The sequence below is a fragment of the Protopterus annectens genome, chromosome 1.part2, assembly GCF_019279795.1.
Source record: "Protopterus annectens isolate FY-2018-M chromosome 1.part2, PAN1.0, whole genome shotgun sequence".
NCBI lineage: Eukaryota > Metazoa > Chordata > Ceratodontiformes > Protopteridae > Protopterus > Protopterus annectens.
The window spans coordinates 1,133,629,217-1,133,701,305 of record NC_056727.1 but is presented as its reverse complement, the minus strand read 5'-3'; positions in this window follow the sequence as shown (position 1 = coordinate 1,133,701,305).

Here is a 72,089-nt window from a genome sequence, read left to right as displayed (position 1 = left end):
TATACCAATGGATTATACAAAGCTCCCCCACCCTGTGTCACTGGGTTGTAAGGTGCACAGATATACTAGATAGACGGGCCTATACACAAAGGTATCATGCAAGCAGAAAGCACCCAACATATAATATGCTATAGCAAGGCCTTTCATATCATCATAGCAGTTGTAAATGGACAGGGTGGAGAGGAAGTGAGGAACATGCATGAAATTTAATTTACAAATGTGTGCCCATACACATAGGACCACAATTTTGCTTTTTAAGTGGAACTGAGTGAGTGGCTATAGCTTCTTTGGAAATAGTGGAATATACGGTATGAGCATGGTATGCCAAATAGAACAAGACTTTCCTGTTCTTCTTACAATGAAACTTTAGGGAGCATCTTCCAGGCAATTTAGGTTGAGGGATGGCATTAGCTGTTGTGAACAGTGAGTGTTTCCACTACCACCATCCATATACTGACTTTAAACAGCATAAACCATATTACTTTCCATCAAGTATGAGAAGGGGGGCAAGCCTCCCTGCAACCCCCATGTGGGGAGTTGCACCCCCACACCCCCTGCTACTTAAGTATATCATCTCTGAGATTGCACTTCACTACACTAAGTGCAATCTCGGAATTGCTATATTTAAGTAGCAGGGGCTGTGGGGGTTGCAGGGGGGCTTGTCCCCTTGATCATATTTGGTGACAACTGCTATGCTTTGTTTTGCATGTGTTTCTGTGTGTCCTTGTACTGGCATATTATCATTATTTGTATTCTGCGTGTTTTCAGTATTTTGAGTTTCGGGATTTTGAGTTTTCTGGATTTTGAAGTTTCAGGATTTTGGTCTTTAGTGTTATGAATTTCAGGATTGTGATATTTCAGTCTTCTGAAGTGGAACCATATATATATATATATATATATATATATATATATATATATATATATATATATATATATATATATACATATATACATATATATATATATATATATATATATATATATATATATATATATATATATATATATATGTGTGTGTGTGTGTGTGTTTGTATGTTTTTATATCTATATATGTACATATATACAAGCAGCTAGATAGAGATTAGATATATAGATGCATTGTCTAGGAGATGATCTCATTTATTTATTAGCTTCATAAATTCACCTGCAAAAAGTGTTGTGATTTGCACAAATGGCCAGGTGACAAGACGACACTGAGGGACTTAAACTTATAACAGCAGGATAAACCCTATTTATAAATTACAACATTCTGGCTCAGCAATATACTCCCAGAAACAGAGATGGAACAGAGATGGCAGGATTTCTATGTTTACCCTTTAAATGATTATCTTGTGATAATCTTGTGAGTCAGTCAGAAAGTAGAACAGGTCAATTAAGGAGTCACACATAATGTACAGCAGGTCAGTTAAGGTTAATCAACTGTGAACTGAGGGGCTGGAGCTAGGAACTAAACCTTCTATTTAAGGGGTAAAATAAACATTTCAGAGCTTTCCTGGAAAGGCTCACCCAGACTCTGCTACAGTTTGCTGTGAGGGAAAGGTTAGTTTGTTTTTTATTTGTTGTATTTTGTATTACTTAAGTGCCTTTTTCTATTATGTATTCTGTGATCTGTTTTCTTTACACTGAGTTTTACTTGTAGTCTGCTTTTAACTGCATATTAAAACTTGAAAAGAGACCACAGGTCTATCTCTTGTGAGTCAGACATCAGTTTTTACTACCCTCCCACCGGGTTACTGTTGTGTTCTTAAACACCACTGTCTTTCTAGTTGCCTGCCCCTTATGTTAATTTGACCATATATCTCATTTCCTCTCTGCTTTTACTGGCTGGTGTTAGGAAGCACATAATTATCATTTAGTGAAATCACTCATATTCAAGTATTTAAATTTATTGGCCATCCTACTGTATTCCATAGTACCAGAATACAAAAGTGACCACCCCTTTCAATCTATCTTGCTGTTTTAAAAATAGTGACTCTCCACTAAAACTTAACTTTTTAGACAGGTAAAACTTACGTTACCTACTTTCACATCGAACTCCTCTAGTGCACACTGCAGTGTTTAGGATAAACCATTTTTTTCATCTTACTTTTAAGCATCTATTGCAAGACCACCAGTTACTATATAGCCCAAATTCTGTCTCTCAGTAGTCATCCTGGGATTAGTGCTTCTGTTTTCTCCTAGTGAGAGAAGGAGAGCAGTTACATTATTTCCTGGAGCTGCTGATCACCAGAAAGCTTAATAACTGATTTATAGGTGACAGCTTAGAATTTGTGCTTATAGTCTGATCCTGTGGGAGTAGGAGCAGAGTGCACTGATTCCTGACTCTTTTCTGGTTGGAGAGTGAGTTTCTCTGCTTAATGTACCTGGTTGGTCTGGTTGCTATTCGAGACATCTACCAGAAAAAGGCTACAAGCCTGCAGACCTTGCATCATCTGAGACAAGACTGTGGATCACCGCACAGGCTGTGGTCTGCTTCTCATTTTCAGATTGGTGCTAATATTTTGCTTCTGGTGAGAGAAGAAGCAAAGGAGCATTGTATCCCAACAGAGTGAAGCTGTGGTGAGACCAGCATTAGTAGTAGCCAGGCAGTAGCCATTCATACAGCTCCCCTCTTTTCATCATTCTTGACAAGCTAATTCTTTATTTTTCAGTAAGCACTACTTGACTTCTTTCTAACTTCAGAATATCTGCCTAAATACTTCATCCCTAAATTTTCAAGTTCTATATATTAGTTTCCCCTCAAGTGCTTGGCAGTGCTCTGTATAGAGTGCTCTGTACAGACTCAGACACCTTGAGTGACGTTTTTCCTGTATAAGGGCTATATAAGGAAACAGATCCAACACTTAGTAATAATGACCATCCCTCCTGGTATGTCTAAAGGTCAGTTCCCTGTGCTTTCTCCTATTAACCTGGTGAAGTTGGGCATTTTGAGGCAGTGTAGCAACTGCCTCATGTACACACACAACCCTCTCCTCTTACTTCCCAACACTCAGACTTGTGAGAGATGCACTTATATATCCAAATTGGAAGCCATGCGCTCTCAAGCCAAGACCAGAATAGTTGGTCAAGAAGAAAAGATCAACACCTGCACTACATCACATGCAACACATAGGCCTCCAGAACACCTACCATCACAGCTCTCACAAAAAAGTACAAACCACACACCCACCTTCACAGAGGTTCTCAATAGAAATCTATACAAACAGCAGAGACCTCCAAGGCAGAAATGCACTCAACCACCACATCACAGCACAAACCACAAGACACATAGCTCACCTACACAGTGTGCCCCTCAACTTAAGCCCATAAGACAAAAGAGCTTGCCCAATACACTAATCATAGGTGACTCGATAGTGAGACACACTGGATATCCCACTCACTAGGTTAAATAAGGAGTAGGTAACAGTCAGCTGTCTATCAGGTGCCAGAATCCGACACATCACACATGCACTCAGGTCAATCCACAACAAGTACAAGTATGACTCTGTCACAGTTCATGTGGGTGTGAATGACTGAGATGCACCTCGCTAGACTACATGAAAAGAGACAGGAAGGAGCTCTCGGATTATGTGGCCCAGGCAGGTATTATCCTAGACCTGAGCAGCATCCTACTGTCGCCCAGAATGATAGTGCAATACAAGCAGAAAATGATTAACTTCAACAATTGGCTAAGTTTCTGGTGTCATTGTAAGGCGATCCAGTATCTATCTGCTTGGGATGACATGACTGACAGACCTCAATCTTTGCCAGAGATGGCCTGCATCTGTCACCCATGGGTTTCTGGATACTGGCTAAGGCTCTTGCCAACCCATAGTGCCTTTTTTAGGTGGTGTTACAAAGACCAAATTACCACCATAACAGCTATAAATAAATGCAATCTGAGGATCTTGCTGCTCAATGCTAGAAGTCTAAATCTCAAGATGCACTTGCTCGAAGCACTCCTCAAAATGGAGAACATCGACATTTGTGATGTAATGGAGACCTGGTTTAAAGCAGCAGAAAGCATGCCTGCACTATCAGGCTATAACTCATTCCACACCTTTCAGCCCCAGAACATGGACCGAAGCCTCAAAGGCAGTTGTGTCTCCATATTCATAAAGGATATGCTCCAGACTAGTAGCCCAGCATAACACATCTGAGATTCTTTAGGTACAACTAACATTGAGTAACCTGGTGATTCAGGTCATAGCCTGCTATACATCCCCAACTATGTCCCAAGACTTTCACTCCATGTTCCTAAGCACCTTGGAAACTATTAGGGTCCAACCCAACACTCTCAAACTAGGTGCCTTCAACTACCCCTCCATCAATGGGAAAACTACTCATGCACCAATACACTGGCCCGACATTTCCTGGAATTCATCAATTCCAATGCCTTGGACCAGCTCATTCTTACCCCAACTAGAGGAAGCAATATCCTTGACCTGGTTATTACTAACATGGGCAGCTGTTGCCCTACACTAATAGTCAATTCCTCCCTGGTTAGATCCAACTACAAACTAATCACCATGGAAATCCACATCTCACCCACACCCCCCACAAAGTTAACCACCATGTAAAACTTCTCCAAAGCTGACTTTGGGCTCCTAAAAACAGAGGTGGCTAAGTTCACGGCACCCATGTCAATGTAAAATAGATGCATAACTGCCGAGTGATACACCAATGCAATGTACGAACATATACATAAATGCATGGAACTAGCCATACCCAACAGAACCGAGACATTCTCCTCCAAAAAAAAGGAAGCCAATCTGGTGGTCCCTTGCCAATAATAAACTCTACAATAGAAGTAAGAAACCGTTGCAGAAAAAGGTGAAGTCACAAGACTGGAAAAACTCCCTTATTAGCCTCAACAAAAAGTTGAGATCCCTCATCAAAACCTCTAAATCCACCTATGAAGGTAGAATTGTTGCAGACACTAAAAACAACCACAAAGCCTTCTATAGTTATATTAAGAATCCCCATAGCAATACCCAGGTTTGCTCTGAGTCACTGCACAATGGTACCTCCGATACTGAGCCAACAGATATTGCCAACATACTCGCTGACAGATTCAGTGCCAACTTTACCCCTCTCTCCCCCCTAATGGATCAATCACAATACCGGAGGAATGCCAGGCACCCATGATTACTGCAGCACAGGTTAAAGCTGCATTGTCCAAGGCCAAGAATACAGCTTCCATGGGACCCAACAATATCCCTGGATGTGTTCTATATGAACTACAAAGTGAACTGGCACCACATCTGTGTGCCCTGTTCAATCACAGCATCATCTCAGGCTTTGTCCCTACCGAATGGCGCACTCTTACAGTCATCCCTCTCCATAAAGGGGGAGTGACTACAGAACCTGGGAATTATCACCCCCATTAGCCTGGTGAGTGTAATATGGACCTAATTAACAAAGATATAGAGAATCTCCAAACTCTATATCCCACTCAATTTGGTTTTGTGAAAGGTAGATCATGCCTGCTCAACCTGGTTGACTTCTTTGAGTCAGTCACCAGAGCTGTAGATGAGGGTAAGGCAGTTCATACAGCCTATCTTCATCTGGCCAAAGCCTTTGATACCATTCCCTACTCAGGAATTATTGATAAACTCACCAAACTAGGCATTGACCCCCTATATCACTAGGTGGGTTGCAAATTGGCTCACAGATAGAACCCACAGTATGAAAGTAGCAGACTCCAAGTCAGACTGCCAATCAGTCATGAGTGGAGTCCCACAGGGAACAATCCTGGGTCTTCTCCTGTTTGGCATCTACTTCTCTGAAGTCCAGGCCAACACAGAGGCTGTGGCTGACCAAGTTTGCAGACAACTGCAAGGTGGAGCCATTATTAACTCCCCAAGTGATGTAGACATCCAAGAGAAAGGCCTCACTGAGACCAGTGACTGGTGTCGAAACCATGGCCTTAAGCTTAATGCCAAAAATGCGTCATCATCCCCTTTGGGAAAAACTCAGTTCCCACTAATTACTACATTGATGGTAGCCCACTGAACACTGAAGGGGTTATAAGAGATCTGAGGACACAGGTTGACAGCAACCTCTCCTTCAACCACCACATTGCCACTGTGGTCAGAAATTCCCTTTATGTGGCACATCTCATTACCAAGGGTTTTGCATCCATGAAGAAATAGGTCATCATCTCTCTCTACTCTTCCTTCATTAGGCCAGTCATTGATTATAATGCCCCATTTGGCATGTACCTCACTAGATACATGCGACAGCTGAAAAGGCCACAAAAGTACCTCACGAAAAGGATCCTAGGCCTTAAACACATGTCCTACATGGACAGACTCAAAAAACTCCAGCTATTCTCTGTCTCATATCGTCTACTAAGAGGCAATCTCTGCTTGACTTACAAAGCTATGTCTGACCCAGCTCTGTTAGAAATGTTACATCTAAAGAAATCCCAATCCCTCCACACCACACGCTCCAGAGACCTCAACCTCATTACCACAATTAACAGCACATGCTGGAGGGCAGGTTTATAACCCAGAGACTGCCCATGCTCTGGAATAGACTTCCCATATATGTCAAGCAGAGCAGCTCACTGGCCTTCTTCAAGAGAAATCTTGACGAATGGATGGGAAATAGAAAGTTCACCCCATGGATCACTTCAGTGGCTCTACTTGATAGAGGCACTGGGAACTAACATCGGGTGGCACGATGCCAGGGCACTTCTATGGGCTAGGCTTGTAAAGGCTTCAGGGCCATTAGCTTAGTACACACCTATGAACCTATGAACCTATGATTAGACCATACAGCACAATCAATATCTCACAGCCAGTGTAGAGGTTAAAGTCAAGCTTTAGTTCCTGTGGTATGGGGTTTGATTTCATCTGCCCTTGTATGCTTACTGTGTGGTGTTGAGAAAGTTACTTATCTAAACAGTGCTTCTGGATTGCAACTGAAAAGGGTCTATTTGTTCATTGGGGCCTACCTGATAAACAAATGGCTATTGTTATCTAAAGGCCTTTTCAGCAAAATGTGGAACTGTGAGCATTAAAAATAGTATTGCCAGGTTTCAAAAATTTTAGTAGAAGACCAGGAAAATAAATATGGTCCCCTGTTTTACACAGTAATAATCCTGAGAGGATAGGCCATGTGATTTGACACATCCACACAGACACACACACACACACACACACACACACACGCACACACACGCACACACACGCACACACACACACACACACACACACACACACACACACACACACACACACACACACACACACACACACACACACACACGCACATACACACGCACATACACACACACACACACGCACGCACGCACACACATGCACGCACGTGCATGCACGCCCACATGCACACACACATACACACACACACACACACACACACACACACACACACACACACACACACACACGCAAACTCAAATAATTAGAAACAAAATATCAAAATGAAATCTGACTGTAACAAACCACTCTACTGTAAGAATTGCTAGTTAATAATGCGTTTAAATTCACAACTACAATTGCAAGTGCAAGCAGTGGCTTCTAAAATGAATACTGGTGTTGTATTTGTCAACCACAGATGACTGCAGGTTGTGCCCCCTGAATGGTTACCTCTGGGGCAAATAAGCACCTTGCCTCTCCTTAGTTACAGCTTTGATAATCCTGCATATACTATAGCCCATTTAATATATGAATAGATAGCTATGCCTAGCTGAAAAAAAAACTGCTTTCCAGGAAACTTCATTATTTATAAACAGGAAAAAAGCACCAGAAAGCCGTAACCACCTTAAAACATTTAATGTGTTCCACAGCAAGCAAAGTACAACACAGCACACAATGATAATGCTGAAACAGCTACCAGTTTGTTGTCGTCTTCATCTTCATCAGAAAAATGCTGACAATCCAAACCACTCCCCAATTATACCTTTGCACACTGCCAAAACTTAAAATCATGTGACACTGAATTCAATTTTAACCCTTTCCTAAACATACCTTAAAAACAACACCAACCCCCACTCTGGAATTATAGATAAACTCAGTAAACTAGATGTAAATCCCTATGTCACAAGATGGGTTGCCAATTGGCTTACTGAAAGAACCCACACCGTAAAAGTAGCAGACTCCAAATCAGACTTCAGACCAGTGACAAGTGGAGTACCACAGGGTTCAGTCCTGTGTCCTCTCCTGTTTGGTATCTACTTCTCTGAAGTACAGGCTAACACAGAAGATCTTTGGCTAACTAAATTTGCAGATGACTGCAAACTAGGAGTCATAATTGAAACTCCTAACGATGGGGACATCCTACAAAAGGACCTCACTGAGACAGATGCCTGGTGTCAAAGACATGCTCTCAAGCTCAATGCCAAAAAGTGCATTGTCATCCCTTTTGGTAAAAACTTTGTACCCATGAACTACCACATAGGTGGTAGTCTACTTAACACCAAAAGTGTGATAAGAGACCTTGGGACACAGGTTGACAGTATTCTCTCCTTTGATAATCACATCGCCCCAGTGGTCAGGAATTCCTTCGACGTGGCACACCTCATCACAAAAGGTTTCCATCCAGAAAAAAAAGGTAATTGTTCCCCTCTACTCATCTCTCATTAGACCCATTATAGAGTAAAACACCCCTTTTGTTATGTATCTTACAAGACATCTACAACAACTGGAAAGGCCACAAAAATACCTCACAAAGAGGATTACTGGCCTCAAACAGATGCCTTACGCAGACCATCTCAAAAAACTCCAGCTTTACTCCGTTGCATATCGCCTACTCAGAGGCGGTCTCTGCTTAACATACAAAGCTATGTCAAACCCAGAGCTGTTGGACATGCTCCACTTAAAGAAATCCCAATCCCTCTGAGCTACACGCTCTAGGGACCTAAACCTTGTCACCACAATAAACAGAACATGCTGGAGAGATAGATTTCTGTCCCAGAGACTTCCCATACTCTGGAACAGACTACCTGTCTATGTCAAACAGAGCACCTCATTAGCACTCTTCAAGAAAAATCTTGATGATTGGATGGGTAATAGGAAATTCACCCCGGGGATAACTTCTGTGGTTCTGCTTGACAGGGGCACAGGAAAATAATTTTCTTGGGTGGCGAAAGCCAGGGTACCTTTTTGGCTAGGCTTGTATAGGCCCTAGGGCCAATAGCCTAGTACCTACCTATGAACCTATGAACCTATAATAAATACAAACATAATAAATATAACTTTTCCCTGTTTAAAACACTTTTAAATATCTAAAGACTTATTGTGGATTTTAGTGGTGATGCGCAGGTCTTTAGAGACATTGTCCAGAGGGAATGGAACAGATTTTCCAAGCTCTCTGACTTGAATTTAAAATTTGATGTTCCACTAAAATTCATCTTCAGAAAAGGTAGGTGTATTAATGACCTTATGGAAAACAAACTTGAGGGAAAACTTAATTAGAAAAGTGGGTACCTTCAAGTGTGGAACATGCCAACAATGCCCTTTTATAGCTGATATTTCTGAAATTACTGTCAGTAACAGGAATAGACACATTACCTCTAAATCCTATTTTAATTGTGAAAGTAAGGGACATGTTTACATTGCAACCTGTAAGAAATGTAAAGTGTTTTACATAGGTAAGATGGAAAGGTGTTTAAAGAAAAGAATATATGAACACCGTTAGATGGGTAACAACAGAAATGCATTATATAAACACACTTTGAGCTATGAAGGTGCTTCTTACACCTTTTTTGTATTAGATGAAGTGGTAATGGATGGTAGGGGTGGTTCTTGAGAGACCATGTTGGAATATAGAGAGGTTTACTGGCAACTGATATTAGAAGCCAATAGGTGGCCAGGTTTGAATGAAATTGTCCCCCTAGCCCCAGTTTTAAAATTAAGAGCAGCGAAGTTATGAATTTCACACACGTGGTTTGAAATATCGTTCAACAAGATTGATTTTACTTGATTTTTTACATTAATTTATTCATTTTTAACATGCATTCATTTTTTTATATCCATCTGTTTAATTACTACAGGTTTTGAAAGTGTGTTTTTAGATATTTAAAAGTGTTTTAAACAGGGAAAAGTTGTATTTATTATGCCTGTTTTTACGGTATGTTTAGGAAAGGGTTAAAATTGAATTCAATGTCACATGATTGTAAGTTTTGGCAATGTGCAAAGGTATAAATGGGGAGGGGTTTGGATTGTCAGCATTTTTCTGATGAAGTTGGAGATGAAAATGAACCAGTAGTAGTTTTAGCGTTATCATTTTGTGATGTGTTGTGCTTTGCTTGCTGTGGGACACATTAAATGTTTTAAGGTGGTTACGGCTTGCTGGTGCTTTTTTCCTGTTTATTGGTTTTGTTTTGGGCATCTCATCCTCCTGGACTTGGTTTTGTGTTAAACTTCCATTATTTAGCTACTTAAAGGCTCATTGTTAATCCAGAGATAATAAAAACATTATAGAAAATAAGATGTCCTATGGTCAACTCCTAAACACAGAGCCAATATCTTTGTTTCATACTACATGCTTAAACACAATCTTTGTGGGGTTTTGGTGCAAGCGTGCATGTCTGTGTGTGTGTGTGTGTGTGTGTGTGTGTGTGTGTGTGTGTGTGTGTGTGTGTGTGTTTGTGTGTACTTTGGCCTTAAAATATCATTGTGCTAGAGGTTTTCTTGCTGAAAAGAAAAAGTTCATAAAAGAATATCAATAGCTATTCAGGTGTTCCTTCTTATACAGAGAGAGAGGCAACACTACAGACTACTAAAAGACTTAACAGAGAGCTAATATTTTCCCTTCATAGCTCATGGGACAAAACAGTGCCTAAGTAGAGGCTTTCCATTTCATGTGTGTGTGCGTGTGTGTGTGTGTGTGTGTGTGTGTGTGTGTGTGTGTGTGTGTGTGTGTGTGTGTGTGAGTGTGCTGTATGTAGGTTCACAGGTTCATAGGTTGGTACTAGGCTATTGGCCCAAGGGCCTATACAAGCCTAGCTATAACAATTCCCTGGCTATTTCTTCCCACAATATTTACTTCCCTGGACCCCTGTCTAGCAGGGTGAATGACATGATCCCCGGGGTGAATTTCCTACCTCCCATCCAATCATCAAGGTTCCTTTTGAAGAGGTCCAAAGAGGTGCTCTGCTTGACATGTATGGGCAGTCTATTCCAGAGTCTGGGGAGTCTCTGGGTCAAGAACCTATCCCTCCAGCATTTGTTCATTGTGATGACAAGGTTTAGATCCCTGGAGCATGTGGCTCTGAGGGATTGGGATTTCTTTAAATGTAGCATGCCCAACAACTCTGGGTTTGACATGGCCTTGCATGTTAAGCAGAGATCACCTCTGAATAGATGATATGACAATATGCAACAGAGTATAGCTGGAGTTTTTTTAGACGGTCAGCTTAGGACATTTGCTTTAGGCCTGTGATTCTTTTAGAGAGGTATTTCTGCGACCTTTCTAGTTGTTGCAGATGTCTTGAGAGGTACATACCAAACGGGGTGTTGTATTCTATAATGGGTCTAATGATGGATGAGTACAGTGGGACAATGATCTCCATATTCTGGAAGAAAAGCCCTTAGTGATGAGGTGTGCCACATAGGATTTCCTGACTGTTGTGGCAATGTGGTTATCAAAGGTGAGACCACTGTCCACCTGTGTCCTTAATTTGACCTTAAAATGCTCAGTAACCAAGTGTTCATATGTCCATTGTTTGGCCAGAGGCAATGACAACAGCATGAACTTTTTAAGAATAATTCTATCTGATTTAATCAACATGTGAATATGAAAAACCAAGGGGCAAGGAAGGTGGCTGCCCAAAGCAGCGGTACTTCCAACAGTGGCAAGTTACTCAGGAAACATCTCTGAGGGGAAAAGTGCTCTGGCATCCCTAAACTGTATATATATATATATATATATATATATATATATATATATATATATATATATATAAGTTTACTATCAAAATGTCGGCAATGTTTTTTGCAAGTAATTACTCGAAGAACATTGTCAAAATTTATGATAGTGCTGATTAAAATAATGAACCAAAAAATGTCCACAATTTAGTTTTTCAAAATTACCTCAACATCTGGCAGCATTCAACACATGTTTTGCAGCGGGCAAACCCCTGACCCCCCCACACCCCATGACACTTATATATACAAACTCTGAGAGCACACTACAGTGAAGGAAAGGGTAAATTTCCCGATCCCAGCTATAGTGCTATCTCTGTTCAAAATAATGAATCCAGATGAGTGAATGCACTGTAGCATTCACTCTTGTGGATTTGTCATTTTTCAACTTAAAATTCCACGACTCAGAAAATTCCCTTTCGACTTTTAAAGTCACATAACTGAGATGCAACAGTTTGATAGTAAACCTATATATATATATATATATATATATATATATATATATATATATATATGTGTGTGTGTGTGTGTGTGTGTGTGTGTATGTGTGTGTGTGCATTTATATATATATATATATGTGTGTGTGTGTGTGTGTGTGTGTGTGTGTGTGTGTGTGTGTGTGTGTGTGTGTGTGTTTATTGGTGTCACTAATACAGCTGATTTTAGTTAAAGTTGAAATCACCTTCACTGACATAATTTGGTCAGTAAACCAGTATTTGACAGGTGCATGAGGCAGCACAATCTCTGGGGTTGGTGACTATGAACTTTCTCTGATACTGCGCAATCTAGGAGTTAGTATATATAATTAGCAGGGTGGGGGTGTGGCACATGTGACAGACAGAGGATTGCATGTGGTAAGAGTACTTCTCAGTGCATGTGTAGTGGTGTGTTGATGTTTATATTGTTGGCTTTTTGTGGTTGACATTAATGATGTTATCATTTAGGTATGTTGATAACATTTTTAAACATATATATTTATATATAACATATTAAAACTCATCTTCTCCCTCTTCTCAGACTCTAATGTTAATTAGACTAACCCAAAAAACTTCTAGGTTTCCCCAGCTGCAAGGAATGTGTTAAGTCTTAAGTTAAATTCCATGAAAAAGAGACACTTCATATTCCATGATTATTAAGTTTATTTCACTGATTTATCAAGTGTTCACCCACAAATATGGCTTACCTTATTAAAGAAATTAACTGAGAATAATGTCAGCCTGATGGCAAACATTAATATCGTAGCTATCTCACAGCAATTTAAAAGTATAATTCAAACTAATACACTTTCTGCAGCTGTATACATTAAGTGTTGATGTTTATCTTATTTGGGAAATATTCAGTTTTGTAATATCTTTTATGAAGTAGCTGTATTGAAAAGGTATGGTCTCCTTTAAAACATACTAATGCCCCTGAATAACATTAAGAAGGAAAAGGATAAAGTGAAAACAAACTTTATTTATTTATTTATTTATTACATTTGTTGACCGGGTATGTCCGACTTGGCCAGAGGCCTGTTTTCACTGGAGTCCCGGGGAGAAAACCTTCACATTGATACATAACAACAACAAAAAAAAGAAATAAGCACAAACCATATTAACAGCAAAAAAATAGTACAATCAAATTATTTTATAGCATCAATAAATAGTACTTGGCAAGGTCCTGTTACCTAGCGTAGACCCAGGGGGAAACGTAACAGTAGTAAAGCACAAACAAGTAGAAGTAACCGTAATACAATTTGGAGAACTGCACAATTACTGTAGTGCAAACTATCAAATTAATGCTTGGATTTTTTAACTGCATCTTAACTTTATTCTTCTGGTTGAGCTTAATAGATTTTTCTTTATTGAAATTATTAGTTAAACTAGATTTTGTAAAAAAAAACAACAGATTAATGAACAGATATGACCTTAAACTGGTAGGCTTGTAAGCTTTTGGGGAATATGATGAGATGCACTCAACGGAAAACATGTTCCCCACATATTAATTAGACTTATAAGTGTAACACACAAGGATTGTAGAGGGTGCCAAAGGAAAATTCTCATGAAACAATTAAGTTCACAAATTATTTATTTAAGTACATCAGATTATTATATAGCAAGGTAAAATAGTGCAGTCAGAGCATTAATGACAGACTGAGAGATTGAGCAAGCACAGATTCTTTCAGACAACTCATGTCCATCAGGAATACTTAAAAAAGTACCAAGCACATATCTGTGTGTTTTTTTACGGAACTGAATCCAAGTTTATATGGCTGGATGCCACACTAAATCAGTGGATAGGGATTCTGCCTCGTGGTTTCAAGTTTCAAGTTCTACATGTCAGTCCTGACCTGTTTCATTGCAGTACTGAGTCATTTATTTTTTCTGTCACCTATTTTTTTTCCTGTCCTCAAAGCATTGCTATTAGTTCCCAGTGGCCTAATGGATATGACATTGGTCTTCTACACTAGAGATTGTGGGTTTGAGTCCCATTTGGGAAGATATACCCTTGATACAAATAAAACTTTTTTTGCTGGGCATGTGGCATACACCTGTAATCTTAGCAGCCTGGGAGGCAGAGGTTGTTGGATCGAATCAAACTGTACATGAGCGACCACACTTCCTAAAACAAGGGAGAAGAAGTAATCCCCCAAGGAAACACGGATGTTGAACAGAGTTACTTTGTGATATATATATATATATATATATATATATATATATATATATATATATATATATATATATATATATATATATATATGGGTCTACTTTCTTTTATCGAATTACACTTCACTGAATGACAAAACAATCAGACCACTATGCCGAAAGTCCATTACTCTGAACATTCAGTACCCCGAACTACAAAACACTGAAACAACATCTATTTTAAAAAAGAAATAAAACAAAAACACACAACAATAAACATTCTTTAATGTTTTTGCAGGGGGAAGCCACCCTGTGCCCCCCACACTCCCTGCAAATTATACATACCAACTCAGAGATTACACTACAGTGAGAAAAGGGGTATATTTTCTGATCATCATTGTTCTGTGATCTATATGCTGTTATAGCTCTTCCTTTGAATGTCTGTGTACATTTATACTTACAACCCTGTATTTTCATATTTTTGCACATTTCTCCAAGAGTTAAATGTAACCATCCATTACAAGTTTGTCTCTTTCCCTTAGTAATTCTTCTTTTCTATAAAAATTTCCAATAATGCCAAGTAAGTAGCACGTCATGCTCACAATGTTTAAAGCAGGTGCAGTATACGGCCGAGTTCAAAATGACTTCGCATTTATAATTCTAACACAGTTAACTAGCACGATTGTTGATAAAATAAGTCTCGGTAAAGAGTGGATTCAGACTAATGTATTTTCAACATAGTGGTCTTGATGAATTCATATTTTGGTGAACTGTAAATCTAATAAAAGAAAGTAGACCTATATATATATATATATATATATATATATATATATATATATATATATATATATATATCTGGGGCTGGGAAGAGGTGCATGTCAGGCAAGATTATTTGCACATTAAATAAATAAAAAATACAAATACATAAGTGAATAAGTAAACAAATAAAATTCATATTGCATTGTGCAGTATTGACAACCAAAGGAAGGAGAACAGAAATCACGGAAACAGCATTAATTAGGATATAGATGAAAAAATCCACATAGCTGGCATGATGCACAAAGTCATTAGTATGAAAATGAATTATGAAAATGGAATGAGATTGAATGGAAGTATTAAGACAGCATGTCTCTTCTGTGCAGTAACAGAGTTAAAGCTCATCTCTTATAATATTTCAGAAAGTTTTAATAGAATAAAAAAACAAGCTACACAAGGTGGAATTGTCTGTGCAAGGGAAGCTTATCCATTTAGAAGTGATGCCAGCCTTAGGCTACTGTCAGGTTGTAAATAATTGAACAAACAAAAAGCAAATGCCAGGCATTTGGTTAGCAACTTTGGTGCTTACAGTGCAGGCAGGGAGGAAGATTGTCCCTATTCTGGGGAGTAGGAACATGTTGGACAAAGATCTTGCTGAGGCAGAAATGATAACCAGGATGGGCATCTGGGAGTGGTACAACTCATAGCAGTCGTCTCCCCAGGCCACTTCTTCTGATGAGAATGGTGATAGCACTAGGGACAGCTGACCAGCTGCTGCATGAAAGTATACTCCTGAAGCTGTGCCTCATATCTCCCTCTGGTCACTACACTGACATTATAAATGTGTACCATAAGGTCAACTCCCCAAGAAAGTGCTGGGCCAATCCAGCACTAGGGTCAAGCTGGGACATTCTGGCAGTATCATTTGAAGGATTCAGGAGATGTGCAAACATAGTTACTGGGAAAACAGCCAGGTGGCTAAATGGGGATGGAGAGGTAGTGATGGAGAGAAGGTCAACATCTGTAACTAGAATAAAACATCATTTAATCTAGGTGGTACAATGACATATGCAAAAATCTATAACACGTTTCTTCCCCAGCAGGAATAAATTGTGAACATGCTAACATGCTGTGCCTGGTACGTATGACCTTAAACAGGGAAAGAACAAAATGTCAGACTTATACCAATAAAAGGGAAACAGAATGAACTCTTAGCATAGTGACAGATTGTGCAGAAATTATAATCTACAAAAAAAAAAACAGCAGGTCCCATTCTTCATCTGTTTCCTTTCACTGACATTCCATTGAAAAATTATGGGAATTTTGTATCTGGCTAGTAGCCAAATTCTTGCTCCTAGATAGATAGCCGCATTAGCTGACAACAGTGCACTGGTACCAAAATATGCATACAATAGCTTAAAATTAATGATAGTCTGTTTCAACAGTACCAACAAACTGTCATTGCATTTGGTGTTTTCTCAATAATGACTAAAAAATGCATGTTTTAATAACAGCACTCTAATGCAAGGATTATTTATGCTGGCAGACAGCATATGCTGATTTTCATGGAAATTTGCAAGCCTGATATAAAGGCACCACAGCTTTGGCAATAGCTTGTGCAGGGAATGGTTAAGTGGGTGACCCTGAATAAAGTAATAATGAACTCTTAATGATCTATTTGTTGTTATCCTTTGACCTTCTCTCAGCTTTCCTCTTGCAAACTCAGGATTTTTGGAACATTTCATAAAGTAGGGTTATCAGAACACAAGAGTGGAGTAGACTGGAAAACATGACCTTGTTTGTTTAGTCTGATTCAGCATGCATCAGGAAGAGGCTGCCATCCTGTTGTTAAGCTTGTAGCACGCGAATGAGGCCAAAGGAGGAATGTTGGAGCAGCACCCCTGAGCAGTCTGACTTGGAACACAGACTCCAGTGGCCTCATGTGGTTCCATTGTTCATAGCTTTTGTATTCCTTCTTTTTATACTGCAGTCAAGCATCCAGGGAAAATAGTGTGTGTGTGTGTGTGTGTGTGTGTGTGTGTGTGTGTTTGTGTGTGTGTGTGTGTGTGTGTGTGTGTGTGTGTGTGTGTGTGTGTGTGTGTGTGTGTGTGTGTGTGTGTGTGTGTGTGTGTGTGTGTGTGTGTGTGTGTGTGTGTGTGATTACTAGCACTTCCATTCACTGACTGTTATGAGAGCTGTTCATACTGTTTATTCTTATAAGTAAGTAGCAAATTGCTTAAATTGTAATAATAAAGTTTGAGAAATTGTATTTTAATTCCTGATATTATAATGTGCCTTTTATTTGATTTATATCATGTCTTACACTCTTATTTTATTTCTGCAATTTTACAGTTGCAGCTGGAACTGCCAGAACAATACGACACACCCATGTTATTTAACAACAGTACTATAAAATGTAATATTTTAAGCATTTCCATTAAACTCTTACATGTTAAAATGAATATGCAAGCTTTAATTTTATGTTTAACCTTGTCTTGACTTAAGTTCTGCAGACAGGGTACAAAAGTGTTGCTTTCCTGCACTGTCCTTCAGTTCGCTACTTTAACCTTATATTCCCTGCCATTCATTTTCTCCATAACATTATTAATTTGTACGTTTGTAACAAATGTAAAATAAATAAATAATATTATACAAAGTTACTGGACTATATCCCTTCAGGTATGCAGGCAATTTTCATCTGTAAACATTAAAAAGTAAAATGATGTTAGTCTACAAGCCATATTATAAAAATATAGTTATATACATATTTATTTGATTTCAGCTTCTGTGTGATAGTCCATTTAAAAAGAATCACGTCACAATGATCACTACAAGACACTAACAGCACAGATGACCATAACCATAAATCATAACAAAAACGGAATAATTAATTAGGCACTTGGACCCAGGATAAGTAAAAAGAGGAATACATGCATAATTAGCTAGACTAAACTGGATATGAAAAGTTGGCTTTATGACTAAAGTGGACTGGAAGTATGGAGAAAGCACAATATGTTGGAATAGGATGATAGACCCCAATGCACTGAGGCATGTATAAGATGAGACAGGACTTGTGGCAGATTTCAGTCTGAGAAAGATGATGGGAAGGGAAGAAAAGGTTGGAGGTGTGGCAGCACAGCAAAACATAAGGGTTGTGATGGCTGTGACAAGAGGAAGATGAAGGTGGGTGGATACTGATGCTGGAGTGACTTGTTTGTTAGATGTGTAGATGGGACATAGCTGTGTATGAGAAGAGTAAAAAAAAACGTCAGATGTGATACCTAAGAGGGTGTGACAGATCTTGCTGATGGCAGTCAGCACTGGTCAATGCAGACATTACATTTTTATTTGTTGTGGATATTTTCCATAAGCATCCACAGAAGATATCAAAGCCAACAACGCTGAATTTGAGGGAGTAGATCTGAATGGCCTAGGTGTCATTAACTTTGGATGTGTTTCTATTTTTGTTCTATAAGCCAATTGCTGAAGTTACACTGGCCTGTAATTCTAAAGTCCCTTAAGCAGGTACTGAGTGTTCATTAGACATTTCTTTCCTGTGTACACTGGAAAAAAAAGGAAGATTTGTTAATGTTAGTTTCAGCGCAGTGTCTTTGTTATCCTGCTTATTGCCCAGTCTGTGTATGCAGTGGGATTTGTTGCCCCTGCCTAGGATTTGTCACAACATGTGTTTGCCAGATAGAACACACTGATGATGAAACACAAAAGTATTAAAAACATCTGCTTCTTCACACCATAAAACCACAGGTCATAAAATACTTGTGCTGTAGTCATAAAATACCTGGCCCAGCACTTATGGCTAAATATTAAACAAATCTTTACATCACAATCACACAGGTTGCTATTATAAATGCACTTATACTTTATTTGAAGAAAAAATGTATCATGAAAAATATAATTTCCATTTCACCAGTAATACCCACCTTGCTGCCTTCTTCTGTTCTGATCCTATTTTTGTTTGCTTAAATGGTCTCCAATCTAAAATGACAAATTGCATATTTATATTTGTATCTGTGATACACAATACAAACTACAGCCAATGAAACAAAATTGTGGGTCTATTAAATGTGTTTCTCAAAGACAATGTTACTGAACAAATTAAATTAGACAGCATTATGCATTTAAAGACAGGTTTGACTTCTGGAATCCTCTATCACCTGAAAGAGTCACCCAGGTGGATTTAACTATGTCTTTGTGAAATGTATTAACTACAGTAATTTATATTACAGCCATTTATGTATTTATAGATTAAAAACAGATAACCTTTTCCATAATATTGCAATTCTTTGCATGCATGTGACACACAGTTCTAAAAAACTATTATACTGAGGCTTCAAATAATCTGTAGCAGCGTACTGCGAAAGAAAGTAGATGCACCTTTGCTACTTTTGCTATAATAGTTTTCATTAAATTACAGAAACCTGTCTCTCTGCAGTCCTTCCTTCTGTTCCTCAGAAATCAGGTTACACTATCAAGCACACATTTTAAACTGCTGGCTGAAGTGAAAATAATAGTGCAATAACTGCATTCCTGCCTTGTCTTGTATGTATGTACATCAGTGTCAGAAATGCATTTTGAATATAACTAGAAAATGTGAGCATACATAAAACCCGGAGCTTCACCCCTAATCTTTCCCTCCTTATGTATCAACACACTTTTATGACTGGCAAAGGGCTGAAAAAAAAGGTTTACTATCAAAATGTTGAAGTGCAGTTGTGCATTTAGTCACATAACTGACCCAAAACATCGGAAATTAAAATGTTGCAATAAATGCTGAATGGAAAACACACTACGCTCGAGTTGCCTAACTTCTATTTTTTAATGTAGGCGAGTCCTTCTATGTTTTACTCTGAGATCGCACTACAGCGAGGAAAATGGTAAATTTCCCACTCCTCGCTGTAACCGTGATCTCAACCACAATACCGAATGCATAATAACTGATGCACCTTTGTTTTCGTTATTATGGTTCTAAGATTTACTTTCGGTATTCTGCAACTTTGGAACAGTGATTTTACCCAAATGGTATTCAAATACTGCACTTCAACATTTTGATAGTAAACCTAAAAAAGTATCACAGAAAAAAATAAATTCTTGTGTGCTCTGATCTCCACTGGCAGTAAAGTGATGGAGCAGCAATAGTTCTAGTCTTATGCTAGATTGACTGAATTATAGCATGGAAGTGGGATCTTAGTCTAAGCATTATTTCTGTGATGAACTTGGTCAAAGTTAGTCTCCTCACATGCGTGCTGTATCCATTTCATTGACCTTATTGTATACTTAATATCATGACAAGCTATAGGATCTTTATTCAGTTCTACTAGAAGAGCACACCTTACTCCAAGCAATACAACCTTCTCTGGGTGTCTGAGATATGTACTCATTTACCCTACTATCTGTCTTGTTATTCTAATTTTAAATTCTTAGTTTTACAAACATTGAACTCTAAATAAATAAATAAATAAAATGAATCAGTAATTAAACATGCCCACTGACATGTACAAACCCATCATTATTTATTTTTTTAAGATACTGCATTTGCAAAGATGGATTAAGTAAATGCACATTCATATATGAAACCTGCACAGGCCATATGCAAGCTACAGTCCCCAGCATGTATCTGGAGATGAGCCAGGTTAATCTTTTTGGCTGATGATAACATTAGTATACAAGAGTCATTGTTTTAAGAAGTAGACTATAAAATGAGTACCATCTACTCAATTCTGAAAAAATATATTCTATGATTGCTTAATAGGCATACCTCATGTGTGTTAGTAATAGAAGAAGAAGAAGAAATAGATTTTACTACTGTATGTGCTCTAGCTGTCTTGTTTTTGCTGACATGTTCCTGTTACCCTGTACTACAGACCCAAAGGACAATTATCCATAGAAGGAAAAAAAAAATATATATATATATATATATATATATATATATATATATATATATATATATATATATATATATATATATATATAGACTCGCACACATTTTGTGATTTTTGAGGTAAATCCACAGCTTTTTTTGTATGCACTGCTTTATTATTCTTTCAGCATTGAGTACAGATGCCACTTTCATAACCATATCTCTTGTCTTTCTTCAGACTGGGTTCTTATCTTATATATTCACACTTCAGATCAGAAAGTCAATTAGCAAAATGTACAGAAAATTAAAATGAGTAGTCATCTGTACTTGTCCCCCAGGCTCATGGACACACTGTTAAGAATCTATAGAGTTTATTTATTTATTATTTTATTTATTTTATTTTACATTTGTTGACCGGGATAGTCTGACTGGATACATGTCCATTTTCAGTGGAGGCCCGGGGCGAAAAGCTCCACAATAATAATAATAATAGTACAATAATATTCAAAGAGAGCAAAAGGGTGTAGATACCTCATTTCAGAAGGTAAAACACAGTAGGAATACACTGGCACATGCCAAAGGTTAACAGACCGAGAAAAGCATATAAAATAGATAATTTCACAAATGTAAAGCACAATAGGAAAACGCTACAGTATACAAAAAAGTTTGAACTCAGGAGGCATAACTGCACATTATGACATAACCAACAGATGAATAGAATGACTGGCTTGCTAATAGTCAGTTAGGTAGAGAAAGACCAAGTTGTTGGATTGGGTTAGTCAGGGTTTAGGCAGGGGGAGAGCCACTTAGTTTTAAAGTATATCTTGAGGCCTTTTTTAAATAGGGGTAGAGATGTTTCTTGGGTAAGAGTTGCAGGAAGTTGGTCCCAAATTTTACCAACTGAGTTAGCAAACAGGGAATCCCCTGTTGTGTTGTTGGATTTTAGGGTTAGGACTGATAGTTTGTTGGAGGAACGAAGTGGCCTGAGAGCATTATGTGGGCTGATTATGCTCTTGAGGGTTGGGGTGTTGTCAGGTTGGTTGAGTACTTTGTGTGCTACTTTAAGCTGGTTGAACTTCAAAAGGGAAGAAAATTCCATCCAGTCAAGTTGAACTAGGTTGTTGCAATGTTGGGTCCTGTATGCCATACCTGTGGCAAATCCAGCTATATGGTAATAACAGGAGCATAGTTTGCTGAGGTTAGTTTTAGAGAAGTTAGTAAATACTGGTGAGGCATAGAGGACAGTGGAGAGAAGATGGGTTTGTGCAATAGCAACTCTAGCAAAAGGGGTGAGGATAGGTTTGACCTTGTAGAGGGAGCCTAGCTATTTGTTAATGGACTTAATAGTGTGGTCAATATGCATGTCAAATTTGAAGTTAGTATCTATTAGTACTCCTAGGTGCTTAGTTTGGTCATCTGGGGAAATGATTATGCTATTGTTAGACTTAATAGTGAAGAATGGTTGAGTGGATCTATGGGTAGGTGAGAAAAGCAGCAGCTTGATTTTGTTGGAATTCAGGAGCAGTTGTCGATTAGTTAGCCAATTTTCAATATTGGTAAAGGTAGTCTGGGTTGGGATAGCAGATTTGTTTGTGAAGCGGAAGAGCAAATCAATGTAGAATCATCGGCATATTGGATACAGAGTGCATTTGGAATGGTAGTATGAAGGTCGTTTATGAAGATAGAGAAAAGGAGGGGTCCTATTATAGAGCCCTGAGGGATTCCTAGGGTGACTGGGAGATGGGATGACAGCTTGTCTGGCATAAGACAGCCTGCTGTCTACCACTTAGATAGGATTGGAACCATCGTAGTGAGTGATGGTCCAGGTATACAGCTTTCAGGGTACTGAGCAGTAGCTGATGGTTAACTGTATCAAAGGCCTTAGAAAGGTCCAGAAAGAGTGCTGATGATAGTTTGCTGTTGTTTCAATTAAGGTTGATGACATTGGTGAAAGATAAGAGAGCTGATGTGGTACTATGGTGTGGTCTGAAACCATGCTGAGAGTCTGTGGAGTAGTTTACTATGGTTAAGGCAGTGCATTAGTTGTTTGTGAATGCATTTTTCCAATATCTTTGCTAGTGATGACAGTATGGCTCTGGGTCTAAAGTTGGACAGTTCTGCGGAACTACCTCCTTTATGTAGGGGTATTACATGTGATATTTTCCATGTTGATCGAATGGCTGCCTCTGAGATGGATCTATTAATGAGGATTGAGACTGAGAGAGCAATGGCATCTCTGGCTAATTGCAGGTACTCAGAAGGGAGGTGGTCGGCTGCTAGAGTAGTGGGTTTTAGTTTTTTTGAGAAGGGTGCGGATGAGGGTAGTAGGGACTGGTTGGAACCTAAAGGAGAGATGAGTCCTAGGAAGATGTGAGCTGTCAGTAGTGTTGTTTACGGTAAAGCGGGGGGAGGGGGGTAGGGTGGTGGGGTTGGGATTGGTGGAAGTGAGTTGGGTGGCTAGTGTCTGAATAGTTTCAGTAAAGAAGCAATTGAATATGTTAGTGATAGCTGCTGGTGTTTTGTCAAGGGCTGCTGATGAGGTGGGAGTGGTGGTACAGCCTGGATGGAGAAGGTTATTTATTCCAGCCCAAAACTTTTGAGGTTTGTTTTGATGCTTTTGCTCTAGGTGGGTATAGTAGTATTGTTTTGTTTAATATGATGGATTTTGTAGTGTTATTCCTTATTTGACAGAATTGGACGAGGTCTATTGGGTCTCTAGAAGTATGCAAAGTGGTCCATGCCTTGTTTCTATGAGTTATTTTTGTTTTCATAAGTCTAGTTAGCCATGAGGCAGTTCTAGTTCTCGCACAGATGGTACGTATAGGGGCATGGGAGTTAAGGATATTGAGGAATTTAGTATTAAAGTAGGCCACTGCCTCATCTAATGGGAGTCTTTTAAGTTCTGACCAGTTGTAAACCTTGAGATCATATAGGAAGTTGTCTAGTTTAAAGTTTTTTTGTTACGTGTCGCTTTATAGGTGTGGAGATGGGTGTTCTCAGCTTTGTATTTGATGATATAGGTAAGGCAGTGCTCACTTAGGTCATCGGGTAGTGTGCCTGAATAGTGCATCTGTGGGTCACCATCGATCAGGATCCAATCTAGGCTGCTACCTTTGTCTTTTTTTTGCTACACCTAGTGGGGGAGGATATGGTCTGAGTAAACCCATGAAGGTTTATGTGATTGCTGGGGGCTTCAGAGGAACAGGTATTCCAATCAATGTTAAAGTCACCTAAGGCTATGGTTTCTTGGGGATAATTGCAGGCTAGCCAGTGTAAAATATGTTCTATGGTGCTGACATTCTTTCCAGGAGGTATATAAATGTTGACAATATATCTACATTTATTTTTATTTATTTGTAGTTTGGTGATGAGAATTCCAGCATTATTTACTTGAGGAGACTGTTGGGTGTCAATAGTGACTGTGAGGTTGGACTTAAATAATTCAGCTACCCCACCACCTTTCTTGGATTTCCAGTCCAACCTAAGGATGTTATACCCTGTAGGAGTTACTTCAGTGTCTTTAGTTGCTGGTTTTAACCAGGTTTCAGTAAGACAGAAAATATCTGGGGAGTGGACAGCTAGGAGGTCATGGAGGTAGGGGATTTTATTATTTAGACTTCTGGTGTTAAGATGGCAGGCCAGGAAAGAGTTTGGGTGCTTATTTAACAGAGTATAGTAGGTAGAATTGTTAGCCATAGAGCTAGTGTCAGAAGGTGTGACATTGTTAGGGTTTGGGTGAGGATTTTCAAGTGTGGATGGGCCAGGGTTGGGGTAGATGTCACCATCTTTTGTGAGGTTGTAGTTCAGTTGGGTTATAAGTTTCAGGATTTTATTTATAAGCTTAAGACATTGCCTGTTTTTTTTGGATAGTGCAACTGGGTCGGAGAGAGGGATAATATTTGGGGGTATGGCTATAGGTGAAAGTGTGATATGAAAATGTTCTAGCTTCTTAGGAGCAAGAGTGGTAGAGGTTTGGGATTTTGGGCATTTGAGATCTGCATAGAGTGTTTGTTCATATGTTGTGAGGTGGTAAGGTAAGTAGAGCATTATTAGTAAGTAGAGGGGTGAGAAACATTTGGATGTTATCATTATTACAAATAAGAAAGTGTACAAAATAAAGTGTTAAATGTAAAAACAAATAAGTGGTTACAGGCTATGCTGTTAGAGTAGAAGAAGAATAGGAAACTATAAAGTATAGGAATGAAGTAAGAATAGGAAACTATAAAGTATAGGAATGAAGTAGGGTAAGAGAGGGATGAGTTGTTTAGCAGAAAGGCGGTGTCAGTAACAATGAAGTTGTGACTGGAATGAGGGAAAGAGGGAGGGGTAAGGTACAATAAATTTAGCAGTACTGGGGCGGGTGGAAATTGGGGGCAGGGAGAAGCACGGCGCAAACCCTCATGAAGCAAAAGCGAGCGGAGTGGGGCCATACCAGTTAACACTGTTGCTAAGGATAGCTTGCTCCAGGTAATTTTCTTATAGTGTATGCCACTTATATTTAAAATGCACACAGTTCTTATCTTTACGTGAGTAAAAGTAATAGAACAGCACACTTTTCATTTATAAATTAAGCCAAGCCCTTCTATGCAGAAAATAGCATACTTTTCAGTGTCAAAGTAAGCCGAGCTCTATTTTTATTGCAGCCAAGTTTCACTCAGCTAAAATCCACTGCCCTAGAGATGGATTTAAATTTAGTGAAGAAATTTCCAATTATTTAGCAAGTTCCTAGCTGTAATGGAGGTTGGGGTTGTTTTTCCAGTGCATTTGGACTCAGTAAGTCAATAATTTATCACACAGGAAAGTAATTGTAGATGTTATTGTTGTTGTTGTCTTTCAGCTTTTCCAGGTTAGGGGTTGCCACAGCAGTAGACTGGCAGTAGATTTTCACGAATGCTGCTGTGCCAGCTCGATGTTCAACCTTCAACGAAGGCAAGCCCATTTACACATGTCTTTCTAACACCCACCCAACTGTGGGGAGGACATGCAGACTCCACCCAGAAGGCACTCCCCGCACTCCAGCCGAGAATCAAACGGGAGAACCTCTTGCTGTGAGGCAACAACACTACCTCTGCACCACCATGGAAGAGGAGAGCAATTGTAGATATTAACCTTAATTTGTTTTAGAAATATATGGGGCAGGCAGACTGAGCCTTTCATGCTTGGTTGCTGATATGAAAAAGGGTTCTTTGATTGTTGCAAGTCTTTTCAGTGGGACTTGGGTTAGAGAACCTAGAATGGGGATATACTAGTTAGGTACAAACTATACACATAGTAGTAGAATACATTGTGCTGCCATTCAATTGTAAATGATATGTAATCCCTGGAAGAAAAAGTGTTCAGCTGAATATGACAGGAAAAACTGCTGGATCAGAGGTTATTTGGTTTAGTTTAGGGACTGCTATAAGGAAGCTGGTGATTCCCAAATCAATTTCTCAGTAAGCTATGCAGAACTTGCAATTTATTTCCTTTCCATTGAGAAAATTAATCAAAAATTCAGCCCCGCAGACATTTCCTAAGATGATAAGTAACCGATACACCAAAAGAAAAAAAATATATATTTTCTGAGTCTGTAGAATGATGTAAATATAGCTTATCTGCACAGTCTTGTATGTTGCAGCCTGAATGTTGATAACTGGAATGCTTTAGCGCTCACTCAGCTATGTAAAACATCAGGAAATGTGGCTGAAAAGTGAAAAGATTAAAACAGAGCTTTCATTTTTATCTAGGAAATGGTTATGATAAACAGAACAAAGTCTCAATATGGCTACATGCAGGAGAAATAGTGTCAGAATAACTTCAATATCTTTAGCTAGAGTAAAGCACACAATTAAACTTAGAGATTATAGGTTTGAAGAATGTTTTGCACTCAGCTGAAAACTCCACATGTGAGATATGAATTATTTACTTAAGAATAAACAAACAAAGCTATAAACATGCAGTAAAATGTGTGCATAAAAAGTAGAACTGATAATAAACAGAACTATATGCAGAATACTGATAATGGATTCAGAGAAAACTTGCTTAGACATTAAACTTTATATTAGACAAGATGTTAAATTCATACATGACCATTGGCATTTTTTGTGTCTTTCTCCACAGCTGACTATAATCTGCAACCAACTCTTCTCATTCATTGGGTCTACTGGGCCTGCCTTAACCTTCCCTGGACTCAAAATAACCCATGTCACTGGACCTATAAGAAGATCATGGACACAGTTCATAGGTTTATAGGTTCATAGGTTGATACTAGCCTATCTGCCCTAGGGCATTTATAAGCCTAGCCAGAGTGTGTTTGGCTTTCGCCACTCTTTTAGATTAGTTGACTGTGCTTCTGTATGGTAGGTCACAGAAGGTAGCCCTTTTAAGGTTAGTTTACTGTACCTCTGTCAAGCAGGGACACAGAAGAGATCCCAGGGGTAAACTTACGATCTCCCATCCACTTGTCAAGATTTCTCTTGAAGAGGGTCAGTGAGGGGCTCTGCCTAACATGGATTGGGATTTTGTTCCAGAGTGAGGGGAGCCTCTGGGATATGAATCTGTCCCTCCAGCATGTCCTATTTATTTCTGTGCTGAGGTTCAAGTCCCTGGAGCGTGTAGCTCTAAGGGATTTCGATTTCCTGAGGTGAAGCATGTCCATTAATTCTGGGTTGGACATGGCTTTATACGTCAGACACAGGTCGCCTCTGAGTAGGCGGTACGCAACTGAGTAGAGCTGGAGTTTCTTTAGCTGAACTGCATAGGGCATCTGTTTGAGCCCCAGGATCCTCTTGGTGAGATACATTTGGGGTCTTTCCAGTTGCTGAAGGTGTCGGGTAAGGTACATCCCAAATGGGGCATTGTACTCAATTATGGACCTGATAAGTGATGAGTAGAGGGGCACAATGACTTCTCTTGATCTAGATGTGAACCCTTTCGTGATAAGGTGGGCTATATAGAATGTCTTTCTAACCAATTTGGCAATGTGATTGTCAAAGGAGAGATTGCTATCTACTTGGGTCCCCAAGTCCCTAATTACTTCTTCCGTACTTAATGGATTACCACCTATGTGGTAATTTATGGGCACTTTGTTTTTCCCAAAGGGGATGGCTATGCACTTTTTGGCATTTAGCTTTAGGCCACGGCTCTGGCACCAGTTATCCATCTCTGTGCATCTGCAAACTTGGTCAGCCATAGTCCACCCATGTTAGCCTGTACCTTGGACAAATATATACCGAACAAAAGAGGTCCCAGGACTGAGCCTTGTGGGACAACACTTTTAAATGGTTTAGACCAGAATCATAGTGCTACTTGGGAGTATTTCCTAACCCTCTACCAGTTCAAGGCAGCCTTGTGAACTCTGACTGCTGCATACTTGAGGAGCATCTGAGCTTCCAGGTATGCACAACTTTCTAACCTTGTCTTTTAACTCTTGCAGCACTGAAGTCATGCAGTTGTTAATGCTGCTATTGCAGGGGCCCAGGCAGTGTCTCTCCCCCAGTATGGGTAAGACTGGGTCAGATGCTCACTTATACCTCCCCCGAGTCTGGCATTGATTCAAACCCAGGTCATCTGAGGCACAACAAGGGTTTTATCACTCTGAACCATGGGGTGGCTTTTGTTTAAAATATGGGAGAAGCAAAGATAATGTTAGACAAATGTCTCAGACCTAAATAAAGTGGTGCAATAGTACTCAAATAAAACACTGCCAAGACACTCAGAAAGAATAGCCAGCCAGAAGCAGGAGAAGCACAGTACCTACAGCAAGGCAGTTCAACAACAGAAAGGATTCTCCAGATGGTAGAAACATTAGTCCCAGATTCTAAGAACCAAGTTAGTAATATACGACATAGTTTCAATGGTTTTAATATTTACAATTATACTGACAGGACTATTTCTGATGAGTTTTTCACCTTGTTTTCCAAGGGGTTCATATTTGTACCCACTAAAATTCCAGATATAGCAGAAGTATTAGTGGATATGCAACTTTATTTAAGAAAGTTACATTTAAAATTGATGTTTTAAAATAAATATGGGAATAAATTAGTTAATAATACTACAAATATGCTCAGAAAGAGCAGTGATTTAATCCTCCCCTTCATCCTTTTGATAGCTATTTTTTGAGAAAGTTGTCAAAGAAGATATGCATCAAATGTAGGGTGAGAAAAGAAGAGTATTGTCCAACCTTAATAACAAGGAAAGATGTTTATTAAAAGATTTGAGAGGAGATAGAAGTATACGTATTATGACCCGGGATAAAGGTGGAGGTATTATATTGTACAGTTCAGAAGATTATACTAATACTATGCAGTTTATTTTGTTTAATGTTGAAAATTATTCCCAGTGTTCCAAGAATGAAATACATATCTCTTACCAAAGGGTGGATAGTTTTTTGTATGAATATGTCATGGACCAGAGGATTTCCAAAAAAGATTATGAATTCCTTCTGAATTTGCATCCCAAAATTCCTGTCATTTTTGGTATTCTGAAAGTGCACAAGAGCATTGAAACACCACCTTTTAGGCTGACTGTAGCAGCTAGGGGCTCTAAAATACACAATTTGGATGTATATATAGATAAAACGGTGAAGCACATAGTAGAGGGTACAACACATTTGGTGAAGGATTCCTGGGATTTCCTTGGTCAATTAAAATGTGATTTATGGTGTCCTGATTGTATTGTTCTTAAAATAGATGTCCAAGATTTGTTTTCTTGTATCCCTAAGCAAGACAGTTTAGCTTTTTTTGAAGAAGTGATCTTCACCTGTTCCCATCTACCATCTGATGAGATCAATTTAATATGTGAATTAATGAGTCTTATTTTGGAAAATAATTACCTCTATTTCGAAGGAGAGTATTTCCAACAGGTGACGGGTGTGGCAATGGGGGCCGCCTGTGCCCTTGTTTATGCAAATTTAGTCTTGCTAGGATGGGAAAGAGAGTATGTTGTCAAAAGTGAGTTTTTTCTAACATTCTTTTTTACAACAGGTTTTTGAATGACATTTTTATTTTATGGAAAGGAACCCCAGAGTCTATCCCATTTTTTATCCAATACCTGAATGAAACTACAAATTTTTTAAAATTCATTTTTGATTATCACAAACAGGAAATTAAGTATTTGGATAAAAAGATATTAAGGGATCATGAGAAATTTGTTTCTAGAGTGTATCGCAAAAAAACTTTTTGTAATAGTTATTTGCATTTCCACAGTCATCACCCCCTTTTTCAAAAGAAAAGTATCATTAAAGGACAGGCCATCAGGGTAGCCAGGATGACATCCTTAAAAGAGGATTTAATCAATTAATTCATATACTTAAAGTATATGTTCTTAGAAGGAGGTTAACCTGGTGAATTTATTGATACTATTTTAAAAGGGGTATTGGACGAGTGGGGTAAAAGGTATACACCACTTTTAGGAAAAGGACTCCATAAAACTAATAGTGCTAGTGAAGGCTTTAATAGTGAGAGTAAAATTGATTTTCAGCATGCCTTGTGTTGTGCGATATAGCCCCTTATATCATGAAGTTAAAGAGATACTTAATAAAAACTGGAGTATTTTTAAAATTAATCCTGAAGTTTTTCAGGTATTAGGTGAGAAACCTATGTTTTCTACTAAAATAGGACCTAATCTAAAGTCAGTTTTGGAAAAAATAATTTTTACCAAAGGTGAACAGGGAAATTCTAATGGGAGTAGACCTTGTGGTAGATGCCTCTATTGCCCCTATATTTTACAGGAAAGCTCTATTTCACTAGCTAATAAAAATAAAAATACTGTGTTTTTGAGAAAGGGCAATTGTTTTTCAAGTAAACTGGTGTACATTGCTAGGTGTAATACCTGTACATCTTTTTATGTTGGAAAAACTGAGAGACTGTTTAAAACCAGGATTTACGAACATCTCTATGATGTAAAAAAACAAGAAGGAAGTGAATGCCTTATTTAAACACAGTCTATAATGTACTAATTTTTGTGGGTGTAAATTTGCTATTCTTGATATTGTATATATTGAAGCAAGAGGGGGAGATTTGCAAAATGTTCTTAGCAAAAAGGAACTATTATGGCAACTATGATTGGCTGCAAACTTTTTTCCAGGGCTGAACGACCACATAACAATCCTGCCAATATTAAGAGAAAAAGCAGGGCAGGTTTAAGTTATATATAAAAAGGTTTTCCTAAGGTTTTTTTTATGTAATATATTATGAAACATAAATAAATTCCATACTGTTAAGAACATTTTTGTAAAATAGATATTATTACACAAATGTATATGTGTTTTAATGTTTTTATAAAATGGTATAATTAATATTTAATATTCATAAACTGCATTTAATATTCATGAATTGGGGTCATTCTCATCAAATTTCTGGTGGAACATTTAATCAATTACTATTGGGTATGTATTATTTAAACCAAGTTTTTATATTTTTGGAGTGTTCAGAGGAAGTCAACTGGCATTGACGAAAGCGCTTAACATTTTGTAATAAACTGAAGACTGAGGACTCGCAACGTTTAGTGCTCTTTTTGTTGGTTCAAATGTCTCAAACCTGAATGACAGCTTAACATATTTGCATCATGCACTTAGTTAATGAAATAACAGCAGACACAATAAAATACATTTTCTAAACAATTAACAGTCTAACTGTAATGTGTAGTATTGTAGAGTGTCTGTTTGTATTAAAATCACAGCTGCCTTGAAGGATGCATAAACATTTCTAATCCACATATATGGGGTTCTTTGTTTAAAATAATGATTTGCTGAAAGGCAGGCATATAATATAGAGAGCATATTTTTTGACTAGGCAACAAATGAAAGAACAACAAAGACAGATAGCACTATACCTATTCTGTGAAAGATTAACATAAGCTGAAGACTCTGTTCTAAATTAATCATCTACTGGTACAGCTAAACATGATAAAATGAGGCTGCTGTGTCCTCTTTCATTACATAAAAGACTATAAAGATAGCTTTGGGTTTGTCTGAATACAGACAGTAATGTGGCATGTCAGAGGGATTTATAAATATGATTTTCACAATACATTATCCTTATACTGATTTCAATTAAAAGATGATTGGTAGTGTGACAGTGCTATTATTCTATGTTATATCACTGATGCTGACTTATGGTGCAAATCAGCAAAAGGGTCTTAGGTAGATTTGTGCCATGGAACTCAGTTTAAGAGTGTTGCATGTGTGTGCATAAGAAGTTACTGATTTTAAAACAGAGAGATCAAATAGTGATGATGAACCCAGGTACGTGAACTGTGTGCAATAATATTATGGCAGGTAAGATAGCTGTAGTAGATATGTGTTCCCTGTTGTGCACCTTAAGTCACCCTGTCATTACTAAGCAAATTATTTTGCAGGGAGAGAGTCAGCTGTGACCTGAGATTCTTCCTACAGTGCTGTGACAGTGCTGACAACAAGGTGCTATCGAACATTATATCACACCACACACATGTTGTATAAGTGTATTCCTCTTACATTTTTAATGATGAATGTCTGTAAATAGCTGCAAGAGTGTGGAGAGTTACTGAAGCAGGTGTGGCGTAGCAGTCATCCGTTGTATCATGCTTCTCCAAGGTATTTTTTCAAACTTTTTAATGCATGGATTCATTATTAAGAATTCTCATTTTCTAAGTTTATAAGTTTAATATGTCATCAATGTGAATGCACACACATTACTTCCAAGTCCTCTCATAGCTGGACTGCCATGAAACAACGTGAAAATAATCCTAACAACTGATGAAAAAAATATGTGACAGAATTATGACAAGAACTTACTGGCTTATATTAATATTCCATTACTGAATGGCATTTTCCCATCTCAAATGTTTATGCAAAGCATTTTTTTCAGTGCATGCAATTTTGCTGAATGCAGTAAATGCAAATGTAATGAAGTAATGGAAAGAAATATCCAAAATAAAACAAAATATTCTAGTAAGGGAAACAAGTAAATTAGATGAAATACATATTGCAGACAAAGGTTGGGATTCAACAGGGTAATTATGATGGAACATCATTCAAATAAATGAAAATTATGATATTATAATGGAAGGCGCAATGAAAGAAGCAATGTATCATTAGACAAGGGTCCATGGAACTGAAGAGTGATATGGCAAGTCTGCATGGTGTATATAAAGAAAATAAGCTGAAATGGCAAAGGGAAATAGTGTGACATAAAGGAAGTCATCATCATTCTGAGAAACAGTCTTGAAACAATTCAAGTATTATTAAACTGAAAAGTAGTGCATTAAAATAAAAAGCACCACATGCAGGCAATAGAAAAGGCAAAATGGATGGAGCTGCACATTCAATGACAATGAAGGAGATAACGAATCTGATAGACAGATGCACAGTACATTCAGCAGATCATGCAGGTGCTGTTAATTCCATAACTGCAACATTCGTTTATGCTGCTCAAACAAGAACTCCTTGTTGAGTAGAAGGCAGACGGTGCTATACCGGATTGCATCCCTGACATCTGCCTTATAGACATAGCAGTTGCCAAACTATGGAGTTGCACCAGAATCGTTCATCCATGTGAAAGGAAATTCCAGAAGCCATCAGACAATTACTGAGAAGGTTTGCAGAAAGTCCAAGGGCCAAGAGTGAGATCATTGCAGCAACAGGAATATAAGTTGAAATTGGAAGAGTATATACTAATTCTGAGATTGTGGTTTGTCAAAGTATTCGATATTTAAATGTACAGAGCTTTTGGTATATATATATATATATATATATATATATATATATATATATATATGTAGATTAGAAATATATACATATCAGTAATGGGGGTATGGAACTCCTAATGCTGAGAGTTTCAATGGGCAAAAAACTAATTAAAAGTTTAACAATGAGCTCTGGAATTTGCTGTTCTTGTCAGAATCCACATTCTGTTTACAGTGTCTGGAATTGTAGTACTGGGACTCTCCAGTAGGAGCCAGTATAACAGGCATAGCCAAGTTATATTTACAAAGGTTACTGAATAAAGTATAAGCAACAATACAGGAAGGACTCCAGCATGTTCCCTAATACAATCAAACATGATGATCCACCAAGCCAGTATTCCTTATGGTAACATGTGTGCATATTATTAGATGAATATGCCCAACTGGGTTAGAAGGGGGCAGTACATGTTAACAAAAGCAGGTTTTATTGCACTATTTACCAAGTAGCTTATCATGCTGATTGCATTATCACCAATATCTTCTGAAAGGACCCCATGTGTATGAATATACTGGGGGCCACATGGAACCCACAATAGCTATACAACGTTTGAGACTTTTACATGTAGTACCAACTAAGGGAGTGAATTAGTATAACAGAAGGAACGAATAACTACAACAAATGTTACTCTGACCAAAACCATGAACTATACACCGAATATAGTATCACAAACAATGTTTAAAAACTGATGGTTAGGTGCTTTTGTCCAAACAAGCAAATAAAAAGTTCTTCCTCAGAACCAAAATCTGTCTGAATGACACTTTGAAACACATTTAAACAGATGTTAGTAGTTAATAGCTCGAATAATCCATGTATTACATTAATATAATATGCACCACGTTTTGTATTACAATATATAATGCAACACTAAAATATGTTAATGTAATGATCACACAAGTAGAAAGACTTTCCTATTAACATAAAAACTATATATATATATGTGTGTGTGTGTGTGTGTGTGTGTGTGTGTGTGTGTGTGTGTGTGTGTGTGTGTGTCTCACTCTCTTTCTTTCTCTCTCTCTCTCTATATATATATATATATATATATATAGATAGATATACACTTATCCACACACACACACACACACACACACACACACACACACTCAAGTGCACACACACACACACACACACACACACACACACACACACACACACACACACACACACACACACACACACACATGTATATATACACAGGCCTACTTTGTTACATTGATCTCATTTCACTGAATTTCATTTCACCCCAACCACTTCGATGAAAACTCATTTCACCGAATCTCATTTCACTGAACTGCAGTTAGTATATATGGCACTGTGTAGAGTAGTATAAAGCAAGTAAAAGGTATATGCCATTTTCCCCACTGTAGTACAATCCTGGAGTTAGTATTTATAGTTAGGGGGTGAGGGGGCACAGACGATACATTGGGGAGTGTGGGGAGACGTAGCCGCCTACTTAGTTTGAATGCATATTGTCTTCTGGAGAGAGTCATTGGTGTTGTAACTATACATGTCTATTGTTAAAAATGTATTGTTTTGACATTTTTGGTAAAAGACAATATAAAAGAAACAAGGTGGGGGGCTATGCCCACACACACCCAATGTTGAGGGCTGTGCCCCCCTAAGTATATATGCTAACTCCAGGATCGCACTACAGTGGGGAAAAGAGCATATACCTTTTACTTGCCTTACAGTACTCTACACAGTGCCATATACAGTGGATATAACAAATTTACACACCCCTGTTAAAATGCCAGGATTTGTCATATAAAAAAATGAGAACACAATAATCATTTCAAAACTTTTCCCACCTTTAATGTGACCTATAACCTGTACAATTCAATTGAAAAACAAACAAAACTGTTAGGGGAAAATATAAAAAGTAAAAAACGTACAAAAAGCTGGTTGCATACGTGTGCACACCCTTAAACTAATGCTGTGTCTAAACACCTTTTGATTTAATTACAACATTAAATCTTCTTGGGTACACACCTGCCATCAATTAAAGAGACTCTGAGTAACCCCAAATAAAGTTCAGCTGTCCTATTAGGATTTTTCTGACATTTACTGGTTGCCTGCTACAGCAAAAGCCATGGTTCACAGAAAGTTTACAAAGCATCAAAGGGATCTCATTGTTGAAAGGTATCAGTCAGGAGAAGGGTACAAAAAATTTCCACATTGGAAATACCATGGAACACAGTGAAGACAGTCATCAAAAAGTGGAGAAAATATGGGACAACAGTGACATTGCAAAGAATTGGACATCCCTCTAAAATTGGTGAAAAGACAAGATGAAAACAGGTCAGGGAGGCTGCCAAGTGACCTATAGCAACACTGAAGGAGCTGCATGCATTTCTGGCAAGTACTGGTTGTGTACTACATGCGACAACAATCTGCCATATTCTCCATATGTCTGGGCTATGGTGAAGGGTTGCAAGAAAGAAGCCTTTTCTTACACAGAAAAACATCCAGGCCCAGCTAAAATTTGCAAAACAATACATCAAGTATCCCAAAAGCATGTGGGAAAATGTGTTATGGTCTGATGAGACCAAAGTTGAAGCTTTTAGCCACAATTCCAAAGGATATGTTTGACGCAAAAACAACACTTCGCCTCACCAGAAGAACACCATCCCCACGGTGAAGCATGGTGGTGGCAGTATCATGCTTTGGAGATGCTTTTCTTCAGTTGGAACTTGGGCTTTAGTCAAGGTGGAGGGAATTATGAACAGTTCCAAATAGCAGTCTCTTTTGGCCCAAAACCTTCAGGTATCTGCTAGAAAGCTGCAGATGAAGAGGAATTTCACCTTTCAACACAGCAATGACCCCAAACATACATCCAAATCAAGAAAAGAATGGCTTCACCAGAAGAAAATTAAAGTTTAGAATGGCCCAACTAGAGCACAGACCTAAATCCAATAGAAAATCTGAGGGGTGATCTGAAAAGGGCTTCGCAATCTGACAGATTTGGAGCACTTTTGCAAGAAAGAGTGGGCAAATATTGCCAAGTCAAGATCTGCCATGCTGATCGACTCCTACCCAAGAATACTGAATGCTGTAATTAAACCAAAAGGTGCTTTGACAAAGTATTATCATCATGGAACTCATAAACAAAGACATTGGTAATCTCCCAAATCTGGACCCTACCCAGTTCGGATTTGTAAAAGGCAGATCATGTCTCCTAAACCCGATTGACTTCTTTGAAGCAGTCTTCAAAGCCATAGATGAGGGTAAAGTGGCTCACATAGCTTATCTAGATCTCACCAAGGCTTTTGACACCATCCCCGACTCTGGAATTATAGATAAGCTCACTACACTAGGTATAAATCCCTATGTCACAAGATGGGTTGCCAACTGGCTCATGGACAGAACCCACATTGTGAAAGTAGCGAATTCCAAATCTGACTTCAGACCAGTGACAAGTGGAGTACCACGGGGCTCAGTCCTGAGTCCTGCCCTGTTTGGTATCTACTTCTCTGAAGTACAGGCTAACACAGAAGGTCTTTGGTTAACAAAGTTTGCAGATGACTGCAAACTAGGAGCCATAAAAGAAACTCTTAACGATGTGAATATATTGCAAAAGGGCCTCACTGAGTCAGATACCTGGTGTCAAAGCCATGGCCTGAAGCTCAATGCCAAAAAGTGTATTGTCATCCCCTTTGTTAAATACTATATACCCATGAACTACCACATAGCTGGTAGTCTACTTAATGCCGAAAATGTGATAAAAGACCTTGGGACACAAGCGGACAGTAGTCTTTCCTTTGATAATCACATCACCACAGTGGTCAGAAAATCCTTCTACGTGACTCACCTCATCACAAAAGGTTTCTCATCCAGAAAAAAAGAGGTCATTGTTCCCCTCTACTCATCACTCATTAGACTCATTATAGAGTCCAACGCCCCTTTTGGTATGTACCTCACAAGACATCTATAACAACTGGAAGGGCCACAGAAATACCTCACAAAGAGGATTACTGGCCTCAAACAGATGCCTTATGCAGACCGTCTCAAAAAACTCCAGCTTTACTCCGATGCATATCACCTACTCAGAGGCGATCTCTGCCTAACATACAAAGCTATGTCAAACCCAGAGCTGTTGGACATTTTCCACTTAAAGAAATCCCAATCCCTCTGAGCTACACGCTCTAGTGACCTAAACCTTGTCACCACAATAAACAGAACGTGCTGGAGGGATAGATTCCTGTCCCAGAGACTTCCCATACTCTGGAACAGACTACCTATCTATGTCAAACAGAGCTCCTCATTCGCACTCTTCAAGAAAAATCTTGATGATTGGATGGGTAATAGGAAATTCACCCCGGGGATAACTTCTGTGGTTCTGCTTGACAGGGGCACATGAAAATAATATTCTTGGGTGGCGAAAGCCAGGGTACATTTTTGGCTAGGCTTATATAGGCCCTAGGGCCAATAGCCTAGTACCTACCTATGAAGCTATGAACCTATGAACCTATTAGTTTAAGGGTGTGCACACTTATGCAACCAGTTTATCATACGTTTTTTATTTTTTATATTTTTCCCTAACAGATTAGTTTGTTTTTCAATTGAATTGTACAGGTTATAGGTCACACTGAAAGTGGGAAAAGGTTTGAAATGATTTATTGCGGTATCATTTTTTTTTTATATCACAAAAACCTGACATTATAACAGGGGTGTGTAAACTTCTATATCCACTGTCTACTAAGTTCTGTTCAGTGAAATGAGAGTCAGTGACATGAGTTTTCAGTAATTTGTGTTTTTAGTAGTGTGGTCGGGGTGAAATGAAATTCAATGAAACAAAACAGACCCAAATACGCACACACACAGATGCACACACACACACACACACACACACATACACACACACACACACACACACACACACATATATATATATATATATATATATATATATATATAGTTATATTTCTGTATTTGTTGTAAACCATATTTTAACATGAATAAACTGAGCAATATTATATTATATTTTATATATATATATATATATATATATATATATATATATATATATATTTGTATCTATCTCTATATATGCATATATCGAATTTTAGTATTTTGAAACTATAAAGTCAAAATTGCAGTTACACAAAATTGTATAATATCGAATGTGGAAATGCCAACTTTGCCATTGTGTTTTCATGTTCGTGATGTGTGGTGTGGTTTGTAGATTTAGCTGGGGATTCAGGTAAGTGGTGTTCTTGCAAGGGTATTAGGTAGGGATTTTAGTGTGTGTAGTGGTGATTTTTATGTGTTTTTGTGTTTAGTGCAACCTCTGCATTAGTATATATAAGTAGTGGGAGTGTGGGATTTGCAGGGAGGCTTACCCCCCTGCTTATGTTGTGTTTAGGTTGTTTGGGCTTTCGGTTTTACATTCTCAAGATTCTAAAATTCGGTATTCTAGTATTTTGAGAATATAAAGTGAATATATATATATATATATATATATGTGTAAATAGGGATCTATGTTAGATTATTGAAATTTCTAAACTTCAAAATTCATATGGTCAAGACAACATGATCGGTTTCCGAACTTCGAACATTAAAAAAAAAATAATAGTAAAAAATTCTGTTTTTAATGTTTTTGTAGGGGGCAAGCCCTCCTGCACCCCAACACACCCCACTAATTAAATATACCAGCTCTGAGATTGTACTACATTACAGAAAATGATAAATTTCCTGTTCTGCACTATGCCATGACTCCATTCAAAATGTTTCAAATTTCAAAACTTCAATCATATGGTCCCAACCATATGAAATTTGGTTTTGAAACTTTGATAATCTGATAGGGATCCATATATCTATCTATATATATATATATATATATATATATATATATATATATATATATATATATATATATATATATATTATATGTGTGTATACACATATATATGTGTGTATATGTATATACATATAGTGGAGACCATATGGAAGCTTATAGTTCAGCAGCACATCATTTTAACATGCTGCTTATAATGATTTTATGTAACTGTTGGAAGCATTCATGTACATATTGTAAGTAGTTGGTAGTACTGTATTAGTTGTTTAGAAAAAATAAAATAAAGAATTATTATTGAAAAAAAAATAACATGCTGCTTATTAAAATGCATTAATTAAATCTTGGTGGGTTGGCAACATTAAGCATGATCTGCCAGTCAAGCTCCCACTGTTCTTTTCTCAGTTCCCATGGTCCACCTTTGTTCTGTTTATTATTTATGTATTTATTTACTTATTCATTTTGGTACATCCTCCATGGACATAACTAAAATGTTTTTAAAGTGAGGACACAAGTCTGTGCTTAAGCAGTGTATTGCTCACCTTCTTTTTTACTATATCATAATAATGCTCATGCACCTACTTTTGAGTATTCACTCCATCTTAACTTCATAAAATGACCCCTAGAGTTTGCAGATGTTCAGATATGCAATGCATGTGCTGCCAAAATTAAATTGTTGCATTAACTGTATAGCATTATTAAAATTCTCGATTCACAGTGTCCCAATTATTTTCAGGTAACATCACCATTGACTGTAAAAATATACAGTTCACCTGGAATGGTTTCACTACCTCACACCACATCCACCTCCACCTTAACCCACTCCACCACTGCTACCACTATAGTCTCACACTGCAGCACCATCTCACACCACCACACCAGCACCACCTTAACCCACACCACTATCACTACCACTACCACCACACTCTCACAATGCAGCACCACCTCACACAACATCACCACCACCAATCATTGCAGAATGAGTACAGCATATCTACTCTGTCACTTTTTTCTGCGTCAAATTGACCTGTATTAACAGAAACATGACAGATGTATATGCATTATGTGTAATAGAACTGTCAACTTGAAATACCCAACAAATATGTGCATAAAGTAAAATGAAGTACAAGCATGTATCCATGTTGCATCTACACTGACCACAGTAGACGCTGTTTAATACATATGCTAAATAAAGTATATATCAGACAAGCATCATTTTCCTGTCATCATATGTATAGAACATGGCTCACAGTGTTCCATAGGACAACACAGATACTCTGGTACAGACACAGAGATCACAAACACAAATCATAGGTAGGTGTGTCTACAGCTGTTTCCCAGCCCTTACCATTGATAAATATGAAGAAATACTCCCATGACTATGTCCATGGGTGAGAAATGTAAGTAAAGGCATGATAGGTGACTGACTGATTCCTAAATGTCATCAGCATAACGCCAGCTCTGGCAGCATACTAAGAACAAAACATACACAGTACAAAAAGGGGTGCACAATGCCACTGCCTGCCAAATGTTTAAACTTTAACACTTCATATACTGTATCCACACACACACACACACACACACACACATATATATATATATATATATATATATATATATATATATGCGTGTGTGTGTGTGTGTGTGTGTGTGTGTGTGTGTGTGTGTGTGTGTGTGTGTGTGTGTGTGTGTGTGTGTTTGTGTGTGTATGTACTGAAAACTGTTTAGTCAGTACTATGTACCTGGAAGACTGTTTGTACTAATGTTTCTTTATGAATACATTTCATACTCACATTAACCAAGTATGTCATAAATAATGCAATCTCATTTTGCACGTGCATTGCACATTTACATATTATCTATATTCTGTGGCCATTTCCCCTTGCTGTAAACTTTCGTCACTGTACTTACAGCAAAATGCACACTGTTCTCATATTTTGCTTATCTTATGTGTACACATGTACTCTTTTTCATTACATTTACTTACAAGTGTGTCCTTTTCGAAGTCTTTTCACTGCTGGAAGGTGCCCTGTTTTTACTTTGTAACAATTGCCTATACAGCAGGTATATTATGCGGTGGTTAGTGTCTGTGTGTGTGTGTGTGTGTGTGTGTGTGTGTGTGTGTGTGTGTGTGTGTGTGTGTGTGTGTGTGTGTGTGTGTGCATGCATGAGCACTTGTATTTGTGTGTGTGTGTGTGTGTGTGTGTGTGTGTGTGTGTGTGTGTGTGTGTGTGTGTGTGTGTGTGTGTGTGTGTGTGTGTGTGTACATGCGCTTCTGGTTCCTTGGAGAAACATCAAATGTTTACTTACTTTTTGTTATTCTCCTGCTTTCAATGAACTCCTGAAGACACAGTCCCACCCAGGAGACATACAAAGCATATATATATAGTCAAATAGCATAGTGCTACATATGATGCAATCCAAGTGGATTGTCTCACATAGTGTAGCAGGACACAAAATATGTGTCACCTGCACTTTAGTGAAAAGCAACACTTCTGGAAAGGACAAGTGTTTTTAATACTGTCTCTTGTTGCTTGCTAGTCGTATCTGTTATGTTTGATCAGCACATATTACATTAATATTTGTGTTTTAGCCGTGTTTTCTGCTGTATTCCTTTGGTTTTACTACTGTTGTTTTCAGGCAAATTACTGAATGGTTGCAGTAAGTTTCTTCTGTTATGTTGGACTGTTTCACTAACCTTACAATTTTATTTCATATTTCAGATATATATAGCATTGCACCACACCATGCATCTCATTCATTCTCTCTTTTTAGTGTAGTACTTTATATGGAAAGCTTGTTCTGAATATTCCTTTTCATACTAAGTTCGACTTAATTCTCTCTGTAGTACTTACAGTTCAGTTGTGCATGACATTTTAACATTTACACTATCCCAGCTCAAATCTTCATTAATTCCACCCAAAATATATTTCAAAACATTATGTAAACATTCTGCAATGGAGGGGGGGGTTGTAATATTGTAGGATGTGGCAATATGTTATCATATCCACAAAAAGAAAGCAAATCAACTGTGGTAGAATATTTATGAAATTGGTTTGGTACAAGACCACTCCAAAGCTCATAAGTGAAGCTGATTGTCTATGTTGCACTGTAGCTGTGCAGTAGCATCTCTAAGACACTGAGGCAGAAAAGAGCCTTAATCACTTGTTAATAACACTTCTGACAGGGGCTTTAGACTTAGAAGTATTAAGAGTAAGTGAGTGGGGCTCTTCTGAAACTTTCTCAGGCTTTTACTGTACAATGGCGTCAATAGCAGTAAGGTCCTAATTGACAACTCATGTGCCAGCAACGTCTGTTTCTGGCCTTCTTCTCTGAACAAACAGTGCCGGATTGATTGCAAAAGCGCATCCATCACTCACTCACTCACTCACTCACTCACTCACTCACTCACTCACTATGGAGTGAGAGAACATATTCCCTACCACCAACTAGTGAAGATCAGAATAAGCTTGTATCCCTGCAAGTCCATATGATGGGCAAGCCTCCACACTGCTGAAGTTAAAACTCCATAGATGCACAACAGTGAAAAAAGAAGAAACTCTGTATTAAGTGTAGAGTGGTTTTGAACAAACTGTAGTCCCACTGTGCCTAGCAGTCAAGCCTTCAATCTGGCATAAAAAACAATATTAACTAGTTGTGCTTGGGGAGTTAGAACCTGATCAGCTTATCCTTAATCACCTTTAGGGACTCACTTTTTTATGATGTGGTCTAGGTTGAATGTAATGTTATGGGAGTATAGTATAAATGAGTACTCTGTGAATCTCATAGAAGCAATAATTTAAAATAGTTTTATGGGAAAAATGTTTTTTTTTCTTCTATAGAACAAAGGTGTTTTGTTAGAAAGTCAGTAGTGTGTGGATTACCTTTGGCTGTATAGTTTAATTCATTATTTGACTCAGTATATATTCTATACAGTGGAGAAGGATGGCTGCAAAACAATCTCAGGAACAGAAACACCACCTATTATTTATGTATTTTGCATGTTTTTATATAAAAATAATCCACACACAAACAGATAATTCGTATCCTGTTCGATAGGTTCACAAATCAAAGCTCTCAACAAAGAGTATAGCTTGTAACCAGATCATGGACTTAATGTTCTAATGTGTCTCTTGTTACATTGTTGTTTTCTTACTGGCAAGGTATCCAGAAGTGTGTAGATATGATATTTTCTGGAAGGAGAGATGTATCCTACACAGACAAACACCACAGGCACGCACACACGCACACACACACACATACACATGCACACACACATACACACAGACACAGACACACACACACACACACACACACACACACACACACACACACACACACACACACACACACACACACACACACACACACACACACACTGTGCAATCAGCTAGGAGAAATTTTGGGTTTTGCCGATTTGCCTGTCAGCAGGTGTTTGGGATATGGGAAAATGTTGCAGGTCTGATAAGTTCCCATTGACATAAAGAAGATTATTTTAGATTTAAACTTTTAATTATCTATAAATAATTATTCAGTTTATGTTTAGATTAGAAGCCCCATCAGTTAATGTCACTTGATCAAATATCCACTGTCCTGGACTGATTGGCAGCTCAGCAAACATAATCTACCGTATTGCACAGATGAGAGTGTTACTGTAGAAAATTAATGTTCAGAAAAAAATCAGATAAGCTATTATTACATTCAAGATCCCATGCAGAGATCATTGCTAGCTAAAAGCTTGCTGATGTCATCTTTTCTTTCTTTTGCCTCAGAATCTCTCCTAATGACTCCTCCATCTTCACCCTATCAGTCCATTTCATCCATAGCGATGCAAGCCTACAGCCCATTTTTTCCTGCCCTAAAACCATAACCAGCCCTACAATTCACATCAAAAGTAAGGAAGTAGAAAGAAGAACAGCTTGATTATCTCAGGTAAGGGGGCAGCCATCCCTCATCTCCATGTGATCTCCCCTTCCCCATAAATAGTTGCCCTAAGCCACTGATCACTTCCTCCTAAGGGAAACCATACCTCTGCATTCCAGGTTCCTATCAGCAGGCTCAAACTCCACTGGGTAAAATGCAGTACACCTGCAAGTTGACATACTTTTGGTGAGTTAGAGCTTCGCCCTCCACCCCTGGATGGGTAATCCAACAGCAGTCATTTGTACCCACTCTCTCTGGCCAACACCCACAGAATTCTTAGCCAATAATCAAACTCAGGTCGTTATTCCTATATGCCATTGAGCTGTCTGGATTCTTAACGTGTATTGATGATTTGATCTACAGTGAAAGGCCCTTACAATGCTGATGAAATGTCACAGAAATCATGCACATTTTATATAAAATCAATATGGGTGCTGTTGGAAGGATTATGTTAAATTGTGGCATACAGCATCTTTAATTTGAGTAATTTGTTATTAAAATGAACATGCTCAACATGCTTAAGAGCTGTGTACACATGATTCTCATTTAGATTTCTGTTCCGTATTTGTTGGTCTAAACATGTTCCAGTCCTAAATACTTTTTCTTTAAATTAAACACATTTGCTGGTGACTTTAAAGACCCTTAAAAACCTGGACCCAGTTATGTAATATATGGTACACATGTTGCTTTCTGTAGTACCTGACCTTTCCCACAAAAAACAATATGTCCATTTAAGGCTTTTTTGACTCCATCCATTTTTGAGGCATTTATGTGGCTTGTTAAACATTACATCAATGAGTCTCAACCTCTTAGTATAAACATTTTGAAAAAAGCCAAAAATAATGGGATGAAAAAGGCACAAAATCAGGGAAAAATGTATATATTTTGTTCTTATAAAATTAAAGTTGATAGCTTAACATGTTTTGCATTACTTTCTGAAGGATATTATGTCTGAAAGTCAAATGTTTGTCATTATTTTGTAACTTCAGTCCTCAATTATTTGCCAGAAAACCCCAAATTTTATGAGAAAGAGACCAAATACATGAACAAAATTCTTGACGTTCGGTGAAATTCTGGGCAGTTGATAGCTATGTGTATTATTCCATGAATCCCCCTCAGGAAAGGTATGCTGTCCTAAAACAGGAAACATCCCATGCCATCCTGTTCCTGAAGTGCACATGGCACTAAATGGTCCAGGATTGCCAGTGACACACTTAAATACTAAGTGGTTCATCTTGTTTTGTCTTTTTCCTGCTCTCTCTTTTACCTTCTCTCTTTATCTTTCTTTCTTGGACTCTTGCCCTAATTGCGACTGCAAGCACAATTATTGGCCCTTGCCAATGTAAGGAGATTTCATCCTTATGGTCACTGAGAAATCAATCAGGAAGATGTACAGTACTGTTCATAGACCCTGAAAACCTGCAGATATCATTACAAACATACAGAATAATTAAGGTCATCATAGACCAATCACTGGAATTTTTGTATTATTATAATGCTTTTATTTCAAGATTATTCAGTTTACTTATTTATTCTTTCATTCATTCATTTATTTTATTTTCTTGTCTATGTTCTGTTGCTACAAGCCTTTAAACAGAAAATGTCATGTCATTAGGCATATGTTTTTCTGCAAATCTGCTTACATAACTTACACCAGAAGACCTGTCCCATTCGATTACTAATTATTAAAGATAACTTTTTAATACAACATTATCAGCATGGCTCAGGATCGGTGTGTATTCTGCACAGTAGTCATGCTATGATAAAATTGTCATACAACTCTGCAAAAAGAGGCACCAGTTGTCACTGTGGTCTTTGCCTATGTCAGTACGTTCTTATCAGCCTTCACAGTGGCAAGTACTGTACAAAGCGCAGATAAAGTTGGCCTACACTGATCATAGTGACATCACAACTTTGCTAAAATAGTTTTGGATGCCTTAGTGAATATTGCGTTCATATTTTTATCAGGAACTAACATCCCATCTGGCACTGGTTGCTGTAATGAAGCTTGTTGGTGCTAGTACACGTTATCATTGTGCTTCTGACATGGACCATCTGACGTCAGTAGCTAATATAATTATTGTAGCCATGGCTGTTAGATTTGACAAACATTTGTTCCTTGCACCCTTTCTAATGCAGTATGCTTTGCAGTGATAAGTGCTAGAGAAGCATTTTAAAATCTAACTGCAACCTCTGCTTCTACATTTCAGACGAACTGCCGTCCTGCTGGTAAATGCAGGAAACCGTTAAGAGATACTAAAACCCACTATGTCAGTCTTGCACAACCCATGATGAGCCTGAGGACTTTCTAACATCTTTGCTGACGCAAGGTTCGGTAATACTCATTTATTTCAGTGTCTGCTTGTATGTGCACAAAATATTTCACAGAAATGAAGTAGTATGAAATGTAAGAATTTACTACGAGCATTGTAAGCATCAGAAATTAATGATATTAGACATTCCCAAGAGTTTGATTCTGTCTGCTGCATAATAATGTGTCTATGACAACCATTACTGCTGCCAACAGTCAAGGCACAGAAAAAGAGCTTTTCATTTCTGAATAACTGTCCAAGCAAAAGTTTGTTTGGGTTTGTTTTTTTAGAGGATTGAGAAGACTGAGTCAGAGGCAAACATCACCTTGACCAGTTCATTCACACTGATGTTTGCTTCAGCGTCATAATTCCTGTGCAATTAACAGAATGATCAGTTGAAACTTTTTTTTCTGCAGTTTCTGGGATATATCTTTGCTATGAAAGTGACAAACGTTTGCACTCACATGGCTGACACACACACACACACACACACACACACACACACACACACACACACACACACACACACACGCATGCAGAAACTTAGAATCTCTGTAAAAATGCCCTATCGGAAAATAGATCCCTTTAAAAATAGTAGTAGGTACATTCTTCTCTTCAAAGACTTACTTTCCAAACAATGCAGTAACATTATTTTTGAAATAGTTCTTGAAAAAAATCAACATTTAGTTAAGTTGCCACTGACCCTGCAGTCCTGCTTTATATACTGTTATGCTGTTAGATAGTATGGTCTAACTCCCATTCATGCACATCTAGCAGTTAAATGTCTTAGTGTTATCTGTTCAGATTTGAGTAGACTGAGGTGGATCTTATTCTCATCCAGTACCAGACAGTTTGGTCCTGTAGAGTACAAGTTTTGTCCCCAGTGAAATAAATGCATCTCCTTCCTTCCTCATGACTGCTTACCATTGCTTCATTTTTAATATACACAAGGCAACAGGTACCCCAACAAGTCAAAGGTTTGAAGCGAATATAAAGTTAATGCAGTAGAAAAGAAACAGCCCAACTCCACCGTTCAATGTACAATTTAATTTTCAGGTCGTAAACAACATAAATATTTGCTGATAATTATGCTGTTTACATCCTGACTATTAAATCATGCATTAAACGGTGGATTTGGGCTGTTTTTGTCTACTACATTTGTTTTTAATATAGCAATGTTCAAATTCACAATGTCTGCTAAATATTTTTGAAATGATCAGAAACATGCTAATACATGATATTAGAAACAACTCTCCCTCTTCCTACTATGCCCTTTGTAGCAACATTTCTTCATCTTATGGATCACTTTGGTTGATTTAGTGTCCGGCAGATGGTTCAGCTTTCCAAAACCTGGATTAGTAGTTGACAGTGATTAAGGAGTGTGTGAAATGAATGAGACTGTGCTCACCTAAGTTAAAGTCCTAGCTTAGCTGGCAGTTCATGTGACTGCAGAGCTGTTTGACATCCATGGATCTACAAATATCACATTTTACTGTAAATGTCTTTATCTGGTGATTCACCCCTTGAGAGTAAACTTACTAGGTGTGACAAAGTGTATACATCCGGTTAATTTATCTCAGAATGCAGCATGTATCATGGCCCTGCCAATACCTGGCTCTACCTCTTTGTTTGTTAGCCATCCCTCTTGTGCCCACTTAACCAGAGTCCACATTTTGTTATTTTTGGACGTCGCCATTAAATTTCAGGCACTTCTGTGAGATAGAAATGTAATAGATCCTGTTAGCACAGTCTCTGAATCACTCAGGCCCCATCTGCACTCTGTTAGGTATGTTTTAGTTAAAATATCAGTGAACCACATGCATCTTTTTGCCATATTTGTGATTTTAATATCATGCTTTTGCAGCCTGAGTAAGATTCTTTCAATCTTTTTTTTAATTGCTGACTACATGAATTATGGTCTGAGTGCATGATGACCTTTGTTGTTGAAATACTTTCATACAAGGAACAATTGTGTAACTTTCTTATTGAGCCTTCGCATATCTATCCTCAGTTTTTGTCAGTGTCTCACTTCTAAAGCCAATGGGTATCCAATCATTTGGTAGAGCTGTATGACAGGTAACAGATTGCAGAACTAGCATCTTTGTTGCATCATAACACTTCAGTAATAAAATTGTGGAGCTGCTCATGTATTGCAGTTCATATTCTCTCAAGTTCTTCTTATGTGTTAATCAGCTCAGTAGTTCATGAATGTCTGATAAATAGACATGTAGCTTTGACAAATAGTTTGTTATCTACAGGAAATGTTTTTAATGTTTATCTGGTAAGCAAATAATGCATACACACCAGACCTGAGCTATAACCTCCCTGAGGTATATATTCAAACCGTTATGAGATTCAAAGTGAGAAGTCAGGTGAACCATATGATCTGACCTTCCTTTGCTTAGCCCATTACCATTAAAATTGTATTCCCTATATATACAACTTCTGCACTTTCATAACTATAATCTATAGATATGCATATGTCTATGATGTTGCATACATTACTTTAAATTAAAAGTCAAATCTTAACTATACAGTGTTTGTGTCTTAGGTTATTTATAAACAACTGGAACTTTGTGCATATTGACAAGACATCTCAGGTATAAAGAGTTCAGCCCTTAGAAGCATTATCAGCTCTAGAACAGTCAATATAGTTGTCTGGTTTCTTCAATAATCCATCAAATTGGAGTATTTAGAAGGACAATTTAACCCGTCATCTGGTCTCTGGGGGCAGTTATTAGTGTTTCGTGACTTCAGTGGGAGTCATGACTTCAGGAGTGTCTCTCTGCAACTCCAGACCATCACAATTCTCACTGTGTCTGTTTGTCGCAAAAGGATTGTCTGTGATGCTTCAAGTTCCTCTGCTTTCTGTATGCCTGTCTTAGACGTATTTTTCAAAAATATCCATAATGTCATGTCACTTATTCAGATTTCCACATTATCCACAGAATATATAAGACCTTGACTGCACTTCTTCTTTGAAATGGAGCATATTTAAGCCTCCTCTGCTTCATGAATGATCTGCAACTGGAAATAGCAGCATTTCATCCTTAGTATTTTATTTGTAGTATGCATTGCAGGTTTGCTTTCTTTTTTTGAACAAAATAAAACAAAAAAACAAAAACAGAGAGAGAGAGATAGAGAGAGAGAGAGATAGAGAGAGAGAGAGCAAGATTAAATTTCTTTACTGTCTGATGGTCTTTTTTTGTCAGACAATCTTTAGAATCTTTCAGTACTGGACAATCAAATTCTTCCACATATTACACATTCAGGAAAAAACAAAACATTTATGCACACTATTTACTACATGATTCATAAACTTGCATCATTCTAATCACATGCTGACACAAGACTTTTATGAATCCCTCACTTGTGTACTGTGGGCACTAATGTCAAGACTGCAGATATCTGTTTGCCAATGGTGTATCCACATGTTTGGCACCCAGCAAGCATGATGTACACATTACAGTATGTGCCTTGGAGAAGAAAAATAAGTCTGCACTGGAGGGGGATTGATTAACACAGCTCCTGCCTATTGCAGATCACTTTTGTATGTAGTCCTCTCTAGTTTCTGACAAATGTGATTTATAAAACTTCTTAACTCGGTGCCTATGGCTGTGAATAACTCAGCATTAGTGTATATGGCAATAATTGGATCCAGCTGACAGAGTTGCTGCATTGTGTGTGTATGTGTGTTGGGGGGTATGGTTGGGGCAGTTTTCCTTGTGCAATGTATTAAATATTGGGGTGTGCTGGTTTATCCCGTTTTTATTTTTTATGCAGGCTGCTCACTTTCATCCCAAATACTGGTGATAATATTGCTCAGCAACAATATACTGAACATCATATTGCTGTTACTTGGACAGTTTTTGTGGTGGGCCATGACTGTAGTTGTTGTACTTTTATATCCACAATTGGAACCACATAAGTTACTTTCCTACACTACGGTACAGTTCATGATTCACTTATTTGTGAATTGTGCATTCCTACCGTGAATCTGGAGTTTTCTGGGTACACATAAGGGTATGCTCCATTGCAAATTTGTCCCTCTATGAATCATGCAGTACTCTTAATATGGACTATGTATCGATCTGGTGCAGTTTTGCACAGTCTACAAACCCTACCTGCAGTTCTAAGTAAGTATTAGATCATCTATTGCATTCTCATGTTTTGTTTCTTGTTATTGGTAAGTGTGGAATAGTTAAAATAATCTCCAGTACTTCTAGCAGTTCTTCTGTTAGAAGAAATTTGGCATTTTGATTTCTTCATAAGTGCAATTCTTTCTTTGAAACTCTTTATTCAGATATTGCAGGTAAATATAAAAAAAATAATTCAGTCTTTTACTGCAACAGAGCAACTAGAACTATGTAACTAGAAAACTAGGAACTTTGCTAATAAAAGTAAATCTACACTCTCCATCACTGCCCTGCACTTATCAATGCTTTGTGGGTCCAGCTACAGATTGTGCGTGTGCATACTTATATGCTACCACTGCATTGGCTTCTGTTTGCTTGCCTGACTTAGTTCCCTCCTTGTCTTATCCCTGGCTGCCCCCCTGATGGTCATATATGTCATAGGTAACTAAACTACACCTACAACTGTAATAATTATATCTTCCATTTTAATGACGTTTCATAGATAACCATTCACTAACCTACGCCTCACATTCTTCCAAATCCTGCAAAGCAACACAAAGAATATCTACCCTTCAGTAAGACACAAGCATTGTCTCAAAACCATGGTATCCCCAGGTAATTGCATCGCATCCTAATACAGATAGAGATCACACCAATCTTTCCCACATCCTATGACTTTTTTTCTCCTCACCATTAATTGATTGCTATTATAATATCAGCTCCCAAATGGTACCCTACCAAAATATACAAATAAACACTCCAAAATAAATAAATAAATAAATAAACAAACAAATAAATAAATACGACATTTCAGTTGAAATGTAATTAGGATTTTAAACAAACATATTGTGACCTCCACCACATGCTCAAAATCTCCTTCAAACGTACACTGTCTGTTTCCCAAAATCTACTCTCTTATAAACTAGACCCTTATAACAGTTTCGGACATTAATTTCTATAATGCTTATTCTCTTTCTACTGCTTTTGATCACCCAGTTGTCACAGCCCAGTTCAGGACCACACAACAGTTCCATAACTTTAAACATCATTGTGGTTCACCCCCACTAAAACATAGCACAAGAATCTACCACCTTCATCACCCACTACAACAACCCCTCAACCTGCATTGCACAAATGCACAAATTACATTCCCATCTATCCTCTTGCTCAAGTATGGACCTCAGTAAAAGCAACAAGAACAAGCACTTTACTTATTCACTTGACCTAAATCACTGTACAGATTACCTCCCTTATATTTCTAAGGTCAGCGACAAACACAGACATCTTGACCTCTTCTATGCCTATTGTACTTAAATACTGCCAGCTGAGTATAGCAAAAATTAAGAAGCAAACTTGAGAAAAGAGAAACCTTCTCAAATGCCCATTCTTCAGACATAATAGCAATCACAGAACCATCCACCCACACCCCCTTTTCCCATTTTTGCACATTGGGTTGGGGTGTCACATCAACAATGACAATCATCTACAACCAGTGTTTGTCGCAGTTGTTCTTCCATACCACAAATATGCATATGGTTGTACACTAACATTTATCGACAATTTAATGTGTCCAATTTACCAACTGCGTACCCTTGGAATAGGGAAGGAAACTGGATCACCAAGAATGAACCCAAACACAGGGATACACGTACTCTTCACACACAAAGCACCTCAGCTGAGAATCAAACTGAAGCACCTCTTAAAATGAGGCAATAATGCTAACCACTACACCACTGCATGGCCTAATCACAAAGTCATTGATTAAAAATTATACTCCTATTATCACGTCTAAGCATGCAATTATATATTGACAAACAGATCTGTAACCAGAATAGGGGAGCGGCCATATTCCTACACAAAAATAACATCTAATTGAAAAAATTGCCCAAGCCACTTCCAGCACTGAATATGACTCAAGTTGGCTAGTAACCCAAATCGTATTATTTCACAGCTTTACATTCCTCAGATTGTCTCCCCACCCTAACCCACACTCCCAAACCAAAGTTAAGAGTCCCTTATGCAGTGTTAAAAGTAATACAGAGGAGCAAACCTATAATTGTTGTGTAGGACTTCAGTATGAACCTGGAGAAAAAAAATGTCAATGTTAGTCTGTGGCCTGCAGAGGCACAACTTGTAGAAGAGCAGACACAAAATCAAACAGCACACTTCTAGACCTCATCATACTTATACCAGTTCCTCAGCATTTGACAATGCCAGATCCATATAAAGAAAAAAACACCTCTTCCAAGATTTGGTAGACTTACCAAACAGAAACATGGCAATGGTTTCTAAATAAGAATACCATCCATTCTTCAAGGTTTTACTGTTTTCTGTCTTGAGCTATGCTTCCTTAATTACTAAAATACTATGGAATAATTTCTGCAGCCATTATGTTTCATTCGGTTTCTGAGTCATACTTAAAAGAAAAGAAAGCTTACACATAGCACAGTAGTATGCAATTTCTGTGGATATTGCAACATAATGTTTGCAATTGTGACATACTGATGCATTTAATGGCTTCAGTATAATTAGCAGAAGCAGAAAATACTAACTTAAGAAAGATGGAATGGACAAAGTCTGTCAGGCAAGCAGCTTGCTTTCACACCAATGAGGCCAAACCCAACTGAGTATGAGAAAGGCGATTGCTTTCCATCTGTGAACAAAGGCAAGACCATTGAAGAGTGAAAACAGCTTAGCTGTCTAGGATGATCTCTATCCATTGAGGTGCTTGGCTTTTTTGTGTGATGCATTCAAGAATAACTAGATTGAAAACAACTGTGTAAGACAGAACTGAGATAGAAACTGCTCTTCTTACTTTTGCCGAAAACTGAGAATAATGGGAAGAAAACTTCTTAGAAATGCCTAAAATGTCTTTTCAGTGAAAATAGTAGTGATCAGTCATCATAGAAGAAACCGTGATGCAATTCATTATAATGTTGCACTTATTCCTAAGAAATCTACCAGCTCTGAAAAAATAATATAGAGTATTACCTGCATGTTTAATGTCAGACAGTCTCACAGTATAATGCATTCATTCTTCAGTACCCACATTATCTTATTATGGGTCATAATAAATCAGGAGCTTTTCGTGGCAGGCAAGGGTTGCAAGGCATAGAACTACCCTCTGATGGAATGACTGCCCATCCCTGGACTCAGTTCCATACTCACATGTATACTATATGCACAGTACAGTAGAAACTTGGCCAACTTCTTTGAAACAGTCACCAAAGCCATGGATGAGGGGAAGATGGTGCACACCACCTACCTTGACCTAGCCAAAGCCTTTGACACTATTCCCCTCTTGGGCATAATAGATAAACTCTCCCAGCTATGCATCAACCCATATGTTACCAGATGGGCAGCTAACTGGCTCACTGATAGAGCCCATTCAGTCAAAGTAGGGGAAGCCACCTCTATTAGTACACCTGTAATAAGCGGTGTACCCCAAGGATCACTCTTAGGGCCTCTACTGTTTGGGATATACTTTTCTGAGGTGCAAGCCAAAACCAGTGGTCTGTGGCTGACCAAGTTTGCAGATGACTGCAAGCTGAGCACTCTCTTAAATTCCCCTAGTAATGTGAACATCCTCCAAGAGGGCCTTACCAAAACTAATGACTGGTGCCAGAAGCGTGGCCTCAAACTGAATGCCAAGAAATGCATCATTATCCCTTTTAGGGAAAATGTCATCCCACTAATTATCACATTAATAACAATGTACTAAGCATGCAATCAGTCGTGAGGGACTTGGGCAACCAGGTTGATAGCAACCTGACTTTTGACCACTATGTTGCCTCCGTTGTATGTAAGGCTTTCTACATGGTCCACTTCATAAATAAGGGAATTTCATCCAGGAACAAGGTCATATCATCCCTGTACTCCTCCCTTATCAGTCCCATTATCGAGTACAATGCTCCCTTCAGCATGTACCTTGCCAAGCACATGCAGCAGTTGGAGAGACCACAGAGGTTCCTGACCAAGAAAATTCAGGGTCCCAAACAGCTATCCTATACAGATAGGCTAAAAGCCCTGTCCCTCTACTCAGTCTCATACAGATTGCTCGGAGATGACCTGTGTCTGGCATACAAGGCCATTTCAGATCCAGCCTTGATGGCGTTGCTGCATATCTGTAAGACAAACTCCACTCATGCAACCCACATGCAAGGCCTTAACCTGGTCTGTGACATTAATAGAACTTGTTGATGGGATAGATTTGTGTCCCAAAATCAAAGACCTCCCCATCTGTGAAATAGACTCCCTCTCCTTGTCAAGCAGAGTACCTCTCTAGCTCTGTTTAAGAGGAACCTGGACAACTGGATGGGAAACAGAAAATATACCCATGGGATCCCACCTGTGTCACTGCTGGACAGGGGAAACACATGCTGGCTTTGAAGGAACATAAGCTGAATTCTTGGCTAGGCTTATAAGGGCCTCCAGGCCAGTAGCCTAGTATCATCCTATGAACCTATGAAGTTATGGCAATTTTAAATATTTTCACCAACTGGCATGTCCTTATTTCACTTTAAAGAACTCTTTATATAACACATCTAAGATCAAATTTAATAAGGGGGAACAGCTGAATTCAAATTAGTTGCAACTATATTAAAAGAGGGTGGCAGAGTGAGTAGCATTGTGACCTGGTACGAAGAGTCCTCCAGTTCATTACTTGGCTGGGTTGCCTGTTGTGTGAAACCTGCATGTCCTCCTTCTGACTAGTTTTCTACAGATACTTCAGTTTCCTCCCACATCCAATTGACATGCAGCTGGTGGACTGGTAGCTTTATATGCACGTGTGTGTGAGTGTGTGTGTGTGTGTGTGTGTGTGTGTGTGTGTGTGTGTGTGTGTGTGTGTGTGTGTGTGTGTGTGTGTGTGTGTGTGTGTGTGTGAGACATAGAAGAAAAAATGAGCAAGTTAGTTATGTTCCCTATTTGCCAAGTAAACGTTGAGGATAGCAGCGTAAGAAGCTGGATGAGAGTCAATAGCACTGGATGGATGATACTAAGAGATGTACTAAACAGGACCTGCACAGCTCTACAGTATTTTGCAATGGACATAGTCAGTCTCTTTTATCAAGCACACAATGTATGCAGACTGCAATTTACCATGTATCAGTGCATGGGATATACAACAAAACCATAAGGATAGGGGTCATATAACAAAGGGATTGCAATGCCATCAAACCTGAACTGTTACATGCATTTGAACCTAAATATCTAGCTAGAAGGGTGAGATATAATAGCACTGTTTGCTTTTGCCTTCATCCACATTCCTTGATGTGATTCCAGTTTAAATGTTCACTGAAATAAATCTTGGCCTGAATGAAAGATCATGACTCCCAAAGAGCAAGAGAGTGTGAATACTTGCTGTTGAAATTCTTGAAATTTTTCTGCATGAAGCAAATAGCAAATGAGAAATATGAGATCTACACCATTGTGTATGTTATCAAGAGAAGGACAAGATGCCTGTAATGAAAAAAGCAAACCGAAACACTACAATCAAGAATGCCCATAACCGCGAAATTCAAAATCCCGACACTTACATACACACACTCACATACACACAACTGCCTCCCACACACAAAAAAAAATGAACCTACACTACAAACAATCAAGGGGGGCTTCGCCCCCCTGCACCCCTCATGTGGGGGGGCTGTGCCCCCACATACCCCCTACTTATAATGAGTGGATTGGAGATCATAGGTTTACCCTGTGTACCACTTCTGTGTCACTGTTAGATAGAGGCACAGTATACTAACCTCGAAAAAGGGCATAGCAAAATTAATTTAAAATGGGTGGCAAAAGCCAAACACACTCTGGCTAGGCTTATAAATGCCCTAGGGCAGATAGCCTAGTATGAACCTATGAACCTATGAACCTATGAACCTATGAACCAAACAAAAAAATAAATAATAATAACTTCTATTCCATTGGTAGTGTCACTGAGCACAAAGGTATAAATGATTTCCCCCTAATTTTTCCATACAGGAGATCATGGTATAATGTAACATAAATAAGAATTCTTCTATGTATTGCTTGGTATACAAAAGGGGGTCATTAGCATTCAGAAACATGCATGCTAATTGAACAGCCAAATCAACATACTTTTCATAAATTGCACACACAGCTAGAAGTCTGGTCACTTAAGTATTCTTGAGTGGATGGACTTTTGATTGGGATATACTTAATAGCACCATGCATAGCAAATTTTGCATGGGAAATGGCAAATATGTGTAAAATTATGGACACTGGAAACCATGGACATTTGACAGATATGATTACTGGAAATACAATTCATCATACTGCCAGTAAGCATACCACTCAGCTGTACAGAGTTTTGCAAACAGCCCTGATTTTCCTAATATTCTTGTCCTGTCACTCATAAAATTTTTGATTTTCTTATAAATCACTGAAGATTTTTGTCATTCGCGTGGGTTTTCTCCGGGTACTCCGGTTTCCTCCCACATTCTAAAGACATGCTTCTGGAGCATTTCTCCCCGGGCCTCCGCTAAAAACAGGATCTGTGGAACCTAGTCGGACTTTCCCGGTCAACAAATGTTAAATAAATAAAATAAAATAAAAAAAATAAATGTCAGACATTAAAATTTCATACTTCCTATTGTCCAGAGAATGAATGTCAGAGACAAAACCTTTTTTTCTTATTAAATAAGAAACTCACAGTAATATTTAGAAAGTATCCACAATTCTACTCATTGCCCTCACCTACAATTTCTGGCTTTGTCCAGAATTTTACAGAAAAGAGCTGAAACATAAACCAAAAACAAAAAGAGAGAGAGAGAGACAGAGAGAGAGAGAGAGAGAGAGAAAGAGAAACTGGTATGAAGATGATGTCTTCTCCATAGCCTCTCTTATATTGTTCTGATATATTATGCAAGGGTGTGATGCGGATGCTATATGCATGGAACATGGGAGGTAGAAAACTACTACAGTGCCCCGTTACAATGAAATTATTTAAGAAAGGTAAGCATTTTCTTTCTTAAATGACGCCATTGTATAATAGCAATAATCCATTACTGAGTGTAGGTATCACTAGGTTTACCCACAGTTAGCTTTGTTTAATCACTCAGGCTTCACCCTCATGATCAAACAATGCCAGTTGTGGGTAAATCCTGGGATACCCATATCCAGGAGTGGATCATTGCTAAATTGTTGCTCAAAGTCAACTTAATTTATCAATTCAATTAATCAATTAATTAATTAAAAAATGAGTCACAGCACTAAAGCCATGTGCAGGACATAGTGCATCTATGGTGACCTTTGCTACAAGTTCACCCCATTCCATACACATGTAACTGGTTGTCTTGCTTCTCCTAGGCCAGAACATGCACATACAAGTTTTACTCTGCATATATACCTCATTTTGGCAATATAGCATGCAGATAGATTAAACAAAAACTACAAGAGCTGCATGCTCAAGTATTTCTCAGGCATACCATATTCAGGCATGATATAACAAAATGATATGGTGTAGTGCCACCTCTTTTACCACTGAAAGATAGAGTAGCAGTGGACATTGAGTATTTTGTTTGAATATACAATTGAGACACATTATGCATGGATAACATGCATTATGATGTTTCCGTACATCTGATAGAGTATATCCCTGATTCCAAGCTTCACATTTTATTTTGCAGTTTGTGGATAGTGGGTTTCTCCTATATAATAGGGATTACATTTTGCTACACAGAAGATGGTAGGTGACACAAGTCAATGAACATTATTGTTTGTCATTTGGTATAGGGAGTATGGGTATACAATACCCCTAGGCAATGAGCATTTAATTTTATTAAATGAAAGGTTGGAAAAGGGTGTCAATGAAAAATTAGATATAAATGTTATTATATGGAAGGTAGGTGGGAATGGCACTAGGAAAGGAAAATCAGATTTGACTATATGGGAGATGATAGTTTGTTTGTCTGTCTTTTCGGCTTTTCCCAGTTACGGGTCGCCACAGCAGAATTCTGGTCTGCTAATAATTGGCAGTAGATTTTTATGGTGCCGAGTTGCCAGCCAGATGCCCAACCTTCAGCAAAGGCACGCCAATTCACGCATGTCTTTCGAACGCCACTCGACGGTGGGGAGGACATGCAGACTCCTCTTTCACAAGTATTACAATAATACTCAGTCTGACAATACTCCTCTTTCTTTTACCCTACATGCTGTCAGACCTCATTATTGCACCATAATAGCACTTCTTAGAGTCACCAGTACCATCAATATTTCGAAAAAGTATTCTGGCTTAGTGCCCTCCATATTTTTCAGTTTCCAAAAGCCTTTGATACAGTCTCTCAACAAAAACTTCTTCACAAACTATTTCAGATTGGGATATCCCATTACTCCCACTCCTAGTTCAGCAGGTATCTCCCAAATCAATTTCAAGCTATCAAATGGCAAAAAGAACATTCTTCCTTTCTCATAGTCTCCATTAACTTTCCACTAAAGCCCATTCTTGGCCCTATTCTGTTTAACATATTTATTAATGGCTCATTTTTAGCAACTACACAGACCGTGATTTTTTTTTAATATGCTGATGACTCTTAATTTATATGCACTGCAAGAAACTTTCTAAAATTGCAAATTCAAACCAAAGAAGCATTCTCCTCTATAAATTTTTAGATAGGTAGCTCTCAGCTGCTCTTATGCCTAAAAAAATAAATAAACCAAAGAATGATATTCACTATGAAATCTATCTGTAATGCAAATTCACTTTTCACTCTTTCTGCAGTCAATGAAATTAGAATTAAATTAACAAACCATACCAAACATTTTGGAGCTACTATTATACCTCTCACATTCTTTACACATGAATTCTGCACAAAGCCAAAAATATTTATTTATTAACATTCCAAGTGAATTAGAAATATTCATCATATCGATCACTACTGCAGTAGCCTTATCTATATAGGTAATATCCTGCCAAGATTATAAAAAGCCATCCAACTTCCATAGCTTCAGGGAACCTTCTGCATACCCAATTGTCAGGCATGTGACAATCAAAAAAATTATGAGAACAAAGAAAGTAGCACAGTTAATAAAAGAGACATTAGTTTAGCTTGTTCCATCTGCTACAGTATAGATGCTGATAAAATAAAAAAGTAGTTGTAAATAACTGGAGAATTATAGACAGAAACAAAGAATTAATTAAAATTATTGGATTAAGCCTGTGAAAATTTAAAAGATATTTTGGAAAGACAAGACTGAGAGAGTAATAACTCAGAAATCAGTACACATAAGCAAGTTGGTACTTATTCCTTGGTTCTTACAAGGCTTGTTGTTATATTTATTTTGGCACAATCTGTGTATAGATAGGTTAGGAAAAGTGTATGAATCACCAGAAGATTTGATTGTAACTTTGAGAAAGTAATTTTCAGGGGAATGTGTATGTCATGTAAAGGATTTTATACAGGAAAAAAACAAGAGAAAGTTGTCTAATAAAATCAAAGAGCATGTTAGTGCAATAAAATGTAAAGCGTTTAAAAATGCACTATTAAAATATTCAATAGTGTGTGAGTGTTTTAGGAAAATTTCTTTTTCTTTTTATTTATTCTGACTTTATAAGTGACGATGTTATAGATGGAGATAATAATGTATTGGAAAGAAAAACACTTTTATAGCAAATTAGATTAGATGCTGTCACTCCTCCTAGTTTGAATAAGACTGAATATTAAAATGCAATAATTTTAGTTGCAGTTGATTGGTTGGTTTGAATAAGAGTATTTTTTATTAATGTATAGATTATGGGGTATGAAAACAATGTATTGTTCTGAAGATATCTTTCACAAATAAAGATGAAAGTGGTTAACAAATCCATTTGGAGTGCGCTTTTAATGTAACATGAGTCTCTCTGGCAGCCATTTGGTGAACAGTTCCTGGTTTTATGTTCTTGCATTTCTATTCTTGGTTGGCGAGACTATTTTTGGAGATTTTTGTGGATTTTTTCTTTGGATTGCCAGCCAATATGGCATTTCCAGACAGATTTTGAACACAAAGAAAACGAGTATTTGTCAAATGAATCTAAGCAGTATTCTCAATGAGTTTTGACAAGCTTTGAATATCTTGCAAAAGTATACTAACAATCATGTAACAATGAAACATGAGAGAATAACGAGACACACAGTAGCTCTTCCAATGTTACATCCGCTGTAAATACAATTAATAAAACATATGCAGAAGTAGCGAAGCATGGTAATGATGGAATCAGTACTTCAGGTATTCAAAGAGACAAAGTGCATCACCTTTTAAAACTTAATGACTGCAGTGAATTGTTCTCAAAATGTTACAGTAGTAAGGAGTAAACAGTCCTATGACATCTTTGAAAAGAAACTTCACAAATACAAAGGCCTGGTTTTGGACAATACATGTTTGAAGCTTGTATTAGAGTGAAACAAGTTCCCAGTGGTCTCAGACTTTATGAATAATTTTTATGAATAAATGAGATGAGAAGTAGACAGACCATTTGTTCAGAAGGTAGAAGTAATTTCATCAGTGTTGGTGGAAATACAAACTTTGGTAAAGATTTTCATATTACAATGGATAGCAATATTAATAACATTCACTTTACACATACTGAACAATTTATTTATAATTTAACTGATCAAAGACTGAATGATGTAGTGATTGATATTTTAAGAAATTATTTGTCTTTTATTCCAACAGTAAGGGATACATTTGGTTTTACTATTTGTGGTTTAAACCATATATACAGACATTAAATTTAAAATACATTTTAAATGGCACTCAGTATTGTATGGACAACTTCAAATATAAAAACATGTGGCAAATAAACCCTTATGTTAAACTGCACCTTAGCAGTATTTGAGAAGATATGCATCAAAGAAATGAGAAAGGCCTTGAATGAATGAAAAACCAAAAAAAAAGATGTTTCAATTTAACTAACAATGAATGTAAAGTTTTATATGGACTTAACTGCAAGGATGAACTTAGATATACGAGAGCACATAAGGGGGTAGAAGTGTTTTACTGGAGAGACTGAGATACAATAAAAATTGGAAATTTTAAAAGACATGAGGAATTACTTAATTGTAGATTATATATATATACATATATATATATATATATATATATATATATATATATATATATATATATATATATATATATAAATCTTGCTTACTATGCTATAGATTTAGTGTTATTACATTTACTGCATAACAGTAATTTAGATTACAGACAATATGAATTTTTTAGGGTTGAATTTCAGAAATTTGCATACTTGTTTGGTATCCTTAAGATACACAAGAAGACTACAGATCTATCAGCATTTATGTGGACGAAATGTTTAAGGACCTACTTGTACAGAAACTAACTTATTTAGCGTATTACAGTCACCTCCAGGTGCATCTGCAGTTACATCCTACTGATGACTCTAGGCATCAAATACCCCTCTTTACATTTGCATTAATAATCCAAATTCATGTTACATTCAAAGTATTTAAAGATTTCATCTTAAAGCTTGTGCAGCTGCAAACAAAACTGCATTTATATTTTCCACAGTCTAGTGCAGGTAAAGGGACATTGATTGTTGTTCATATAATATTTATTTATCTTGTCATAAATTTCATGTTTTTCAAAATATCTCAACAACAAAGTAGCAGAGGCACAACTGCTTAGCCTCATATGAAAGCTCTCAGTTGGATGAAGAAAATGCTGATGACAGTATATATATATATATATATATATATGTGCCAGGGAGGGTCTATATTATAAGACTGATGGTTGAAAACATCAAACAACATATGGTTGACACCATATGGTCGATGTCTTCAAACGTCGACCTTATAAAAAGACAAAATAAAAAAAAATAAAAAAGTACCCTAACGGGTTTAAGCAGGGGAGCAAGAACCCCTGCACCCCCCGCTACTTAAGTATACCAACTCCGAGACCACACTACATTGCAGTAAACGGAAATATCCCCTTACAGAGATTTCCATTTATACACTTGAGATTCTGAGCATTAGATATTCTTGTGCCGACAATGTCAGATTCAACATTGTCGGCTTTTGAGTATATAATATAGACCCGCCAGGGAATAATATTCTCATTCTAGAGAATATTCTGTCCTGGTTGTCCCAAAATATACCCTATGAAACAGTCATTCTTGGGGATGTGTCAATATTGACTGGTCTAAACAAACATCAGACTCCCCACAACTCAGCATCACCTTACATCGTTTCCTCCAACTTATTACATCCCCAATACACATGCAAAAAAACGCACCTACCAATCCTATCCTATACTGGATCCTCACAAATAGCTCCCCCCTCTACTATAACCCCTGCACCTTACTTGACACCTTAAGTGATCATCTTTCCACCCACATCCAAAGATACTCTCCCCAATCACCCAAATCACGCTCCTACAGCGAATGCCGTAAACCTGCTAACTTTAATGCTAATGTATTTAACTCTACACTGTCTAGCATTAACTGGTTCTTCCTCTGTCAGCTCCCTCTCAATGAAGCCGTCCATACATTTAATCAAATATTGTTAGATAATCTCAACTCCCTTGCCCCTACCAGGAAAATCAGAATTAAAGCTTATTATGCCACCTGGCTCTCCAAAGAAACTCAATCTCTTATGCACAACAGAGATAGTGCTTGGAAAGCTTGGACTAAACCCAGCACACCTTTCCTCCTCCAAATCTACAGAGAGTTATGGAGCCTTGCCAAAAAAACAAATTAATAAAGACAAAAAATCTTTCTACAACTCACCCCAATTTGACACAAAATCTAACCCACAAAAATTCTGCGCCACCCTAAACAAGATCCTCCTCCCCAGAAACCCATCCACTTCCTCCCCTTTCTCAAAGAATACCCCACTGGAAACTGCCACCTTTCTTAACAATTACTTCACCAATACTATCCAAACACTTACACACTAGTCACAACTTCAACCCATCTCCAACCTCCCCTACCCCACTTAACAACACCCCCTTCACCTTAAGACCTGTCCCACAGCCTACATAAAATCACTCCTGCTCAAGCTTAAACCCTGCTCTCCCCTCTGCAGATAACCTAACACATATCTTCCATAAACTAGCAGCTGGATCCATAGCCTACCCTGTATCCCTGCTGGTAAATAGATCCATCCAAGAAGCCACTGTCCCAGACATTTGGAAAGCCTTCTACACCATCCTACTGCATAAAGACAGAAATTTCACTGACCCATCTAATTACAGACCCATAGCCGTACTTTCCCCTCTCAAAAATACTTGAAATGTGCACTCATACTCAGCTGCTCAATTTTCTCCTTCAGGAAAACCTACTAACTCCAACTTAACATGGCTTCAGGCCAAACCACAGTACTTCCCCTACAATGTTAGCTTTTACTTGCACAGTAGCTGAGGCAAGAGACAATAACAAACTTGTATCGTGTCTTTTCCTTGACCTCCCCAAAGCCTTTGATACTGTTTCCAAGTCTTTACTCCTCTCTAAACTTACTGATATAAATCTCTCTGGTGCTTCCCTTGCTTGGGTTACCAGCTACCTCTCCAATAGGTAACAATTTGTCAGATGGCTCACTTCCTGCTCCTGCTTTTTAGCTATAAAATCTGGTGTCCTCCAGGGATCCATCCTAGGCCTTCTTCTGTTCAATATCTTCAGCAATGACCTCCATACCTCTTGCAAACAATCCTCCCTCATTCAATATGTCAATGATTCTACATTCATCTCCATCTCCAGCAACATCTCTGACCTCCAAACTCACACCCAAGGCTCTTTCTTGTCTGTAGAAAAGTGCCTCATTGAAAATCTGCTCATCTTAAAGCCAAAAAAACCTAAACTCTTACTATTTCTTCCTCGACCTCTTTCTTACCATAAATCTACTTTTATCATCACATCCTATCACAAGACCACCATCCACGCTGAACCCCACACTAAGTTCCTAGGTACAATTATCAATGATGAACTTAAATTTAACTTGCATATTCAGCAAAATATCAAAAAACCCACCAAAAACTAGGTCTACTATACGGAAATAAGAAATTTCTTAACTCAGATGCTAGACTCTCCCTAGCTCAGTCACTCTACCTTCCCTCCCTTCTCTATACAGTCCCTATCCTCACTAGCATTCAGTCCACATGTTTATGTAAACTCCAACATAAATACCACAAAATAGTCAGATTTGCCACTACCAATCCTCAGAACTCACACCACTGACTTGCACTCAACTCACTTAAATGGCTAGAATTCCCCCAAAAACTCTTACTGTCTCAATTTCAAATCATACATTCTGTTCTATGCAAACCTACTTTCTGTCTCTCTCTCTCTCCTCCCTTTTTTCCTATTACACCCCAAACTGCACTATCCTTGCATCTAATTAACAGCTCCTTGACATCTATAAACCTAACAAACATTTTGGAAAACTACTTTACAAATGCAGTGTAGCCCAAGCCTGGAATAAATTCCCCTCACACATAAGAACCATCTCCCACCCCAAGCACTTCAAAAAAGAACTAAGACTACATCTACTTAGCATAAAGTCTTGCCCCTTTTATGACCCTACCTAATCGTCTACACCCTTTCATCTCTTCACACCCCCATTCTACACACAATCACACTCTTCAAGTCAATAACCCGATTAGCTAGGAAACTACATCACATAGAAGTATAGTACACTGTGCTCTACCGTAACCTTTTCGCTATGAATCATTATTATTCGCTACTTGCTAAAAAAAAAAAAAAAAAAACTCTTGCTAATGTTACAACAACTATTTTTCTGTTTTGTATTTTTCATTTTTTTACCTATAAATACTTGTTAACTGTAATATTACTTCATTTTTGTCTGTAAAATCTCTGGAGATTTTCTCCTTGAGTAACCACTGAAAATAGGCGACTGGCTCAGTTGGACCAACCCAGTTAACAGATGTCAAATAAATAAATAAATATATGTAACTTGAGTGGTTGCTGAGACATTGTAGGCTATTTACAAAATATTGCAAACTTAATAGTTAATCTCAAAGATTCAATAAACTCTGTGTAGGCTTTGTGTAAAGCCTACATGGAGTTTACATGTTTGCATGACAGTGCACGGCGAGAGGTAGCGTGCAATGCATATTAATGAATTGCGACATACCTAAGTTAGGTTTTGTGACTGGCAATAATGTTGTCAGCCAGGAAACCATGTAAGCAAATGTGGATACAATTCTGTTTACGGCAGAACACCTAGAGTCCACTGATTTATGCGGAATGCCACAATGACCACCAGGACTTCACATATAGCTGTGAATCTGTTAGTGTAACATATCTCCACAAAGGCCAACATAACTTGAGGACATTTAACCAGAAACAGGGACATATTTGCCACAGATGTCACATGGAAATGTGGTAGAATGAAACTCAAACATACCTGTCATCCTCTTTGAACAAGATATATGGACAGAGGTATACATAAATGGAGGGTGGGGGGTGGGGTGCAAAGGTCCAAAAATAGGGACAGATTTTTAATATTGCGCTTCCAAACTTAGAAAGTTGATAGAATAATAGATTGTACATTAGCATAAACTTTCTAAACAGCTTGAAGTTTGAAACTCAAATGTCAGTAATCAGTTTCTGTCCTCACTTCGCAATGACATGCCAATAATTTGCCAGAAGACAAAAATGTTATGAGGAAAAGATCACAAATATGAGACAAAAACTGGACATTCTGCACAAATCAGATGGTTGAAAGGTTTGCACTCAAATGTATGTAATTATTGAATCACATCAGTCCAGAGATCATCCCAATTGTACGGCAGATTGTGATTGTGTCTTTCGGCTTTTCCCGGTTAGGGGTCGCCAAAGCGGAACTCCGGTCCGCTAATGATTGGTAGTTGACTTTTATGTGCCAAGATACCATCCCTGATGCACAACCTTCAATGAAGGTACGCCCATTAACGCATGTCTCCACGCAGAAGATGCTCTAGCTGAGAATTGAACCGGACAGCGTCTTACTGTGAGGCGACAACGCTACCGCAGCACCACCACCGCGGATCCCAATTGTATGGCAGAAAGCCTCAAATTTGATAAGGAAAACATTTGGACATCTCAGGAATATCTGGACAGTTAAACAATATGAATGTGAAGTATATGATCCAAACACATTAAGAACAGTGCAGTTACAGTGCAGAGTATTGTGATATCTCATTCATGGCATTCTGTATTGAAGCTGTGTTAATGATCTGTAACAGTACATGGACTGCCATGTAAAATGATCACTCAGGGGAAGTGTGTGCATTGAATAAGGACACACAGATGAACTGTAGTAATGAGCACAGGGAAATAAGACAGGTGAAACTACCTAATGTATAGCAGAGCAGAGCATGTCAATGGAAGATGGTTGTAGCAGCAACACCAAGCACATATATGTATGGTACAGTACAGACTGTACAGTGAAAATTTATTATCTGTGTCTGTCACATAAGGTGACATAACAATGGGGTGGATGTCTGTGTGAGATAAGCATCCTTACATGAATAATGCAGAGAACATCTATAAGGGATATGACATACAATAGGGGTAGGGCGCATATTGGGAAGCTGTGGAAACTGATATGCCTGAATATGTGTGCTCTCAGCAGATGTCTCCAGCAACATGGCTACAGGTAAAGGATCATGGAAAACATTACAAGAACCAACCACAATCATGGACAATATCAGAATAATATCACCACTAATCCCATGCCTCTGACATAACATATGTGATGTGGAGTGATAACAGAGGAGCCTGCAAACACACAGACTTCAACAACTATTATGATACATCCACACTCTATGAGGGTAACCATGCACACTGTCCTGGCACTGTAATATCTGCAGGAGGTGTTAGGAGGGACACCGCTCTACCTTTTCGGGAAAGAATGGGCAATACAGGCTAGTTGTCTTGTGTGCATGGCAGATATATATATATATATATATATATATATATATATATATATATATATATATATATATATATATATACATATACACACACACACACACACACACACACACACACACACACACACACACACACACACACATATATATATAGATAGATAGATAGCCCAATCCACACTGTCACAAATGATATACATGCCGTTAATGTTGTCAAACATCTATGTTTGTAGCATGTGCATAAGCAGAACAGGTAGCACACATGCATCTGGTATAACAACTTGATTGGTGTTCTGCACCATCAGACAGTTATGTATTTTCCACAGACAGAATACCTAGTTATGACCAATAAGCTCTGTGGCAGTGCACTGTGACAAAGGTGGTACACTTCAGTTACACATCACTTGAAGATTTGTAGACAGGTACGTGAAGAAGGGTGCATTGTACACAGTTATTAGTGTGATGAAGGCTGAGAACCATGACATTAGTATACTCTTTGATGTGCATGTCCTTCACATACCCAGTACTTGTGTTACATTCAGAGCAGTAGTCAGCACTGTGACCACATGCTGGTGGATGTACCACTTACCATCTACCCCAGCACATGGCTCACATACCTATTGGTCTGATTATAGGGTGTAATGTCCACATTATAGCTGGATGGTGCATTTGTTTCTTGATTCAACAAATTCCTCCATGTTTCTTGTCAATGCAGATGGATGTTGACATGGCTGTGGCAGCAGTTTTTGGTATATGTTGATACTGTCTGCATTATATTAATATCACAGTTGGAGTCAATGATTGCTCACAATCTGTAGTTCTTCAGGCAGCTGTTTGGACACAGTATGTGTATGTCATTTGGGATGACCATCACTTAACTAATGGGTAGCAAAGGGCCTAGCAAACACCCCTGATGTACCAACCTGATCATTGGATCTGACATATAGGTTGTGTCCCACATTTCAGCATAGTGAGATGCCACGTATTTCATACACTGGTCTACCCATTTGCTGATCAAACTGTTTATGGCCATATATGACAGTGTTGATTGAATGCCTCAGTGTGGATTTGTGTCAAATGCCTTAGCCCAGTCAAGTTCCACAAGATGATACTGTTGTCATCATGCATGCCCTTGATGACTTCTCTGAGAACATCTATCAGATATAATGGACTTGATGTAGCATTAACAATTCACACAGGTCTGTTACACACACCTGGAATATTACTAGTGTACCTGTAGAAGAGGTCCAAGATGACATGTTTGTCTATCTCACAGTTGAAGAGTCAGAATGTCTCTATATATGCATGCATCAGATGCTGTTCTCCCCAACACAGGTGGATGGATGTTGATGTACACCCTTGTAAGGGAACATAGGCCGTGCAGAGGGTGTGTTGAACTGTATATTCAACCGTATGACGAAGGTGTATGTGTAGGGTTTCCAACCATATGGAATTCTTCTGAACTGTCTGGAATTAAGGGACACTGTCTGAAAAATGGATGCTGCCTTTTCCGGACAGCATATTGTCCGGAGAAAATAAAATCAAATTGTAAATAAAAAGTCAGAAAATGTCTGTAAAACTGAAGGACTTTAGGACCTTGTGGGAGACATCTTTAAAACTGGATGGGTTTAGAACCTTGTGGAAGACTTCTGTAAGAAAAGAACAGCAAGTCCCAGAAACCTCTATGAGAGCAATGAGCCGTTGAGCATCCTAATGTAAACATTACAACATCCCAATTGCAGAGTAGGAGATTTGGACATCCATAGCTGCAGTGGGGCACTGATGTCCCTTTTCATCCAGTAAAAGTATTTATTTAACATTTGCTTACCAGGAAAGTCCCACTGGGTCAGGAACCCATTTTTCAGTGGAGGCCTGGGGAGAAAAGCTCCACATAACACGTGAAAGTTGAGGCATTGGACATGAACAAGATAATAGCAAGTAATATAGCACACGTTAATAAGTAATGAAAACTAAACAAATACAAAGAAGTAGATACACTAATAAAACATATTAGATAGGTAATACTAAATAAAGTAATGGGATAGATTACAAAAATGTTTTTTTTTTTTTGACAGGTAGGATTAAGGTAGAGAGGGTCAGGCAGAATGTGATGAAAATTAGAGGCAAGCATATTCTTAGAAGAATTGAGAAATAGGATGGGAATAGTTAAGGGTATAGAAATACATAATGATACTTTGTTCTATATGGAAGTGGTTAGTTGATGAATTTCATAGTTTAGTGATCTCCAGATGTAGAAAGGAAAGGCCCTGGAAAGTAAATGGAGTTTACCTGTTGGGGAAAGAGCAGACAGGGGCAGGTTTGATTACAGAGAAAGTGTTTTTTAGGGTGAGTTTGAAATTTTAAAGCACTCAATGGTAGTAATGTCTGTTGGCAGAGAGTTCCAGAGCTTGGCAGTAGCATGGGAGTATAGGCACTTTCTAGCCCTTTTGTTTGGGATATAGACATTTAGGAGGTGTTTGTTTTCAGAGTAGAGGGCTCTGGTAGGGATATAGGGTTTTAGGACAGATTTGAGGGCTGGGAAGCTATCAGGTGTATATATCATTTTATGTGCAGAAGACAGCCAAACTAGGTTTAGGTGGCGCATGAGTTCAAGCCAGTTTAGTTCTTTCAGAGCTAGGCAGTGATGGGAATGGTAGAAGTAGCCTGTGGCAAATTTGGCAATTTTATGGTAGCAGGTTAGAGCTTCTTTTCAAGAGAAGATTGTAGATTGGTGTATAAGGGGGCTGCATATAAGAGAGATGGAAGCAAATATGTGTTGGCGAGGGATTTTCTGGTATAGTTATCCAAGAAAGTTTTTTGTCTATAGAGTGTTCGTAGTCTGATGTGTGTGTTTTTTAATGCTATTGCAGATGTTGTGTTCAAAAGTTAGTTTGTTGTCTATGGTGACCACTAGTAGCTTAGCTGTGGGAACTATTTCAATTTCTTTGTTATCCTGAGAGAATATTTTAAAGTCAGATGAGATTGGTTTTGCCGAGAAAAGCAAGAGTTTTGTTTCTTTAGGATTTAGGAGTAGCTGGGCTTCTCTCAGCCATGTTTCAATTGAGGTGAAGGTAGTTTTGGTGAGTTGCTGGAAATGTTGTTAGTGAAGGAAATTATGGTAGTGTCATCTGCATATTGGATAATGGAGCTAAGGGGTGACAAAGTATAGAGGTTGTAAGTGAAAACATTGAAGAGTAATGGTCCAAGTATGGACCCTTGTGGTACCCCAGTTGTGTTGGTTTGATATTGAGATAGTTTATTTTGCCATTTAATGCATTGTTGGTGGTTGGATAGGTATCTTGCAAGCATGGGAGGGATGGAGGTGTGCAGCCTACAATGGATAGCTGATGAAGAAGTTTTTGTGAGACACTGTGTCAAATGCCTTTGATAAATCTAGTAGGATGATGGATGTGATATTACCAAAGTCAATGGATTTGGACACAGTGTCCATAAAGGAGATTAAGGCAGTGGTGGTGCTGTGTCATGGGCAAAAACCATGCCGGGTAGGGGTAGTTCATTTGTTTTGAATGAGATGCTAAAGCAATTGCCTATGTATGCATTTTTCCATGAGTTTGGAAAGTGGATAGAGGCTAGAGGTTGGTTGGTAATTGGATAGTTCATTAGAGTTGCCCTTTTATGTAAAGGGGTGATGATAGATTTTTTCCATAGGTTAGGGATATTGGACTCTGATATGAAGTGATTTATAAGGATGCTGACAGGATATGCTATGGCTTCTGCAGCAAGTTTTAAGTATTCAAGGAGATGGTTTTAGTTTTTGAAGAAACTTTCAAATGAGAGAGGTAGGGACAGGCTTAAGATGAAAGGGGATAAAAGATGTACAAAGTTTGTTGCTGAGGTAAATGTTTGTTTTTGTTTGTGCATGAGCCATGAAATAAGGGTGGATGAGGATCAGAGGTGGGACCTGAGTTAGTTGCAGCAGTAGGATTAGATAACAGTTTGCTTATGCTATCTATAAAATGAAAGTTAAATAGGTTGGCTATCTCTGAGGGGTTTTTGCCAGGGTATGGTGATGGTGTTTGTTTAGAGCTTGGGATAAGGAGGTTTGAGATGTGTTTCCAAAACTGTTTTGGGTTGTTTTTGTGGTTTTCCAATTGGTTGGAGAAGTGTTTCTTTTTTTTTTTTTTTTTGACTAAGTTCACTAGCTCTTTTTGCTTAATTTTGTAACTGTTTAAATTTGATTTG